This window comes from Gymnoscopelus microlampas, assembly GCF_963454915.1.
Source record: "Gymnoscopelus microlampas genome assembly, chromosome: 8".
Lineage (NCBI taxonomy): Eukaryota > Metazoa > Chordata > Actinopteri > Myctophiformes > Myctophidae > Gymnoscopelus > Gymnoscopelus microlampas.
The window spans coordinates 38,914,418-38,976,881 of record NC_139945.1 but is presented as its reverse complement, the minus strand read 5'-3'; the positions used below and the strand labels follow the sequence as shown (position 1 = coordinate 38,976,881).

Genomic DNA, 62,464 nt, shown 5'->3' with positions numbered 1-62,464 from the left:
TATTTTCAAAATATTTTTTAAAAACTTGTGAAATGGGACATTCTGCATAACAAGTACTTTTACTTTTGGTACTTTATAAGTAGCCTACATTTGTGTCATGTATTGGTTATCCAGGTCACATGACCAGGAACAGGTATGAGGGTAACTGAAATCATGACGACATGATTGATACCCGAGGTTGAGAGAGGAGGGTTATTAGATAAAGCAACTAAAAGACAAGCAGCTTTCTTTGTGCATGATTCAATTCAGGTTGAACTAATAAGTTAGGCACACAACATGTTGATGCCAATACTTTTGTAATTTTACTCAAGTATAGGCTACATTTTGGATTCAGGACTTTTTCTTGTAACAGAGTATTTCTACATTGCAGTATTGATACTTTTACTTAAGTAAAAGTACTTTTTCCACCACTGCTTGTCATACTTTATATGACTAGTCATATAAAGTAGCAGCCCTGGCCTGCATGCTGGAGTATATCATGTTAGACTTGGCAATCGCGCCCCTTAGCGGCGAAATGGTTGAAATATTAACGTGCCATTGCCACATGGTGGCGCACTACCCACACAATAATATGGGTCACTGTTTACAGCAGTAGGCTAGTTCTCAACCTGTGGGTCTGGTCTGGACCCCCAGGGGGGTCCCCACATGATTTTTGGGGGGTCCCCAGATGACAGTGAAGTGACAATTTAAGTACTTACCAAAGACCTACCAAAAGGGAAGGGAAAAAAAAGAAAATAGAAAAAGACCATTTCTGCAAGTAATCAACAAACTATACTGGTCAAACATTGGCCAAATTATCAAATAATATAAGACAGAGGCAACATTTTGAAAATAGACGATCTACAAGCTCACAGTTTCGAGTTGTTGTGCTACCTTGTAGATCTTCTATTTTCCACATTATTTGTCTGTGGAACAGAGTCAAACAAAATGGAATGCCTCGACTCCTACATTCCAAGTGCTTATCAGGGTGGGGGTCCTCAGTTCAAATATGATTATTTTGGGGGTCGTGGACACGGCCTGAAAAGGTTGAGAACCGCTGGTTTACAGCGCAGCCGCGCTCACACTGAGCTGCATGGTCATGAGTTGAGCATCTAGGCCAGGGGTCTTCAACAGGGGGTCCGGGACCCCTAGGGGGTCCTCAGAGTTACTACAGGGGGTCCGCCAAATGTTTGTGTGATAAGATTTTTTTTTGGAACCCTAACATCCCTTTTCTGAGAACTTTAGCCAAAAATAGCAGATCTACAAGCTCACACTGCAAGGCGTTGTGAGCTTGTAGATCGGCTATTTTTGGCAAAGAGGTATAGGTGTGTAGAGGGAAAAAAGAGCAGACCAAGTAAACAAAAAAGGTTTAATCTGAAACACAATTTTATACAATATAGAGGGGGTCCCTGCTTCACCTCTCTCTTAGCTAGGGGGTCCTTGGCCTGAAAACGTTGAAGACCCCTGATCTAGGCCTATTGAGTTGTTCGTGCTGTTCATTTACTGTGGAAAAATAGGAGCAGTATTATTTATTGATGATTTAATCTTAAAATGCTCATTAAAACGCGTTGCGTAATAAACCATTTCTGTGGTGACAGTCACTCAGTCATTAGCCTGAATTGAACCTCATCATTGCGTAAAGCAGATTCTTGAGTGCAGCATCATCGCATCACTCTGCTATTGACAATATGACTGTACAACCAATAACTGCAGGAATGTATTTATCTTGGTGACATTTAGTGCAGCTCGGATTGTCATAGGCCTACACTGGAAGTTATTAAGAAAAGATTCCTCAGCACGATGGGATGTTCTATAGCTACAGTAGTCTCAGTAGAGAAATATTTATTCAACCTCAGGCAACCTCACTCCCATTTCCTTCATTGCGTGTCCACATTCTTACGGATCAAGCATTGCAAACAGTAGCCTGCCTACCCAGGTGCTCATGATTGCATCAGTGCATCACGCCATGGACTTTGATTGTTGTACTCTCTCCTATGCTTTCTCCCACCAACAGCACAGTTAAGCTAATGACTTTCTTTGGGTATTTACCATGGTATTTACCCAAGCCTGTAGGCTATGTGAGCCTGTGGCTACTGTTGGGCCGTTGCGTAGAAGCATATTTTTTAACCTTGTCCACTTGTAATTTTATTGTCTATGCTTGTAACTTTTAGAGCACTGGTTCTCAAAGTGGGGTCCAGGGACCGCTAGGGGTCCTTGAGGGGGTTCCAGGGACCAGGGGGTCCCCAGCAAAAGTAGTCAATACTGTCATCATCACAATCATTTTAAACCATTTATCCATTTATATATTGGCTGTTCAAAATTAGCAGATGTACAAGTTCACGTATATCTACTATTTTTGAACAAAATTAATGTAAAAAAAATATATATATTTTTTATTTATTATTTCGATTTTGTTTTAACACAACTCTTCTCTTCCGGGGGTCCCTGGCACAAATCCTTTTCAGATGGGGGTCTGCGGCCACATACACATTCATTTAGGGGTCCTTGACATCAATTTGAGAACCACTGAGAGCCTTGGCTCTGTTTGGCATTCCTCCCCCCCCCCCCCCCCTCCTCCTCCCATCCACGGTCCCGCGCTGCTCAAGCGATTGAGGCGATCATTCAGTCCGTAGTGAAGAGAGACCAGAGCAGACAGACAGCAGTTCAACTCCGCTGCCAAGTTGAATTCATTACACTTTAACTTTCAGCCAAAGAAAGCGCGTGCTCGGTTTACAACTTTTGTCGTAACGTTTACAACTTCTTACATATCTTTTTTTGTTTTGACTCAGCAGAAAGGAACAATTGGCTTTGTTTTTTTGTCGCGAAAAGTTTATCCGCAGCGCAGGTACAATAATCATGATCAGTCTAGCAGCTACTGCCAAACAACCATTGATTAAAGGTAAGTTGAATTCCTAAAGTCAAATAAAGAGGTGTTGCTTTAGTCCAATGGTTCTCAAACTTAACAATTTCCAAGGTCTCCCCTTAACTCTGACACTGTACAAACGGGTCCATTTGGTTCCATTTGTACACTCTCAGAGTTACAGACTTTTTTAAGGGTCCATTTAGAACCCCCTAAAGGAACCATGAGAGTTCCTGGAATCCACTTTGAGAACCATTGCTTTAATTAGTCAACTTATAGGTTACTGTGTTTTTTGTTGTTGTTATTGTGCTTTGGTATTATTAGGATCACTACCTAGGGGTACTAGGCTACCAAATAAGCTACAACAGAATTACGAGTCTGGCAACACTTGCTCTTTCTAAGGTAGCCTATTACATTTCAATATAAGTATTCCCCAATTTATTCAGCCAGTTACATCCTGAAGTTGAGTATCTTGGGTCAGCACTCTGCGTTAATCAGTAGCCTAAACTTTTGGACACTGCACTCACTCACTGTGAACACGGCTCTGGGGTTGGGTCATAACTTCTAAACGATGTCCCTGGCTTTGTTTACCTCCAAAGGTCATATCAGTTTTCCGCAGGGCTACCAATGTTTACGTTGTGATTTGTGGCTTTGGACAGGACTGCTTTGAGCAGCGACACAGAGAATAAGAGGCGACAGACAGCTGCAGAGCCATGGATGGCGGCAATGAAGTGGATCTGTCCAACAATAACATCACTCCGCTGTGGAAACGACGCACAGCCGTGAATGGGACTGGCCCGCGGGACTCCAGGAAGCCCAAACCGCGACCCCTCAGTTACCAGATAGATGGGGTTATGGTGACGGACTTCCCTGTGGAGGACAGGTGTTCCTTCACCCTGACCCAGCCCGCCGAGAGACTGATGGCCACACGAGTGAGTGGGCTGAAACACATTCTAAACAAACCTACCAAGAAGTCACGAGTGGTCCGCAGTATCAGTATTGGACATGTGTCCAATGAGCGCTTCCCCTTGTCCAGGTTCAGGACGGAGGATGCCAGGTCGGCATCGCTGGACAATAAGGTGTACAACGGAGGCTATGAGAAAGGGAGAGCCACTAACGGAGTCTCAACATGGCATGACCGACGTCTGCTGGACCACCAACAGAAACGCACGTCACTCGACTCCCGGAGAGACCAGATGGCTTTAGGAACGAGCTCTGAATCTGCTCCTCCAAAGGAGTCTTCCCCTGTCCTCTCTCTTCTCACTTCTAATAATAACTACAACCACAATCATCAGTACCTGCACAGCGATTCTTCTCCCCCTGGCAGCCGCACCCCCACACCCTCCCACAGTTCCACGTCTAGCATCCCCTCCCTGTCTTCCCTCAACTCCTCGGACCCCCCTACCCCGCGCTCGCCGTCCCCAGCGGACAGGTGGTCAGTGAGCCACAGACAGTCCTCGTCCTCGCTGGCCTCCACTCAGGATGCCTCTCCCTGCCCCTCCCTGACCCCGTCCATGTCCCCGTCCCCGTCTCCCTCCGTCGTTCTAAGCACTCACAGCCCGGTTGCCCTGAAGATGGGCACCCAGCAGCTGATTCCCAAAGGACTGGCCTCTGACTCTCGCCACAAGTCAGGAGGGCTGCTTGGGCTAGATCACTCAAAGCGGGCCTTGAAAGCCCTCAGCATGGTAGAGACGGGAGCATTCTTTTCTACGGGGGATTCTGGGGTATGTGGAGAGGGGACAGATGGTGAGGGTGACAGCCCAGGGACTCTACAGAGGGGGCTGAGAAGTACATCCTACAGGAGGGCAGTGGTTAGTGGGGTTGACCTGGAGGTCCCACCTGTTGACCCCAGGGCCCATCGGCTGTCCCAGCCTGCCCTCAAAGGGCTGCAAGAAGAAGGGAATAAACTAACATGCCCCACCAGCCCTGGCTCTGTCAAGCCTGCAGGTTCTGGTTCTGTCAAACCCAGTAGCACTTGCTCTGCTAAGCTTAGCAGCCCTAGCTCTGCCAAGCCTACAAGTCTCGGTTCTGCAAAACCCAGCACTCCTAGCCCTGCTAAGCCTACATGTCCTGGTACTGTCAAAGGCAGCAGCCCTAGCTCTGCTAAGTCTAGCAACCCTGGAAAGAACAAGGTTGGTACATTTGAAATAGGCACCAGAATGTTCAATAGCACAGATGTTCTGTTCTATACAGCATGCTGAAGCAGATTGGATTTGTTTACTGCATATTTTCATTATTTGTTAGGCAGATCGTGACAAAGTTTTAGTGTGAAAAATATAAAAAACTGTGTGTGTGTGTGTGTGTGTGTGTGTGTGTGTGTGTGTGTGTGTGTGTGTGATTGTATTTTAAGTAAGGTGTGTAATTGTGTATGTGTTTTATGTGCGGTTTGTGCCTCAGAAATAGCCAGTAGTTCCATTATTGTTTCTCTTTCAGAGTCCTGATAAGAAGAAAGTATTAACCAGTCAGCGCACGTTTGACAGTGAAGGTGAAAGATACGCCCTCTCTCTCAGCTACTCTCTTACACTTGTCCTTCCTTCATGTCTGCCTGTCTGTTTTTGTCTCCATACTTGATGCTCTCTGTCTGCCTCTCTTAACACCGTATTCTGACTACTCTCCCTTGCTGCCTAAATTTGCCACGCTTTCATGTTTTAGTCTGATATTTAGGGCGTGTGCTGGACTGCTGGTGGCTAACTGGATTATCTGTTCACCACATAATCACAATGTCCCCGGTAGTGTGCATTTCCCCTTCTGTTTCATGTCTCTATATGCGGTCCTGTCTTAATAAACTGCATGAAAGAAAAAATAGTCTTAACCACTTAAATTTAAATCCTATATACTCATTGTATATTCACAAATAGTGAAAATAGCCTGTCTACGCGCTCATTGTGAGCTTGTAGATTGGCTGTCTTCGCCGGATGGTCGCCTATTATGACATGCCCAGAATAAGGATGTTGGGTTCATGTGGTTTATAATCAAAAGCTCTCTGATATATGTGTGTTCCACAGAGGAGGAGCTGTATCAAAATTACCAGGAAAAGGCCTTGCACAATGACTCGGACGAGGATGCCGATTCTAGAGAGCCCAAACCGGATGAGCGCATCGTGGTGCAGTACCGGCCCATACGCATCTCTTGGGCCCAGCTTAGTGTGGTGAGCCAGCCATAGCATTAGCACTCTGCCACACAGAATGGATGTAGCAACTTCCGCCTCTTCCTTATCCACTTGTATCTCAGTACACCCAGTACACAGCTCTCTGGTTTGGAATGCCAGTGCTGTGAAGAATGCCGTCCTATCCGGTTTGGCAACAGCCCATTCCATCCTCCCTCTGTCTCTTTTTCTCTCTCTCTGTATCTCACTGTCCATGGTTGGGAGTGAAGGAGCAGAGTCTAGTCTGGGACTGAGACAGACAGTCAGACATACATTAAAAATACAGGAAGACTTCAGGCACAGCTGGGTACAAATCTAGTCTCTTTGCAAACTGAATATTCTTTAGAGTGAAAGAATGTTGTTGTTTACCAAGAGCAGCAGTCTGCTGGCTCTGTGTTGCATAATATACCGGTAGTTTAGGCTCAGAATGGAGTGATAGAATATAGAGCGGTAATTAACTAATGTAGTTTTCTACTTAGGAGTTCCTTTCCGCCTGCTGATGCTCAGTCTTATCTGGGGTTGCTGTCGAGGGCAAGTTCGGGACGAGAGATAGGAGAACAGAGCGACCGTGACGAGACAGCAACGTTGAGTTGCCAAATTCCAGGGGCAGAGAACTGGAGGATGACACAAATAAAGTGGAAATTGGCTTGAAAATGTATAACATTCGGGGAATGTCTTAGGGCATCTTTGTTTCCCTTGTGTCTGGCTGTCTCAGCAAGGCACCGCAGGGAACACAGAACAGTGGGCACCAGCAGACATTACTGAGCGAGGGGAGCTGCTCTTTCTAAAGACCACTTCTGTAGTCGATTACCACTTTCTGACTTTTTTTTTCTTTCTGCAGCTGTTGACACTCCTATGCTTGGCCAGTAAATGATGTAACTGTATGGTTGGGGTTCATAACCATTTTTATAGTTTCACAGGAAATTTCCTCACAGAAGATAGGCTTTACTGGAATCGGATTCGGATTGAATACAATAATTGCATGTGAAAGGGATACGAATGCAGTGGAGAGCCAGATGTACAGGGTGTCATAGTCCTTGCCTTTGCCTTTCAAAACGGTCTCATACACACAATATTAAGCTAATCGTGCAGCCCTAACACACACACACACACACACACACACACACACACACACACACACACACACACACACACACACACACACTGACCCTCCCTTCTGTTTCGCTGGCACCTGATAGGGACTTACTTTTCTGTTGACTAGGTTTCGCTTTTGACTACACGCTGTGTCCCAGAGATATCTGGTTTCCAGTAACTGTTGTGCCTGCATAGGAAGTGATGGCAGTCATTCTGGTTGGCTTCTTGAAAAATTAAATCGTACACATTCTCGTGGATAGCTCGTTGTTCTGTTTTCAGGAATTGGTCTTGGAACAATTTTGGCAAATGAACTGGTGAGATAGAAAACAAGTGGAAGAGACCTGGAGAGCTGTTTAGTGTGTACCCTGTCTTGTTTGCTCTCAGTGTTTGCAAAGGGCTGCAGGGCAGAGATACTAATGAAGCAGTATCGCTTCCTTGTGCCCCCCTTATGGGTGTGTGGGGGGGTGGGTCAGTCTTATGGTGTTGGCTTGGTGGAAGAGTGGAGGATTGTTCTTCTCAAGGTAAAGGTGGAGGGATTCCATCGTGGTCAGATTCTTGGAATTTAAAAATGCTGAACCATTTAATAAACTTTATTTATTTTAATTTTGTATCACTGAGTGATACTTCCCTGATAGAAGAGAAGAAAAAACAAACCATTAATTACATTTATTTTAGTCAGCAAAAATGTGTGTGTCGCTGTGTGACACAGAGAGCTTTCTGAAACTGCATCAAAATCTGACTCTGGATTTACTTCCAGCAGCCAGCTGTGGTAATAAGGATGAGAAAGCGTATTTATGAATGAGATGGAATTTGTTATTGTAGAGTGCAAATTTCCACTCTATCGAATCATTCACACATATTTTCTCCCTTGCAAACCATATGTTTTTTGACAAACCATTCAGTCGAACCAAAAAAACTAGAGATTTCACCTACGTTGTATATTATTGTGGTAATACATACCGATTTACAAAAGCCCTACACTATTTCTGTGTATACCCTCCCACCCTTTTCTCTGTTTTTCTGTATGAAGGTCTTTCCTCTCCTCCCCTTTTTGTCTAAAGAGGCTTAGTGGAGCTCTAGTTCAGTTCCTTGAGTTTGGTATGAGAAGTGCTCCTTTGTTAGTGTGGGACACACACACACACACACACACACACACACACACACACACACACACACACACACACACACACACGTCACTCTTCTTATATAAAGCAGCATGTTAAAACAGGACCCTCGGTTCTTAATAGATGTACTCTGTGTCTCCTTGTCCTCTAAACCACATCATCACATTAATTTCTGCATTTTCTGTTCAGGTGAAGAAAAGTGGTCTGGCTGACAAATTGAGTCAAGAGGACCGCAAAAGACAAGAGGTGGGAATCTGGACACACACACACACACACACACACACAACACACAACACACAACACACAACACACAACACACACACACACACACACACACACACACACACACACACACACACACACAGAGTGAAGCATCTCGAGGTGATAAAGTAGTATATGACCATCCTTTTGGTTGCTGTAAACTCCACCAGACCAGTAAACAAAGCCCTTAAAGGCCATGAGCAGCAAACAACATGCTCATTAGACATAGTAAAATCCTCAGTGTTAACTCTGAGAGAGAGAGAATGAAGTCTCAGAATGAAATGAACTCAGTTGATTTTACTGTGCAGGTGCATGATGTGCAGTCAATCACAGTGATAAAAGAAAAAGCTTGGAGGCAAATGGGATTGCTTAACACCATGAATGTATACTGTAGCCAGTGGTGGAAAGTAACTAAGTACATTTACTTAAGTACTGTACTTAAGTACAATATTGAGGTATTTGTACTTTACTTGAGTATTTCCAATTTCCAATACTTCTACTTCTACTCCACTACATCTCAGAGGCAAATATTGTACTTTTACTCCACTACAATTATTTGAAAACTTTAGTTACTAGTTACTTTTCAGATATCAATTATTACATTATAAAACATACATAAACCACTTTAGCCATATTTTATACATAGGCTATTTGAAAATAGCCGATCTGCAAGCTCACAACACATCGCTTCGTAACGCGTTGTGAGCTTGTTGTGATCTGCTATTTTCAAACATTTAGTACTTTTACTTTTGGTACATTGAGTACATTTTGATGCAGACTTTTACTTGTAACAGAGTATTTCTATATTGCAGTATTGATACTTTTACTTAAGTAAAGAATTTAAGTATTTTTTCCACCACTGACTGTAGCATACAGGTATGTCAAGCATGGTAATGATGGAGAGTAAGATAAAAAATAGAAATCCGCACACTGTGCAAAAGGCTTTATTATAGATTAACGTTTCAACAGACAGTCTTCTTTAGGATGAAAGATGGAGAGTAGACCAGCCTATTGAGTCATGACCTTGTCAGGTGACGGAAGCACAGGACGTCATGAATGGAATATGTAAAGAAGCTGCATGGTGGGAGAAGATAATGACCACCCACATACACACTCTGAAGTCTCATTTATACTTTGTTTATTTATAATTTAGCAGATTCTTGGCAGGTGACGTTGGCATGGTATACATTTCACTGTACTCTCTTGCTTTTCTCCTTTTTGCGGTCTCACTCTTTTGTCTCACTCCCCCCCGCTAGGCCATTTTTGAAGTCATCTCCTCAGAGCACTCCTACCTACACAGTCTGGAGATCCTAATCCGAATGTTCAAGGACTCTGTGGAGCTCAGCGACGCCATGACCAAGACCGAACGCCACCACCTCTTCTCCAACATCACAGACGTCAGCGAGGCCAGCAAGAAGTATGTGTGTGTGTGTGTGTGTGTGTGTGTGTGTCTGCGTTTATGTGTAAGAAAGTGCATGTCCTGTAGCTTCTGGTGACATGCAATTCACAGAGCTGTCACCTTCATGTCTGGAAGCACATGTTAGGTTTATACACTATGTCTTGGGATTGTATTAGCAGCAGTGCAGTGCTGTTAGTGTTACATTGTCTAGATTTGTAAAAAAAGTCTTGGTTTTATCATGCCTGCATATTTCCTAGGCTGTACCACTGGTCACATGTGGGCTGATGTTTGCGTTTCTGCTGGGCTGTGTAATGTTTCTGCTAATGAGTGACTGTTGATTCAACTGTACTTGGTGTGTGTGTGTGTGTGTGTGTGTGTGTGTGTGTGTGTGTGTGTGTGTGTGTGTGTGTGTGTGTGTGTGTGTGTGTGTGTGTGTGTGTGTGTGTGTGTGTGTGTGTGTGTGTGTGTTTTCCTGTCCATGTGTAAACACTCATTGTTTTTGATGATGAGACCATTCTTTGAGCTTGACGCGCTTACCCCTCTCTGAATTGTTTTCGGAGGTAATTGAAGTGGTATTTTCTTGGTGGAGGGTGAGGTCACCGTTGGACTGCACTGGTGATGGACACAGTGAGCCAGGCGAGAAACCAGGGGCAAATGTAGAAAAAAAAGAACATATACATTATATCCATGCATTGTGAGTCATCATGAAATAGTTTTATGTGTGTGTGTGCACGACACATGTGTCCTTTTCATAATTGCCGGCTCATTGGCTTGGTCAGTTAGTCATTAGTTTCCAAGGATCTTATAAACACACATGCATGAGAGAACATGAAAGTCCATGTCTCGGAACATGCTCTCCTAGTGCTGAAAGCTGTTGACTGAATGTTTTGAGCCTATAGTAAATGGCTCTACATTGTGACACCATTGATACATTAAAAGTGTTCTGTGAGGCTCGGACTCATTTTTATCAAGTTCACTTTGACCAAAATGATGTCCTGTATCATTGTGCATGCAGGACCAGGACCATGCAACGGTTCTTTAACATTTGGGAACTCCTCTCCAACAACTGCTGTGACATCCCCCCCCATGCCACTGTCTATTGTACCTTACCCCGCATTGGCTCATACTGCCTGAATCACCCGCTAATGTTAAGTCATCATTTCAAGAGCTCAACTGATGCCAGACTTTTGAGTCAATAGAAGGATGGCTCAGTCAGTAGCACTGGTTCAACAGGATGTTTGACTTTCATCACATGGTTAGAAGCATTGGATTCAGCTCCTCAGACTAAACAGCAAAAACTCCTCTCTGGCTGCAGGCTGCAGACTCCGGTGTGTGTGCCGGCGGCCCAGGCGGGGGGTGATCATTTTATAATGCCAGGTGGTTTGCTTGATCAGGTTTCACTGACAGCCTCAGGGTTTATCATACTTGATTCACAATCACATTCACAGCGCGCTTTACTACTGGAGGGGCAGAAAGTCACAGGGAGAATGTTCTCCTCAGGGCTGACATACTTAGTCCTCCATATTATCTGACTTCAACCAACCATTCTTCCCTTTACCAGCCTTGACCTCTCCTCCCTTCTTCATTCCATCACCCCCCTGTTATGATTCCTCTTCCCTTGCTGTTATTGGGGTCAGTCAGTGTGCCCCCAGGTGGAGTGTGTGTGTCTGTGTGTGTGTGCTGCCATCATGGGGGCTTGTGACATCTTTAGGAAGATCAAAGTTCAGAGGCTATGGGGTCATATGTGTGCACAAGGTCACGTCAGGAGAAGAATGTACATGTGACATACTGTTACCTAGAAATAGATGCCGGGGTCATGACTTATGATCTGTGTGTGTTTCTGTGTGTGCACACACGCGCTGTGTGTTCCCGCTCAGTGCATGAGATGGGTTCTAGAGTAGAGTGGCTCTACAGATGAGCTCAAACGATCTTCCATCTGGTCAAGGTCAGCTTCCTGTGCCTGTGTCAGAGCTTCCTGTTTGTCACCTTGGAACATAACGACACACACTCACTTGCGGCGTGGCTGGAATGGCGTGCCATTAAATGAGCCATCTGTCTGTGTGCAGGAAGAGGAAAGCCTTTGTGTTACACGTTAATGGCTGCTCCCTTCTATTTTAGGCCGGCCGAGGAGTTCCTCTTCTGTGATCTTATAGCGGGGGGTTAGGAGAAACATGTTTGACACTACGCTTCCTGACTTTGTGTCTGTCCATGTATCCTACCTTTATTTTCCTATTGTGGGATGATGAAAGCGGTCCGGTGCTTTTGACTCGATGTGTTTTCCATGTATCTCTGACATACTAACCCTGTTTCTGCCACCACTCTGTCGCCACCCAGGTTCTTTAATGAGTTGGAAGACAGACACCAGCAGAACATAGTGATCGATGACATCAGCGACATCGTCTTCAAACATGCTCAGGCCAACTTTGATCCTTACGTCACCTACTGCTCCAATGAGGTCTACCAGCAGAGAACCCTGCAAAGGCTAGTGTGAGTGACCATGCACGTTTGCCCTTATTATATCCCCCAGTGATATGTTATCAGTGACTGATAACACAGATACACTGTGAACTGTTCTGATCCTTTGAACCAGAATTCTTTTCCAACCAATGAATCACTCCCCCCCTCCCCCCCCACCCACTGCAGGTCTAAGAGCGCAGTGTTTAAAGAGGTTCTGACCAGGATAGAAGGCCACCCTGACTGCAAGAACCTCCCCATGATCTCCTTCCTTATCCTTCCCATGCAGAGGATCACACGGCTGCCGCTACTCATGGACGTGAGTACACAGATTCACGCCAGCAGCACACACACAGCCCAAGATTTTGACTCTGTGGACTTTCACCCTTGCGCAACAATTACTATAGAATTTGATGACTTATATTGCTCTCCAATCTGTTGTGATTTTTTTCTTTTAGCTTTCATTGCGCTGGCTTTCGCTTTCCCCCCTAAATCCCCTTTCCTCTCCAAGCCTATTACACTTGGGAGACAATTTGGCATCCTTTGTTGTTGAACACTTCCTCCAAAAAGGCCGTCTGCACATTTTGTTCCCTTACGATCAATCAATTGCCTAACATCCCTGACCTAGAAAAAGTTGCTTTTACTTTAGTTTATCCCTCCATTTTCCATGATAGATCTGCATCCCCTTTCCTTCCCCGTTTATCACTCTCCTTTTTCCTCTGATTCCCTCTAGCACATTTGGCCTCTCTAACCCTTCTCGCTCCTGCTCTTCCTTTCCTTGCTTTCATCCCTCTCCATTCTCGTGCTCTGTCAGAGGCTCCCCGGGGACTCTGGTTTGTAAAGCTTGTAGACTGTCTCGGAGGCTTTGTGGACCCTGAGAAAGTTTTAGATTTCTTCTCTTCTTCCCACCACTTCATTTAGGCTCCAATAATATCGGAGCCTAAATTATGTTATCAGGATTTTGATAACGTCAAGGCGTGTTGAGCCCTGAAATTCCATGTGTTCACATTGTTGAAGGTTTTGCCGTGCAAATGTACCAACATGATTCTTTTAGGGTGGAATATCAACATACCCGACCTGTCCCCTTGTGCCCTCTCTTGCAGACTATTTGCCAGAAGACACCAAAAGACTCTCCTCGATATGAGGAATGTAAGAAGGCATTACAAGCAATCAGCAAGGTTAGTGACTCGGAAATCAGTTAGGGTTGAACTTAAGATGTTCATACACACTGACAGATGGGATGGTTAAAATGTAGAAACACAAAGAAATGTGTGTGTGTGTGTGTGTGTGTGTCTGTGTGTGTGTGTGTGTGTGTGTGTGTGTGTGTGTGTCTGTGTGTGTGTGTGTGTGTGTGTGTGTGTGTGTGTGTGTGTGTGTGTGTGTGTGTGTGTGTGTGTGTGTGTGTGTGTGTGTGTGTGTGTGTGTGTGTGTGCGTGCGTGCGTGTGTGTAGGTGGTAAGGAAGTGTAATGAAGGAGCTCGCACCATGGAGAGAACAGAGATGATGTACACCATCAACTCTCAGCTGGAATTCAAGATCAAGGTAAGGATGCAGCGTGAAGAATACACCACACTGGAAAATGCGATAAAAAGCAATGGCTGTACTTGGGTTCACTTTGCACACACACACACACACACACACACACACACACACACACACACACACACACACACACACACACACACACACACACACACACACACACACACACACACACACACACACACACACACACACACACACACACACACACACACACACACACACACACACAGACTCTGTTGTTCCCAAGCTGTTTCCCATGCATTCTTTTTGAAACATACATATTCATTCTTGTTAGCAATTGGCATGGGCATGCTAACAGGTGTCTGTAATGACTATGTGAAATACAGACATGGAGTGTTTTATTTCATACAACCATGCACAAACACATGTACAACATAACAAATGTAGAAGAACATATATGCAGCATGGTCACACGTATGTGCACATACAGACTGTGTGTGTGTGTGTGTGTGGGAGAGAGCAGTGTGGGAAAAACCTCTTGGCACATTTGGAATTAACAGATGTCTAGTGATCATGTCCTCAAACTGCATAGCCAGCTGTTCATGCACTCGTGCAGGCAGCCATACACACAGCTGAACAGAGCACCAAACCTAGATAAATGGTAAAAGGTTAGATGCATTTGTATAGCACCTTTATCCAACACTGTGCATTATATTCACCCATTCACACACACATTCACTCACCGATGGCAGAGGAAACCATGCAAGGCAACAACCTGCTCATCGGGAGCAGTCAGGGGTTCAGTGTCTTGCTCAAGGACACTTTAACACTATGGTGTGTGATTGATTTATATCCTACATGTAGCTTACCACATACCATGTACATGTTTTTTTCCCCAGCTTTTGTCATTCTGATCTAATCTTCCTTTACTCTCTCTCACTTTACTGCCCCCTGCCCCCAGGCTTTCCCTCTGGTCTCGTCCTCCAGGTGGATGGTGAAGAGAGGCGAGCTCACAGCTTTAGGGGAGGAGAATGGCATTTTCTCCAAAAGGGTGTCGCGACAACAAGTCTATTTCTTCCTCTTCAACGACGTCCTCATCGTCACCAGGAAGAAGAGGTGAGCCTATATCACTACTGGCAACTACATTCACTCAGCAGCAATTCACTACTAGCCTAGTGAGAGATCACGGCCAGCTGTGTGTGTGTGTGTGTGTGTGTGTGTGTGTGTGTTTGTGTGTGTGTGTGTGTGTGTGTGTGTGTGTACACGCACGTATGCACACAATTATGTCGTGGTAAGAACTATTAAGGTCTTGGTTTGGTGGCTTTCACATAATTCACCTGTTCTGACACGTTCATAGCGAGTGTTGGTTTCTATTGTGTGTGTGTAGGTGTGTGAATTACTTCTGGCCAAGTACAGCTTGTGTCATATTGTCTCCATTTACCCTTGGTTTTGGACTGGTCCTGGGAAAAAAAGTGGTTGTTTAGACAGACACCGTGAAATGAGTGAGACCCTTGCAACATATGAACCGACAAGAAAACACAAAACGCGTCATTTCACAGACATAGCGTGAAGGTTTTGTTGAACTGTGAGGTAATGTGAGTACTTTTCAACACGGTAGTCTCACGCACAGGTGTGTGACTGTTGAACAGGTGCACTTACAAGCCAAGGCCTTGGACTGATTCCACCTGAACCTGCTCCAGCATTGCCTATTGATTCTATGGTTGTCTTCATTGATTCGTTGTTTGTACTAGTGCAGCGTCTGCTGTTTGGAATGCATGCCCGGTTGCCCGTATGGAGGGGCCGGTTCTGGAGAACCATTCATGAGATACTAGACAGCCAGACAGACATAGATTCCTGGAATTCATAGATGGATGGTAGTAGAGCTTTGCACATGTGCTGTCATATGTGTGGGCTGAGTGGAGCTGTTCATTGCCAGCCCTGTCAGAATGAGTTTATCCCCCACGTTTTGCACAGTTTCTTGCAACCTTAAGAAGTAAGCCCCCTTGACATACTGGTTTTCGTTTGTGAGTGGCGTGCACACGTGTGTCTATTTTCGCCATTAAGAACAAGGGGAAAAAAAAGTTCCCCTCCATCTCCCACACAGTGCCTGGAACTGATTGTCCCGCTACTCGCTACTCAGAATTCCTAAGAATCATAAAAAAACATTCCATATGATATTTTTCTGGGAATCTGACACGCAACAGCAGGCTCCAGCAGTGTGCGGTGTCCGTCGCGTGTTTGTAAGAGGGATTGTGGATAGGGAGTGCTCCGGAATCGGAGTGTGTATGTCTGCGTGCTGTATGCTTGAGAATGGGAGAAGCTGTTATAATATTGGTTTGTTCTGTGAGGGAAAGGAAGTCCTGCTGTGGCACGCTACTCTGCTGCACTGCACTCCATCTGCAGGAACCAAAACCAAAACACTCCAGGGGTACATGAGGCTATAGTATAGAGCAGGTTGGGCAAGCACAGGTCGTAGAATGCATAATTGTTCTCTCCCTTGGCATTTCGAGTTGAGCAGTTAAAGCCACTTTGCAGCTAACCCCACATGGCTGCCAAAAGCAACATAATAGCTCAGTGGGATTCTATGTCCCATTTGTATTTACATGTTAGGCATTTAGCTGAGCGACTTACGAGTGGAACAACTGAATGAGCTTAAATCTCTAATCTCTGTAAGAGCCCAAAACCACAGCGCACAGACAATAGATATAAACATTCCTGAGTTTGTAGAACTGTGTGTCCTACTGTAAGTGATTATGTCTCTGAATAGCCCAAGCAAAAAGCAAGAACAATGCAGGAAAAAAGTTTTCTTGCTTTATTCCACGGCAGAAAAGTACCTTTAACCACACTGCCTGGTCTGTTAGAGGTTCAAGAGAGTGGAATTATCTTATATACTACAATTAGGAAAGGGTGTATGCCCAAAGCGCTTCTCCTAGCAGACCAACTGTCCAATTGCCTCCAAACTTGGCACAAAAATCTGTCATGGGTCTGGCCTTTAAACCAGTTAAATTTGGTACTTTCAGGTTTGTCATTGTTCAGTATACATTACCGTAATATAGACTTTTGCCTCACAGTTCAATAAATCAAAACTCTCAAAAATAAAAGTTATTACATTATTTTGTTCTATTTTTCCATGCCTCAGGAAAGGCGACTGACATCAGTAAGGCTGAATAGCTGAAACATCTGTCACCTTTCCTGAGGCATGGACAAATAATACAAAGACATTGACTTTTATTTCTGAGTGCGGACCTCCTCATTTTTGAGTGGTGCCGAAGGCAACCACTCCTATACATGACTTTGTCCGTGTGTCCGTATGTATGTATGTATGTATGTATGTCTGTCCACAAACATTGACGACAACATCAATACGGGGGTCAATACGGGGCTCATCAAAGGCACCACTCACTTCACACAGGGTGTGATTTTTGATTTATTGAACAGTTTCTTTGGACAACGCACCACAGTGGCCAGAGCGTGATGGTAATCGAGATAAGTTTCCCCCATAGTTTGGCCACTACGGCACCCAGAGCTATTGAGGTAGAAAGAGTTGTGCCATCTGCGTTCACGCCATCGGCCCACAAACGTAGTATTTCTGATCGTTATTTCTGCGAAAGCTTCTGAAATGTCCAAGTGGGCCCTGATCCCGCAAAAGGTTGACAACCACTGTTCTATATGTACTGTTAATGTCACTAGTATTTCTACTGCTTTCAACATGTTCAGATTTTTTTAACTGCATTTCCTGTTTAGCTTGCTTTTGATGTGATTTAGGAAGCCTTTGTGACCAAAGTGGTTTAGGGACTACAATAGCTTCTACTAATTCTGCCGGTCCGCGGCCAAATACATATACATTTGGGCTCAGCTTGGTTAGTGTCCTGTGAGAATAGGCTCCAGTGTCTCACGGCAGGACAATGTGCTGCAGAGCTCTGGCACTCTGGAACACTTATATAACACTGACTACACCAGCTGGCCCCCCTCTCTCATCTTTACCCCGCCCCCCCCCCCCCCCCCCCTTTTCCTCCTGTCTGATACTACTGGGCCTCACATCCAACCACTGTTATTGTTGAGGATGTGTGGAACAGTTTCCATCTCTCTCTCTCTCTCTCTCTCTCTCTCTCCCCCTCACTTTCTGTATTTCTTCTTTTTCTATATCACTCCCTTTCTATTCCTGTCTCTGCTAACTGTGTGTGGTTTTATCCCATTGATTTCTAATTAGCCCAATGTCACAGCACTTGCGTAACACTCTGTCTCTGTCTCTGTCTCTGTCTCTGTCTCTCTCTCTCTCTGTCTCTGTCTCTGTCTCTGTCTCTGTCTCTGTCTCTCTCTCTCTCTCTCTCTGTCTCTTTCTCTCTCTCTCTCTCTCTCTCTCCCTCCGTGTTGTCTTTGACTTCTCTTCCCCTCATTTGTAAATTGTAACCCCATTAATCGTGTGTCCTGGTAATTTGTGCGTCAATTATCTGAGTGGCATCTTGACATTCTCATTTCAACATTGCCATTCTGCACCAGGACATTGTGCAGAATGTGCACTAATAACCTGTGTGTATGTGTGTGTGCATGCTCGCCTGTGCCACTGTGCATGTCTTCGACTTGATCAACCTCTGGGATTCCACTTTTCATCAGAAAAAAAACATTTCCCTCCATAAAGTTAACCCATTTAGACCTGAGTACGATTTTAAAAACGTCTTCTATTTTCTATTCAAGAAATTAAAGAAAATTACTGTTGCTATATACATAGCAACATGCTTTCCCGGTTTTAAAGGTATAACAACGTATAGGCTTTCCCAGTCTAAGCTTTCTTTCTTTCATAATTTCTCCAAAGGGGGAGAGAGTGTGTGTGTGTTGTATAACTGATTGTACAGTAGATCATATTTATCTTAGGTCATGATGACGTGTGACAGATGCCTGTGTTATCACTGACAGCTGTGTAGTTCTCAAACCCACCACGTTTGTGTGTTTTCTACGGAGAACACCGTAGATGTCCTCCTGTGCCTCATTCGTCTTCTCTTCAATGTTTTTTCTCCCTAATTCTCTGGGAAACATCTCATTTTCATACCTTCGCTATTCAATGTAATCCAGACCCCCCCCCCCCCCACACACACCCACACACACACACACACACACACACACACACCACCACCACACCCACACACATCCCACATGTAGAATCTCCACCCGTGCCATTCCACAGTGTAATGTAAATGGCATTCCAGACATTTTGGCTGTACAAGCCTGAAATGCTTGGCCCCCGAAAACTAATCTGACACTCAGTCCGAGAAGCCATGAGCCCCAGCTGTTTTCCTTTTGTGGCATAAAAGGAGACATACTTGAAGTTTGAAATGTCATGATGTGCGTGAGCGAAGCCTCTGTTGCAAGGAAGTGTTGTTTATGTTATGTTTTATTCCTCATTTCAATTGGTTCTCTCCCATCCAAAACTAATAAGCTTTAGGAATGGAGACCGGCTGAGTGAGTGAGAGAATCGTGTAACAGTAAACAGTATTTATATTCCCTTGTTTTTCTTGTTCTTTTTGTTTATCTTTTGTACATATTATGCTGCAATTGTTAAACAAATGCACAGTCTAAAAAACTGTCAAATCTTTGAATAGATATATATATTTTTTTATTTTAAGCCAACATTTTTAACTAAAATCTTTGCTTCTGGGGGGTCCCTGGAACAATATATTTTGAGGGCCAAATACATATCATTTTGGGGGTCCTTGACATGAAAGAAGTTTGAGGTCTACTGAAATGATAGCAACATAATTTCTTTAAAAACAACTGTTAGGATTTAGAAGACATTTGTAGAATCCCCCAGAATCAAAGATTTGAGTTAAATGTTCACTTAAAAAAGATATATACAGTATATATTCAAAGATTTGCACAAATTGTCAAGATTTATGACAAGATAAAATAGCCCAAAGAAATCTTAAAATGACACACAGATAGGTTCCCTCTGCTCTGTCTTCTCCCTCTTCCTGTCCATTCACCTTTTCACCTCCACTCCCCCAACCTGTGTGTGTGATTTATCACATTCTGTATATTGTTTCTCTAGACCTCTCCTGTTCCATGGCATTTGATTGGTTAAGGACAGTAAAACATTACGTTTTAGTTATCTGAAATAGAAGTAAAAGACTCGACCTTTAGGGGAAAAGTTTAACTAATTGAAATTATATTGAAACTGTTTTTAGATTTTTGTTTTTCAGAAGTCATCAAATGTGTCAATACAGCAAGCAGGGGGATGCATGTTAATTGGGTGCATGTGTTAATTGAGCCCAGGATGTCTACATGACTGTGAGACAACGGTGAACAACAAAATAATAAAAACAAAAATAGAAAACTCAAAACTAAAACTAGCAAAGTCACCAATGACTCACACTGAAACTAAACTGAATTGAAAACAAAGATGAAAGAATAACCTTGGGGCGGCTGTGTGCGTGTGTAGTGAGAGAGCATGCCATGTGCTGGCTCACAGGAAGCTAGTTCATGTCCAGCAGTCTCTTTTTGCCTGACTGCTGTTCTGGACTCCTGAATGACATAACACAGGTAGGTTTCAGCTATCATGAAGGGGGGCCACATGGAATGAATACTCTCTCTCTCTCTCTCTCTTTCTCAGTACAGCAAAGAATTAGAGGACTCATGGGAGTTTTTATTATGCATTCCAGATGTCTCCAGCTAACGGGAATAACTATTGGGTGGAGGATCATGTTAAAATGGTGCTTATGGGAAATGTAGGTCAAGCATTAAGGTAACAGCCATTGTGGACCAGTGGCTATTTGGAGACCAAATCTGCATGTCTCGCAAGTTCCTCTTTTTACTCTTTGTAGTGAGACTAATGGTTGTTGTTTGACCATGATAGCTGGAATACACTGCATTTAATCTTATCTAGCCTCCCTTCCCTTTTTCCCAGTGAAGACAGCTATACGGTGATAGACTACGCCTTGAGGGACCAGATCTGGGTGGGTCCTTGCCAGCCGGAGGATCTCTGCCTGTCACCAATCAGAACTACTGCCAGCATGCTGAGCTCACGACAGCCTGGCACCAACCACCTCTTCCGCCTGGGTTTCCGCAGCAACCACTCTGGAGAAGTGCTGATGATCCTGGGGGTGGAACTGATGTGAGTGTTTTGTTTTGTTTTGTCTGCGACTTTCCTGTGTTTTAGTCTTTCTTTTCTTTTCTTTTCTTTTCTTTTCTTTTCTTTTCTTTTCTTTTTTTTTTTTTTCTTTTCTTTTTTTTTCTTTTCTTTTCTTTTCTTTTCTTGTAAGTTCAAATACAGATCAAAGTTTTCGTTTGGTTCACTTTAAAATATGACACCAACTTGTCTCTTTAAACCACGCTAATGAGGTTGAAAGGTTGAAGCTGTATGATATAGGAGACATATGTAAGTTATGATGTTTGTCACCACAATGGGTTTGTTTGATTGGGCGTCTCCACAGTGCAGGAATCTCCCCTAAGGCACAAGAACACTCTGTTTAAAGTCGCCTGGCATATGCTGAAGGTTGTAGCAGGGTGTAAATGATTACTTGCACATATGAGATAGAAATTAAATCCGCTTGTGCTTTACTTCCTTGACGTTCAGGCCATAATGTTGGTGAGGTCAGGTCACATCAACAATCATCTACAGATTATGTAACCCACAGAAATAAACAGATCTGTCTTTTTATTAGACTCAATGCAGGGTGTGTTTGTTTGTTTATAAACTCGTGTGCATCCACACACACACATACACGTCGTACACGCACAGCTTTGTGCTGTAACTACACAGCGAAATCCTCAGTGTTAATTTAATCACATGGAGCCTAGCGTCCCTATTCTGGGGCAAACAACAGTAGAGAGGGGGGGGAGCCTAGTATAGACTCCTGGGGGACTCCGTACAATGAAGTATATAGCATTTAAGTGGTTAACTATGCAATTATCTGTTCATTTTTACACTCTCAAGAGTTAAATGAACACTGATGATTTTACTGTGTATTTGCTGTGGTTCAAGACGGCTTTTGTTATGAAGTGTTTTCACACGCAGGGCCTGTTCCTCCTCATTCCTTTTAAGGATGGAGAACCTCCCTCAGTGTGCTCATTACTAAAGGGCAATGGCCGCCGGCTATGCAGCACAGTAACCCTACCCTCACAAACCACAACAATGTTGAGCGTGTCTCAACTTTTTGTCGGCTCTGAAGTCGCCACGAGATCTTAATTATATCTTTTATTATATCTTAATTATATCCTCCGTATGATGTGGCATCTATCTCTTGGAGCTTCTCCGTAGAAAGAATGCAGGGAGCATATTGATTTTCGTAATCGGGGCTTCTGATGTGAGTCAGACAGAGTGTTGCATAGGGGGAAACTGGGGGAAACAAGTGAGGTAATTATGTTATGTGTGACTCATACAGGCTTCCCACTGAGCCACAGATACTGAGGATGTGGGGGGGGGGGGGGGGGTCGCTTCCAACTGTCCCTACTGTACAAGTGTGTTTGTTGTCCTGGAAAGTCCCTCGACCCCCAGAAAGCGTGGGTTTGGGGCCCCTGGCTAAGGGGTGTGTGTGTGTGTGTGTGTGTGTGTGTGTGTGTGTGTGTGTGTGTGTGTGTGTGTGTGTGTGTGTGTGTGTGTGTGTGTGTGTGTGTGTATCTGTTTAGTGGCACTAAGCACCTCACTGTATTGCTGACTGAATGAGTTGACAAAAGGACTCCCTGGCTACCGTCCATTGTTATATAGCGGTTGCTAGGCATTGTTACAGTGGTTGCCTAGCACCGGACCATTGTCGAGCAGGCTCGTTCCCACGACTGTCCCCACTTTCTCCCTCTCCGCTTCCCCTTTTATCACTGTCCCATCGTGCCCCATCGTGTCTCCTCTGTTACACCGTGATCAGTATTGTCTTCTCAATAGCCGTGGCATAACTTCCCTCTTCCTCCGGCCATTCATCCCAGATGACTGGTCTAACCTAACATGACATGTGCAAGTGGCATTACATTATCCAACGTCGACCCCTTTCATCCATCAGCGCTAATGACACGAAGCAGACAGAGAGAGGATGTTTAGAGTAGAGCCCCAGATGCTATTTTTGGAAAACTTTTGAAATATTTTGCCTATAATTACATGCTCAAAATAGCGATGCCAAATCGTTTGTATCTATTTGGAAGAGTATTAAGAGACCAGTCCCAAATATTGCCACAATAGACAAGAAAAGGAGCGCTGTTGAAGACTGTGCAGCATTTGCGGCTCAAACGTGAAATTCCACACATTCTGACAGGAGGCGGGGCTCCGCTGTTCTTTGCAGAGCTGAACTTTATTGACTTTGTGGTTTCCCCGTATTTATTGGTGGTTGGCTGCCTTCAGCTCGTCCCCCTGCTGTATTGTACTTGTCTGTACCTACCTCGGGCCGAGGGTCCAGGCTGTATAGGCGGCGGTAGGTCTGTGTGTTGCTATCTGGGAAGTTAAACTGCAGTAGACCGCTGGTTTGGCATCGACCACAACAGTGACATAATAAGCCAGACAAACAGACAACTGGAATGGGACTGGCACAACGATGCCTCTGTTCTGTGGCCCAGACAGCCTGTTTAACATTGTTTTGTTTTGTTCTTTGGTCTGTCTTATGCATCCGGGTTCCTTTCCTGTGGTGTGTGTCCTCTATTTTGGGGCATATTCATGTGTGTGTGTGTGTGTGTGTGTGTGTGTGTGTGTGTGTGTGTGTGTGTGTGTGTGTGTGTGTGTGTGTGTGTGTGTGTGTGTGTGTGTGTGTGTGTGCATGCGTGTGAGCGGGTCTGTCAGAGCAGTGTAACAAAGAGTTTCTGAATAACAAAAACAGCAGGACTTACGAACACACACAGACAGAGGACTAAACAAAGGCCAGTCTGAAGGTACTGGCCTTAATAGAGGGTGTGTGTGTGTGTGTGTGTGTGTGTGTGTGTGTGTGTGTGTGTGGGCGCGCCTATGGTGTGCGCGTGTGCGTGCCAATGTCCCGACAACTAGGGAACAAGTAGAATTCAATAAATAGACATTGTGAGGACAACTTTCATGGTCCTCACAAGAGAATTGGTTGTTTTATGGTTAAAAAATATTTGGGGAGGAAGGCTTACAATTAGGAAACTATTCAGGTTAGGATTAGGCATTTAAAGGCTACGTTTAGGCGTATGGCTTGGTGTTTTGTTTTGTACTTAGTTGTGTGCTGGTGTCGCGCACCGTGAATACCAGATCTACAAGCCGTAACACGCTGTGAGCTTGTAGATCTATTTTACATCCGCATACAAGTATATCTCAGGCTTTAGGGTGAGGATCAGACATGGCAAAAAGAGAAAAAAACGCATTTATACAATTGATGTCCTCGCAAGTATAGTAAGACAAACTGTGCGTTTCTTCCTGCTGAGTGCTGACCCTGTTGTTGTTGACCTGAGACAGTCAACAGTGCTTCTCTATTAGGAGAACAGTGCAGCCACAGAAGTCTGCTTCAAAACAACTGTGGGTCAGAGCCATGCACTGCAGCCCTGCTTACATAACAGCCAAGCTTCTCCTCCTCTGTTGGACACACACACACTGCTGTGGCATTTCATTCAGCTTCATCACAAAAACAAAAGTACGTCTGCTTTCATTTACGATAGAGGAGAAACTGTCTGCTTTCATTTATGATAAAAGGAGAAACTGTCTGCTTTCATTTATGATAAAGGAGAAACTTGATGGAAATCTCTCCCTCTTTCAACCTGCCTGAGATTGTGCCTTGTTTTTTTTTTATGAGAAATGAGGTGGTCTGTCACAATTATTACATAATCGTCTAATCGCAATTATTTGAGATAATAGCAATTATTTTGTCTTAATCGCCATAATCGTTTACACATTTAAAAATGTTCATATATATTTTCAAACATTTTCAATAGTGGAATAGTGGAAATAGCAGATCTACAAACTCACAACGCGTCGTGAGCTTGTAGATCGGCTATTTCCACTATCGTGACAGCCCTAGAAATGAGTTACTCTACTCTTGGCTACACAGTAAAATCCACATTGTTCATTGATCAGTCTGTAACAATTGAGAGTTACAAATGTATCCAGATGGACTGGGGATCTTACTGTGTAGTCACTATGGTCTGTGTGTAAAAACAGAGTGGAGTGTTTTCGTCTCTCGTAGTGGGAATTCTGCGGGAGTAATGGTTAAGTGTGTAAAGGAAGGAAGGAGGAACGTGGTTGAGAGTAAACAAACAAGACGGGGGAAACAGGGGAGCTATGGAGGGGAGGGGAGGAACTGATGAAAAACATCAGTCTGTTAGTGATTTGGAGTTGGCAGTGGAGGGAGAGACAGAAAGACAATGTCATCACCCTCTCTATGGCTGTGTAAAAGAGCCTCACATTGCAGCCAGGCCTCCCCTCTCACATGCTCTCAGAAGAGGTGAAATAGGAACCTTTGACAATAGAGCTTGAATAGAATTATGATGCATGGACCCCTTCTGTTCAGAGGGATGAATGGGCAGAAAGAGGAGGCTGAATAGCCAGGTCCTGTACAGACACATATCCATCTGTAGGAGAGGGAGTTTGCGCTTATACACTGTGTGCGCGCGCGCACACACACACACACACACACACACACACACACACACACACACACACACACACACACACACACACACACACACACACACACACACACACACACACACACACACACACACACACACACACACATAGCTTGAGGGCTGTTTTTACCTGTACTCACTTAGTATGTGTCTCCCACTACACACATAGCCATTAGCCCCCCCATTAGCCATTTGTGTGTGTGTGTGTGTGTGTGTGTGTGTGTGTGTGTGTGTGTGGGCGCGATACAGCACACACAATGTACTGTATGTGTTTGCATGTGTGTCTGGCTGTCAAGGACAACTGCAGACTGCTGCCTTTCCCACGTTTAAGCGGTTTCGATGAAAAGCTGTGTTCTCCTGTAGTCATGGAGAGGAGATAGGCATACATTACTTGAACATACTGTAAGCAAACCATTTCTCGTACTGTGAATGAATGAATCCGTATGTTTGTTATTCCATGTGTTAATGGTCTTACTATAAGAGAAATAATGATCTGAAATGGCTGTCGAATCACTTAACAATACTCATAAAAGCCACAAAGAAATATGCCAGATTGTTGCAGAGCTGAGGAACCTGCCATCAATTCAATAGGTGACCTTTGCACAGGGAGGAAAGGCTGTAAACTCAAATGATTGCTCAGCTCCACAAGAGGTCATAGTCTTACTTTGAGTATCAGTATCACACACACTTAATTTAGAGGCCATCGGTATCACACGCACTTGATTTAGAGGCCAACGGTATCACACACACTTGATTTAGAGGCCAACGGTATCACACACACTTGATTTAGAGGCCAACGGTATCACACGCACTTGATTTAGAGGCCAACGGTATCACACGCACTTGATTTAGAGGCCACCACAGTGAATTGTCACAAGGTATCGGTATTTGTTTTGTTTTTAATGCTGTGCTGTCTAAATAAAGTGCAGGTTCAAGTGTATAATGGTGCTGAGAGTTACAGTTGCCTGATGTCCTAGACTGGCCGCTAACTACAGTGCCATGCAATAACCTGGCCAACACTGGGTACCAATATAGATAAATGTATATATAAACAGACAGTACTCACATATATATATATATATATATATATATATATATATATATATATATATATATATATATATATTTCCCCTTTCTGTCTTTTCACCCCTTTTTCTCTCTTCTTCATTGTTCTCTCTGAAATATATATCTCCTCTTCCCTCAGTCAGATCAGTGGACAGGTGAAAATGAAAGGTAGAGTTACCTGGAATCTGACCTGTATGTCTCCACCCATTCTCTCTCTCACACACAAACACACACACACGATTGTGCGCGTGAGAGAGCAAAAGCAAAAGCAGGTCTGTCCCTTATGAGAATTGGCCTTTGTTTCTGGTTCTGCAGAATGCTCTCCGATTCAAAACACACCTCTGTTCTCTCACGTACTGTGGACAGACAGGAGGGACAGGAGGCCAGAACTCAATCCACCCATTCTCAGTGCACAGTGCACGGTTTCATGATTGTGTTCATGTGTGCCGTGGTGGAAAAGTAACTTAAGTACATTTACTCAAGTACTGTACTTTAGTTCAATTTTGAGCTACTTCCAGTACTTTTACTTCTACTCCACTATATCTCAGAGGCAAATATTTTACTCCAATACAATTATTTGAAAACTGTAGTTACACTTACAAGTTACTTTAGTGACTTATATTATTATAAAACATACATTAACCACTTAAGCCCTATTTTATACTAAGGCTATTATAATAGCCGATCAACAAGCGCTGTGACCCGTTGTGATCGGATGCGTTTTTCTTGTTGTTTTTATGTTATATATATGTGTGTAATCTCTGCATCATTGTAAATGAGGGTCTCCCTCAATGATCTCTCTGAGAATCTTGAATAAAGGTTGAACGATTTTTTTTTTATCGAAAAACAAAGTAAAAACAAACAGAGTACTTTTACTTTGGTACTGTATTTGATGCAAACTAACTGATGCAAATACTTTTGTACTTGAGTACAATTTGAATACATTACTTTTACTTGTAACTGAGTACTTTCATATCGTGATATTACTACTTTTATCTAAGAAAAGAATCTTGAGTACTTCTTCTACCGCTGCATGTGTGCGAGTGAGCGTGCGTGAGTTTTTACTTGTGATGTAGTTCTTGTTGCCAGACTGCTCTTCTTCAGTTCTGAAAGGCCTTTGTGTTTATGTTCACACAGAACAGTCGTGACTCGTGACTGGGCATTTGTAAAGCCACTAAAACAAAGTCAATAGAATTAGACTGGTTCAGACAGGGGGAGGAGGGAAATTAAGAACGTATAATGAGGAAACATGGTGGGAGAGATGTCACTGTAGGTCAATAAAGCCTCTCGGCATCTGTTCATACTGTAACCGTTCCAATACTTCAAAGGTGTAACCAAGTGTGAAATGTGTTCCAATATCTGTGTGTAGGAATGAGCGTGCTCGATGGATCAGCGCCCTGGGTCAGAGCAACAATGACAAGAAAAACCAGGACAGAACTAGTGAGAGAACACACACACACACACACACACACACACACACACACACACACACACACACACACACACACACACACACACACACACACACACACACACACACACACACACACACACACACACACACACACACCATTCACTTCACAAAGCTTTCTAACTTGCAGTAATTGTAGCCTACAGCACCACCTTGTGGTGGTTTCACTAAAGTGCCCTTGATCTATTTTATACAGTAATAAAAATAAAAGTTTACATTTCACCCAAATACTCAGTTGTGTAAAGTAACTAAGTACATGTACTCAAGTGCTGTACTTAAGTACAATTTTGAGGTATTTTTTACTTTACTGGAGCGTTTCCAATTTTCAGTGCTTTTACTTCTACGCCACTACATCTCGGAGGCAAATAAAATAATGTACTTTTACTTTTTTATAGTATATACTTATATTATATTATAAACATTCATTAACCACTTTAGCCCTATTTTATACATAGGCCATTTGAAAATAGCCGATCTACAAGCTCACTACGCGTCGCATCGCGGCGTGTTGGGAGCTTGTGGATCTGCTATTTTCAAACATTTTAGTACTTTTACTTTTGGTACTTTAAGTACATTTTGATACCTATACTTTTAATTGTAAATTTTGAATTCCGGACTTTTACTTGTACCAGAGTTTTTCTATATTGCAGTATTGATACTTTTACCTAAGTAAAATATCGGCGTACTTTTGCCACCTCTGCAAATAAGGTCCCTTTCAAAGTGATTTTCTTCTTGTGTGTCCTATAGACGCCATGCAGGTGGAAGTGACCAGGACATACACAGCCAAGCAGCCTGATGAGTTGTCCCTGCAGGTGGCTGACGTGGTTCTTGTGTCAGAGACAGTAGAAGATGGTATGCTGTCAACGCACTTTGCCTTCCCGCCTCTTTCCGCTGTGTTCTTTTACCATGTTCATCCACATTCTTGTCTTACTGTATAATGGAGTCTGTTGTTCAGACATGAACCTGATACCCTTTTGGAGAAGTGAATGCTTGTGTGTGTACAGTAGGGATGAGCGCAGATTGTCGAATAGTCTGTGCCTACTAATCATTTACTAAATACTAGTTGTTTAAACTATTATTTATTATCATAATAATGTTATTGCAAAACACGCTTTTATTCTGCGATAAGACAGGAATTTTGACCCACAGCAGTCACAGATCTCCTTCAACATCCAGCAGTATAATATGGTGGCTGCCTCGCGGGTAATTTTATGGGTAAAATGGGTAAATTCACCAGCATGGTATGGCCGCCATTTCCAAATGACTTATATGTCACAGTAACTGTTTCCGATGATGCCTTATAGATCGACATGTGCTCGGTTTGGGCTTTTTACTGAGTGTTCCCTTAATTTTAGACTAGTGGTTTACTCGGTTACAAAAACGTTGTGTAAATGTTCAGTGAAATGAGTTGCTGTGCACATCCCTAATACACACACACACACACACACACACACACACACACACACACACACACACACACACACACACACACACACACACACACACACACACACACAATTCAATTCAAAGGGCTTTATTGGCATGAGAAAACATACGTTTACATTGCCAAAGCAAAAAGCACAATACAGCAATACAAACAAAAAAAAAAAAAAAATGTACATTTGAAAGTCAGAATCTTCAATAGGTCAATTTCTTTCTATGTACCAAGATCACTGGGTGCAGGTATAGTGCAGGAATATACACAATGATTAGTCTTTAGGGTGGTTGTGTTCCGTTCGATATCCTTCTCCTATCACAGCAACTCACGAATCTTGCTGCTGTGTTTGCACATTGTTGTACTTCGCCCAGCAGATATGGGAGTTTTTTGTCATTGGTCATGTTTTCAAAATCTCTGTGTGTGGTTGTAATCTGTGGGAAGTATGTGTCTCTGATGTCTTGGTACAATGGACAGACGGTTAGGAAGTGTAGCTCGGTTTCCACTTGTGTGCAGTGGGTGCATAGTCTGTCTTCTCTCGGGATACAGGTCTGCCTGTGACGACCTTTCTCGATCGCAAGACTGTGCTCACTGAGTCTGTACCTAGTTAAGATTTTTCTTAACAGAGAGACAAACAGACGTAGGTCACATCCCTGTATGTGTCCTTGAGTCCTTGGCAACTGCATGTCTTTCATGTTGAAAGGGTAGTGGAAGAACAAACGGCATAGATTTACACACACACACACACACACACACACACACACACACACACACACACACACACACACACACACACAGATAGCTCTTTTCACTGTTCTAATATGAGCTCTCCTCTCTCAGGCTGGTACGAAGGTGAGAGACTACGTGACGGGGAGAGAGGATGGTTCCTGTCGGAATGTGCCCAACCCATCACGTGCCAGGCCACCATCGAGCGCAACATGCAGAGGATGGACCGCCTCCAGGGTGTAGAGACCAACGTGTGATCCCAACAAGATTGGCTTAAAACACTTAAAACATTCACCGGTAGACTTTGGCTTAAAACACTTAAAACATTCACCGGTAGACTTTCTCTTAAAACATACACCAGCGGACTAACCCTTTAAGACCGGGAACGCGTTTTCAGATTTCTTTGGCTATTCAACAAATAGCAGATATACAAGCACCATGCTATGAGCTTGTAGATCTGGTATTTTTTTGAAAAATCGTCAAAATTTGTGGAAATCTTTGAATATACTATATATATATATATATATATATATATATATATATATATATATATATATTTTTTTTTTTTTTTTTTTTTTTTTTTTTTAAAGCGACATTTAAAAAATATATATTTTTTGTTCCAGGGACCCCCAGAAGCAAAGATTTGAGTTACAAATGTTGGCTTTAAAAATATATATATAAAAAAGAAATAGCAGATCTACAAGCTTGTAGCGCGGCACTCAGTGCCATGCTATGAGCTTGTACATCTGCTATTTTTGAATAGCCAAAGAAATCTTAAAATGACACACAGATGCGTTCCGGTCTTATTGGGTTAAAACATACAAGCCAATAAGAGCTCTCTCAGTTGGTGACTACTAGTCACCACTAGTGCCAGTGACCTGCTGTCTGTGTTGACTAGCACCTAGCTTGTCACTATGGCATGCTGAAACCGTCATTGATGACTGTTTGGGCAGTGAGAGCTTACAGTACTCACTGCATTCCACATGGCAGGTGTCCATTGCCGTCCGTCAGCTACATATGAATTCAAGCAAAAAAGCTGTGTTCTGAAGAACAATGGATGGACCTGCTTCTTTTAATGGTCAGTAGGGGTGTGCTGATACACTAATTTCACGATACGATACACGCTATTGGGCTCACGATATCGATACGATATATGGCACTTTTTTATTATGAAAATATATGGGGGGGGGGGGAAAGCCAATGCAAACAAATACTTCTGTTTTTGCATTATTATTATTATTGCAAAAAAATAGTTTTTTTTTTTTCAAAAACGCCAAAACGATACATATCGTCTCGAAAACGTATCGCGATATGTCGCGGGACGATATATCGGTACACCCCTAATGGTCAGTCTTCAATACCCAGGTGGGATTCAATGTTGCAGTCCGTCATCTGTGACTTCATGTGAAAAGCTGTGTTCAGAAGAACAATGGATGGGCCTGCTTCTTGAAATGGTCAGGCTTCTATAATCCAGGATGGATTCATATCATTCACACTTGTGAGAAGTTTCATGGAAACATCTGCTGCCAAAAAATGCTTCTTAGAACTGTTCAAGTTGGAGTGGCACGCAAATGTAGCTGTACAACTACAGTGCCACTGTGCACAGTACAATCCTCAGTGCTAATTTATCTGTCTGGACCCCAAGTCCATTTGGTGACATTTTGCTGAGAGTTAAATGAACACTGAGGATTTGACTGTTTAGGAGGGTGGAAGGGTATAAAGAGACGGCAGGCTGTTTCCCACCGGACTCGTACGGCTCATAAGGACTCATATGGCCTATTAAGGCCCATAAGGACTCATAAGTTTCATAAGGCTCTTAAGGCCCATACGGACTCATAAGGCCTATAAGGACTCTTAAGGCCCATAAGGACTCATATTTTAACTTTTTGTGTTTTTTCGTAAATGAATACCCTACTTGATTATACTACAGGGTCACTCAAAAGTAGCAGATCTACAAGCTCGAAACGCGGCGCGAAGCGGCTCGTTTTGAGCTTGTAGATCTGCTACTTTTGCTATTTTTGAATTTGGATCCTGAAAAGCAACAGTTTTGGACATATGAAGTTTCCACCCGACAGACAATATGTGACATATGTCAGATTATGAATATGTTAATTCATGATATAGTGAAAAGAAGCCAATAACATGAAATGGGTCGTTTCTATATGAACATATCCGCTAATGAAGATTATGTATATATATATTAAAAAAAAACACATATCATATATGAAAGCATGCATGACTGTATGCATGTATGTGTATATGACATTGTTAAACAACTGAATGTAGTTTATGTTGAATTGGAAATGAAATGAATCTCTTAACCTTTCTCAGAAGCCCAAAGCACTTTGTGTAAATAGAAGAGGACCGTTCATTATATCTCATCAGAAATTACATTCATCTGGGCAACGTCGGATTGTCCATATTGTTTAAATATTTTCCATCTGTGGTGTTGGCTGACAGAAGAGTCTATTGTGTATTTTTCTATTGCAGGTTAATGTCACCCTTGTATCAAATGTTGCATTTGTCATATCAACCCCTCTATAAGTGACTATGATAGCCTGGCATTACAGTATGCCAGGCTATACTGTGCGTGCATGCGTGCGTGCTTGCGGAGAGAGGAGAGAAGAGCAGCCTTTATTTCCAGCTGTGGCTTAACATGTTTGTCAGCGTACATCGTATTTTAAGTGTGCTGTTGTCCAGCTAAATGAAATGAATGGCCTGGTCAGAATCTGGTGATAATACCATCCATCAAACCCACTGTGCTGGCCCTGCTCAGACGCAGAGCTAGATGTTGTGTACGGTAGACAACATCCTGCCTCAAGAACAGCTGCCAGTTCAGAAAGGGACGAATGAAAACTAGTCCAAGTACATTTGCACTCAGGGAAAATATGTGACACCACTCACTCAGTTTGCTTTTAACCATTGTGAATCACCACGTAGTACCAAGCCTAAAGATCCCCAACATTATTATGCCAGAAACCTATGAGAATATCTACTCACACTTTGTTCATACCTGCCATTGTACTGTTTGTTAATAAAAGATTAACCACGCGAAGCCCCGTTTTATACTTCGTGTTTTACAAGCATTTCTCAATACGGAGTTAGCAATGAAGTGACGCCTTTTTTTTGGTGTCCAGTTATATTATACCTCTATGGTCCATCCATGGTTTTAGTTACATTTAAAAGGGATGCCATGACGATACGTGAGGTTGTACAGCATACTATTTGGGCGTAGCTACATTGGATCAATGAGTGTGATGACATGATCCAGTCGGCCCGGCCGTTCCTCCCATTAGCCAATTTTTATATAAGATTGATCGAAGATTTGGAGGAATGTTGGTAAAAATTGTGTAACCGAAAAACTTTGTACCAAATAATTCAACTTGCAGGTGAAATCCGGAATAAAACAACCAGTTGGGCATGATCTTACATTAGAACAATTTAACAGCCATTGAAAGAAATGCATCACCAGCTCTGAATATAATAATTAATTATAATGATAATAATAATAATAATAAAGTCAACTAACTGAATTGTCAAGGTGGTTTAACCACCATTAAAGGAGCCATGTATATTGTGCAAGAAGACGCTGCTTGCCTGCTTGACTCCGAAACTATGGTTACTTACACCACACAGCCAAACAACAACGTGCAAAATACGCACGCGGGCCACGGCGGAGCAATGTGCAGCAATGCTTGCGAATTGCGAGACACAACGTTTCATAAATAAATGACCCTGTCATGAGATGATTTCTGTAGCCTGAGCATTGATAAACGAGGGTGAAAGCTGTCTAATCTGATACAAAGTAGGCTATCTTGAAGATATTAAAAAGGTCCTCTAATCAAAAGGAGGATCTGTGCGTGTGCATTCTGCCTTTGATTTTCATCAGCAGCCCACCAAACACTCCACGGACTTGATTAAGATACGACTTCAGGGAAAACTGGAAATGCACCCGCAGGCAAACAAGCATCAGACCACAATATTAATGGTTCTCAAAGTGGGGTCCGCGGAGCCCCAGGGGGTCCTTGAAAATCCTGCAAAATAGGTTAATAGAATTAACGTCAAAATCAGTTGAACCACTTTGACCCTATTTTATGCATCAGCTGTTTGAAAGTATCCAATCTAAGTGGTGGGAAAGTAACTAACTACCACGTTGTGAGCTTGTAGATCTGCTATTTTCAAACATTTCAGTACTTCAGTACTTTTGGTACTTTAAGTACATTTTGATACCAATACTTTTGTACACCAGACTTTTACTTGTAACAGAGTGCTTCTACATTGCAGTATTGATACTTTTACTTCAGTAAAACATTTTAGTACTTTAAGTCCATTTTGATGCCAATACTTTTGTACTTTTACTCAAGTACATTTTGAATTCCGGACTTTTACTTGTAACAGAGTACTTCTACATCGTAGTATTGATACTTTTTTTAAAAATGCTGGTGACGAAAAATGACGAAAAATGCTGGTGACGAAAAAATGCTGGTGACGAGTACTTCTACATCGTAGTATTGATACTTTTTTTTAAAATGCTGGTGACGAAAAATGACGAAAAATGCTGGTGACGAAAAAAATGCTGGTGAAAAATGACGAAAAATGCTGGTGACGAAAAATGACGAAAAATGCTGGTGACGAAAAAATGCTGGTGACGAAAATGACGAAAAATGCTGGAAACTATGGTTACTTACACCACACAGCCAAACAACAACGTGCAAAATACGCACGCGGGCCACGGCGGAGCAATGTGCAGCAATGCTTGCGAATTGCGAGACACAACGTTTCATAAATAAATGACCCTGTCATGAGATGATTTCTGTAGCCTGAGCATTGATAAACGAGGGTGAAAGCTGTCTAATCTGATACAAAGTAGGCTATCTTGAAGATATTAAAAAGGTCCTCTAATCAAAAGGAGGATCTGTGCGTGTGCATTCTGCCTTTGATTTTCATCAGCAGCCCACCAAACACTCCACGGACTTGATTAAGATACGACTTCAGGGAAAACTGGAAATGCACCCGCAGGCAAACAAGCATCAGACCACAATATTAATGGTTCTCAAAGTGGGGTCCGCGGAGCCCCAGGGGGTCCTTGAAAATCCTGCAAAATAGGTTAATAGAATTAACGTCAAAATCAGTTGAACCACTTTGACCCTATTTTATGCATCAGCTGTTTGAAAGTATCCAATCTAAGTGGTGGGAAAGTAACTAACTACCACGTTGTGAGCTTGTAGATCTGCTATTTTCAAACATTTCAGTACTTCAGTACTTTTGGTACTTTAAGTACATTTTGATACCAATACTTTTGTACACCAGACTTTTACTTGTAACAGAGTGCTTCTACATTGCAGTATTGATACTTTTACTTCAGTAAAACATTTTAGTACTTTAAGTCCATTTTGATGCCAATACTTTTGTACTTTTACTCAAGTACATTTTGAATTCCGGACTTTTACTTGTAACAGAGTACTTCTACATCGTAGTATTGATACTTTTTTTAAAAATGCTGGTGACGAAAAATGACGAAAAATGCTGGTGACGAAAAAAATGCTGGTGAAAAATGACGAAAAATGCTGGTGACGAAAAATGACGAAAAATACTGGTGACGAAAAATGACGAAAAATGCTGGTGACGAAAAAATGCTGGTGACGAAAAATGACGAAAAATGCTGGTGACGAAAAAATGCTGGTGACGAAAAATGACGAAAAATGCTGGTGACGAAAAAATGCTGGTGACGAAAAATGACGAAAAATGCTGGTGACGAAAAAATGCTGGTGACTAAAAATGACGAAAAATGCTGGTGACGAAAAAATGCTGGTGACGAAAAATGACGAAAAATGCTGGTGACGAAAAATGACGAAAAATGCTGGTGGCGAAAAAATGCTGGTGACGAAAAATGACAAAAAATGCTGGTGACGAAAAAATGCTGGTGACGAAAAATGCTGGTGACGAAAAAATGCTGGTGACGAAAAATGACGAAAAATGCTGGTGACGAAAAATGACGAAAAATGCTGGTGACGAAAAAAATGCTGGTGACGAAAAAATGCTGGTGACGAAAAATGACGAAAAATGCTGGTGACGAAAAATGACGAAAAATGCTGGTGACGAAAAAATGCTGGTGACGAAAAAAAGCTGGTGACGAAAAATGACGAAAAATGCTGGTGACGAAAAATGACGAAAAATGCTGGTGACGAAAAAATGCTGGTGACGAAAAATGACGAAAAATGCTGGTGACGAAAAATGACAAAAAAATGCTGGTGACGAAAAAATGCTGGTGACGAAAAAATGCTGGTGACGAAAAATGCTGGTGACGAAAAAATGCTGGTGACGAAAAATGACGAAAAATGCTGGTGACGAAAAAATGCTGGTGACGAAAAATGACGAAAAATGCTGGTGACGAAAAAATGCTGGTGACGAAAAATGACGAAAAATGCTGGTGACGAAAAAATGCTGGTGACGAGTACTTCTACATCGTAGTATTGATACTTTTTTTTAAAATGCTGGTGACGAAAAATGACGAAAAATGCTGGTGACGAAAAAAATGCTGGTGAAAAATGCTGGTGACGAAAAATGACGAAAAATGCTGGTGACGAAAAAATGCTGGTGACGAAAATGACGAAAAATGCTGGAAACTATGGTTACTTACACCACACAGCCAAACAACAACGTGCAAAATACGCACGCGGGCCACGGCGGAGCAATGTGCAGCAATGCTTGCGAATTGCGAGACACAACGTTTCATAAATAAATGACCCTGTCATGAGATGATTTCTGTAGCCTGAGCATTGATAAACGAGGGTGAAAGCTGTCTAATCTGATACAAAGTAGGCTATCTTGAAGATATTAAAAAGGTCCTCTAATCAAAAGGAGGATCTGTGCGTGTGCATTCTGCCTTTGATTTTCATCAGCAGCCCACCAAACACTCCACGGACTTGATTAAGATACGACTTCAGGGAAAACTGGAAATGCACCCGCAGGCAAACAAGCATCAGACCACAATATTAATGGTTCTCAAAGTGGGGTCCGCGGAGCCCCAGGGGGTCCTTGAAAATCCTGCAAAATAGGTTAATAGAATTAACGTCAAAATCAGTTGAACCACTTTGACCCTATTTTATGCATCAGCTGTTTGAAAGTATCCAATCTAAGTGGTGGGAAAGTAACTAACTACCACGTTGTGAGCTTGTAGATCTGCTATTTTCAAACATTTCAGTACTTCAGTACTTTTGGTACTTTAAGTACATTTTGATACCAATACTTTTGTACACCAGACTTTTACTTGTAACAGAGTGCTTCTACATTGCAGTATTGATACTTTTACTTCAGTAAAACATTTTAGTACTTTAAGTCCATTTTGATGCCAATACTTTTGTACTTTTACTCAAGTACATTTTGAATTCCGGACTTTTACTTGTAACAGAGTACTTCTACATCGTAGTATTGATACTTTTTTTAAAAATGCTGGTGACGAAAAATGACGAAAAATGCTGGTGACGAAAAAAATGCTGGTGAAAAATGACGAAAAATGCTGGTGACGAAAAATGACGAAAAATACTGGTGACGAAAAATGACGAAAAATGCTGGTGACGAAAAAATGCTGGTGACGAAAAATGACGAAAAATGCTGGTGACGAAAAAATGCTGGTGACGAAAAATGACGAAAAATGCTGGTGACGAAAAAATGCTGGTGACGAAAAATGACGAAAAATGCTGGTGACGAAAAAATGCTGGTGACTAAAAATGACGAAAAATGCTGGTGACGAAAAAATGCTGGTGACGAAAAATGACGAAAAATGCTGGTGACGAAAAATGACGAAAAATGCTGGTGGCGAAAAAATGCTGGTGACGAAAAATGACAAAAAATGCTGGTGACGAAAAAATGCTGGTGACGAAAAATGCTGGTGACGAAAAAATGCTGGTGACGAAAAATGACGAAAAATGCTGGTGACGAAAAATGACGAAAAATGCTGGTGACGAAAAAAATGCTGGTGACGAAAAAATGCTGGTGACGAAAAATGACGAAAAATGCTGGTGACGAAAAATGACGAAAAATGCTGGTGACGAAAAAATGCTGGTGACGAAAAAATGCTGGTGACGAAAAATGACGAAAAATGCTGGTGACGAAAAATGACGAAAAATGCTGGTGACGAAAAAATGCTGGTGACGAAAAATGACGAAAAATGCTGGTGACGAAAAATGACAAAAAAATGCTGGTGACGAAAAAATGCTGGTGACGAAAAAATGCTGGTGACGAAAAATGCTGGTGACGAAAAAATGCTGGTGACGAAAAATGACGAAAAATGCTGGTGACGAAAAAATGCTGGTGACGAAAAATGACGAAAAATGCTGGTGACGAAAAATGACGAAAAATGCTGGTGACGAAAAAATGCTGGTGACGAGTACTTCTACATCGTAGTATTGATACTTTTTTTTAAAATGCTGGTGACGAAAAATGACGAAAAATGCTGGTGACGAAAAAAATGCTGGTGAAAAATGACGAAAAATGCTGGTGACGAAAAATGACGAAAAATGCTGGTGACGAAAAAATGCTGGTGACGAAAATGACGAAAAATGCTGGAAACTATGGTTACTTACACCACACAGCCAAACAACAACGTGCAAAATACGCACGCGGGCCACGGCGGAGCAATGTGCAGCAATGCTTGCGAATTGCGAGACACAACGTTTCATAAATAAATGACCCTGTCATGAGATGATTTCTGTAGCCTGAGCATTGATAAACGAGGGTGAAAGCTGTCTAATCTGATACAAAGTAGGCTATCTTGAAGATATTAAAAAGGTCCTCTAATCAAAAGGAGGATCTGTGCGTGTGCATTCTGCCTTTGATTTTCATCAGCAGCCCACCAAACACTCCACGGACTTGATTAAGATACGACTTCAGGGAAAACTGGAAATGCACCCGCAGGCAAACAAGCATCAGACCACAATATTAATGGTTCTCAAAGTGGGGTCCGCGGAGCCCCAGGGGGTCCTTGAAAATCCTGCAAAATAGGTTAATAGAATTAACGTCAAAATCAGTTGAACCACTTTGACCCTATTTTATGCATCAGCTGTTTGAAAGTATCCAATCTAAGTGGTGGGAAAGTAACTAACTACCACGTTGTGAGCTTGTAGATCTGCTATTTTCAAACATTTCAGTACTTCAGTACTTTTGGTACTTTAAGTACATTTTGATACCAATACTTTTGTACACCAGACTTTTACTTGTAACAGAGTGCTTCTACATTGCAGTATTGATACTTTTACTTCAGTAAAACATTTTAGTACTTTAAGTCCATTTTGATGCCAATACTTTTGTACTTTTACTCAAGTACATTTTGAATTCCGGACTTTTACTTGTAACAGAGTACTTCTACATCGTAGTATTGATACTTTTTTTAAAAATGCTGGTGACGAAAAATGACGAAAAATGCTGGTGACGAAAAAAATGCTGGTGAAAAATGCTGGTGACGAAAAATGACGAAAAATACTGGTGACGAAAAATGACGAAAAATGCTGGTGACGAAAAAATGCTGGTGACGAAAAATGACGAAAAATGCTGGTGACGAAAAAATGCTGGTGACGAAAAATGACGAAAAATGCTGGTGACGAAAAAATGCTGGTGACGAAAAATGACGAAAAATGCTGGTGACGAAAAAATGCTGGTGACTAAAAATGACGAAAAATGCTGGTGACGAAAAAATGCTGGTGACGAAAAATGACGAAAAATGCTGGTGACGAAAAATGACGAAAAATGCTGGTGGCGAAACAATGCTGGTGACGAAAAATGACGAAAAATGCTGGTGACGAAAAAATGCTGGTGACGAAAAATGCTGGTGACGAAAAAATGCTGGTGACGAAAAATGACGAAAAATGCTGGTGACGAAAAATGACGAAAAATGCTGGTGACGAAAAAAATGCTGGTGACGAAAAAATGCTGGTGACGAAAAATGACGAAAAATGCTGGTGACGAAAAATGACGAAAAATGCTGGTGACGAAAAAATGCTGGTGACGAAAAAATGCTGGTGACGAAAAATGACGAAAAATGCTGGTGACGAAAAATGACGAAAAATGCTGGTGACGAAAAAATGCTGGTGACGAAAAATGACGAAAAATGCTGGTGACGAAAAATGACAAAAAATGCTGGTGACGAAAAAATGCTGGTGACGAAAAAATGCTGGTGACGAAAAATGCTGGTGACGAAAAAATGCTGGTGACGAAAAATGACGAAAAATGCTGGTGACGAAAAAATGCTGGTGACGAAAAATGACGAAAAATGCTGGTGACGAAAAAATGCTGGTGACGAAAAATGACGAAAAATGCTGGTGACGAAAAAATGCTGGTGACGAGTACTTCTACATCGTAGTATTGATACTTTTTTTTAAAATGCTGGTGACGAAAAATGACGAAAAATGCTGGTGACGAAAAAAATGCTGGTGAAAAATGACGAAAAATGCTGGTGACGAAAAATGACGAAAAATGCTGGTGACGAAAAAATGCTGGTGACGAAAAATGACGAAAAATGCTGGTGACGAAAAATTACAAAAAATGCTGACAAAAAATGCTGGTGACGAAAAATGACGAAAAATGCTGGTGACGAAAAAAATGCTGGTGACGAAAAAATGCTGGTGACGAAAAATGACGAAAAAATGCTGGTGACGAAAAATGACAAAAAATGCTGGTGACGAAAAAAATGCTGGTGACGAAAAATGCTGGTGACGAAAAAATGCTGGTGACGAAAAATGACGAAAAATGCTGGTGACGAAAAAATGCTGGTGACGAAAAATGACGAAAAATGCTGGTGACGAAAAAAATGCTGGTGACGAAAAAATGCTGGTGACGAAAAATGACGAAAAATGCTGGTGACGAAAAAAATGCTGGTGACGAAAAAATGCTGGTGACGAAAAATGACGAAAAATGCTGGTGACGAAAAATGACGAAAAATGCTGGTGACGAAAAAATGCTGGTGACGAAAAATTACAAAAAATGCTGACAAAAAATGCTGGTGACGAAAAATGACGAAAAATGCTGGTGACGAAAAAAATGCTGGTGACGAAAAAATGCTGGTGACGAAAAATGACAAAAAAATGCTGGTGACGAAAAATGACAAAAAATGCTGGTGACGAAAAATTACGAAAAATGCTGGTGACGAAAAAATGCTGGTGACGAAAAATGACAAAAAATGCTGGTGACGAAAAAATGCTGGTGACGAAAAATGACGAAAAATGCTGGTGACGAAAAATGACGAAAAATGCTGGTGACGAAAAAATGCTGGTGACGAAAAATGACGAAAAATGCTGGTGACGAAAAAATGCTGGTGACTAAAAATGACGAAAAATGCTGGTGACGAAAAATGACGAAAAATGCTGGTGACGAAAAAATGCTGGTGACGAAAAATGACGAAAAATGCTGGTGACGAAAAAAATGCTGGTGACGAAAAAATGCTGGTGACGAAAAATGACGAAAAATGCTGGTGACGAAAAAAATGCTGGTGACGAAAAAATGCTGGTGACGAAAAATGCTGGTGACGAAAAAATGCTGGTGACGAAAAATTACAAAAAATGCTGACAAAAAATGCTGGTGACGAAAAATGACGAAAAATGCTGGTGACGAATAAAATGCTGGTGACGAAAAAATGCTGGTGACGAAAAAATGCTGGTGACGAAAAATGACAAAAAAATGCTGGTGACGAAAAATGACAAAAAATGCTGGTGACGAAATTTATCCGCTCTACACGAAGAAGCAGAAAACTGCTGGAGGCAGGAGCTGATTTTCCCCCTCTGTCCAATCGGGTGAGTCGAAGGCGGACCGTCCCAAGACTCAGGAAGCAACACGGTGCTCTCAGTGGACCAACTGGTTGTAGCTGTTGCATCTCACCCAGTACTATATGATTTGACCATGAAAGAGTTCCATATGACTGACATTAAAGAACTGGCCTGGTTACAAGTCAGTGCGGTCGCAAAGGCTTCAGGTTAATGTAATAATATATTTAGTGTAATTATATTACTCTAACTATATATTTAATAGCCTTGTCAGTTAAAAATAGTCTTCACTTTTGCACTTCATGGGGTTCGTACATCTATATACAAATTCAGATTTAAAATATAAAGTGCTTACCCCATGGCCACGGATTTTACAATCATGTACGGGCCCTCAGAAGTACCCGTATCTTCCGTAATGTTCAATAAAAAGCATTTTAATCCGATTGGTGGCCATTTCCCCATAGAGTTATAATGTACCAACAGTGCAATACACCTCTCAACCGCTAGGATCGCGCAGTTGAAAGCATACGGAGAAAATGACCACTGATTGGATTAAAATGATTTTTATTGAACAATACGGAAGATACGGATACTTATGAGGGGCCGTACATGATTGTAACATCCGTGGCCATGGGGTAAGTACTTTATATTTAAAATTTGAATGTGTATGTAGATGTACGAACCCCAAGTGTGAAAGTGAAAAGACATTTTTTGTCTAGTGTCTAGTGGCGGTGCGGGCTACGGGGACGGTCTTGAATGTGAGTGACAGGTGCGTCACAGCGTTTTTTAGAATCCGCTGGCTGCAAAAAACTGTGGCCGCGCACAACCTGCGTTTAACAGCGGCCAGCCAACTTTTGGTGAGAGCGCGCCCTGACGAAAAAATGCTGGTGACGAAAAATTACAAAAGATGCTGACAAAAAATGCTGGTGACGAAAAATGACGAAAAATGCTGGTGACGAATAAAATGCTGGTGACGAAAAAATGCTGGTGACGAAAAATGACAAAAAATGCTGGTGACGAAAAATTACGAAAAATGCTGGTGACGAAAAAATGCTGGTGACGAAAAATGACAAAAAATGCTGGTGACGAAAAAATGCTGGTGACGAAAAATGACGAAAAATGCTGGTGACGAAAAAATGCTGGTGACTAAAAATGACGAAAAATGCTGGTGACGAAAAATGACGAAAAATGCTGGTGACGAAAAAATGCTGGTGACGAAAAATGACCAAAAATGCTGGTGACGAAAAAATGCTGGTGACGAAAAATGCTGGTGACGAAAAAATGCTGGTGACGAAAAATGACGAAAAATGCTGGTGACGAAAAATGACGAAAAATGCTGGTGACGAAAAAATGCTGGTGACGAAAAATGACGAAAAATGCTGGTGACGAAAAAATGCTGGTGACGAAAAATGACGAAAAATGCTGGTGACGAAAAAAAAGCTGGTGACGAAAACATGCTGGTGACGAAAAATGACGAAAAATGCTGGTGACGAAAAATGACAAAAAATGCTGGTGACGAAAAATGACGAAAAATGCTGGTGACGAAAAATGACAAAAAATGCTGGTGACGAAAAAATGCTGGTGACGAAAAATGACGAAAAATGCTGGTGACGAAAAATGACGAAAAATGCTGGTGACGAAAAAATGCTGGTGACGAAAAATGACAAAAAATGCTGGTGACGAAAAAATGCTGGTGACGAAAAATGCTGGTGACGAAAAAATGCTGGTGACGAAAAATGACGAAAAATGCTGGTGACGAAAAAAATGCTGGTGACGAAAAAATGCTGGTGACGAAAAATGACGAAAAATGCTGGTGACGAAAAAACGCTGGTGACGAAAAATTACAAAAAATGCTGACAAAAAATGCTGGTGACGAAAAATGACGAAAAATGCTGGTGACGAATAAAATGCTGGTGACGAATAAAATGCTGGTGACGAAAAAATGCTGGTGACGAAAAATGACAAAAAAATGCTGGTGACGAAAAAATGACGAAAAATGCTGGTGACGAAAAATGACGAAAAATGCTGGTGACGAAAAAATGCTGGTGACGAAAAATGACAAAAAATGCTGGTGACGAAAAATGCTGGTGACGAAAAAAGTGCTGGTGACGAAAAATGACGAAAAATGCTGGTGACGAAAAAAATGCTGGTGACGAAAAAATGCTGGTGACGAAAAATGACGAAAAATGCTGGTGACGAAAAATGACGAAAAATGCTGGTGACGAAAAAATGCTGGTGACGAAAAATTACAAAAAATGCTGACAAAAAATGCTGGTGACGAAAAATGACGAAAAATGCTGGTGACGAAAAATGACGAAAAATGCTGGTGACGAAAAATGACGAAAAATGCTGGTGACGAAAAAATGCTGGTGACGAAAAATGACCAAAAATGCTGGTGACGAAAAAATGCTGGTGACGAAAAATGCTGGTGACGAAAAAATGCTGGTGACGAAAAATGACGAAAAATGCTGGTGACGAAAAAATGCTGGTGACGAAAAATGACGAAAAATGCTGGTGACGAAAAAAATGCTGGTGACGAAAAAATGCTGGTGACGAAAAATGACGAAAAATGCTGGTGACGAAAAATGACGAAAAATGCTGGTGACGAAAAAATGCTGGTGACGAAAAATTACAAAAAATGCTGACAAAAAATGCTGGTGACGAAAAATGACGAAAAATGCTGGTGACGAAAAATGACGAAAAATGCTGGTGACGAAAAAATGCTGGTGACGAAAAATGACGAAAAATGCTGGTGACGAAAAATGACGGAAAATGCTGGTGACGAAAAAAATGCTGGTGACGAAAAAATGCTGGTGACGAAAAATGACAAAAAATGCTGGTGACGAAAAAATGCTGGTGACGAAAAATGCTGGTGACGAAAAAATGCTGGTGACGAAAAATGACGAAAAATGCTGGTGACGAAAAAATGCTGGTGACGAAAAATGACGAAAAATGCTGGTGACGAAAAAAATGCTGGTGACGAAAAAATGCTGGTGACGAAAAATGACGAAAAATGCTGGTGACGAAAAATGACGAAAAATGCTGGTGACGAAAACATGCTGGTGACGAAAAATTACAAAAATGCTGACAAAAAATGCTGGTGACGAAAAATGACGAAAAATGCTGGTGACGAATAAAATGCTGGTGACGAAAAATGACAAAAAAATGCTGGTGACGAAAAAATGACGAAAAATGCTGGTGACGAAAAATGACGAAAAATGTTGGTGACGAAAAAATGCTGGTGACGAAAAATGACAAAAAATGCTGGTGACGAAAAAATGCTGGTGACGAAAAATGCTGGTGACGAAAAAATGCTGGTGACGAAAAATGACGAAAAATGCTGGTGACGAAAAAATGCTGGTGACGAAAAATGACGAAAAATGCTGGTGACGAAAAAAATGCTGGTGACGAAAAAATGCTGGTGACGAAAAATGACGAAAAATGCTGGTGACGAAAAATGACGAAAAATGCTGGTGACGAAAAAATGCTGGTGACGAAAAATGACGAAAAATGCTGGTGACGAAAAAATGCTGGTGACGAAAAATGACAAAAAATGCTGGTGACGAAAAAATGCTGGTGACGAAAAATTTGCACTTCTATGGTAATATATATGTATTTTTTAAATGCATCCAAGGCTAAAAGCAGCTCCGAAGTGGTTGAGTTACAGGGTGATTAACATTAGAAACAGTAGAAAATCAGTACAAAGCATATTGTAAGTGTAGGCTACTCAGTGTTACAGTGAAACTGGGCCTGAGTGGGCCTGGCCGAGTTTGTTGCATTGAAAATGCATCTAAGCTTGGAAGTGGTTGAGCTCAGGTGATCAGACATCAGTAAGAAAAAGTCAGTAGGCCTACAAAGCATATTGCGTGTGGAAAATGTTCACATCATTTTTTACATTTAATTAATTATAGACGCGCGCATGCCGTGCGTGTGGGAGGCAGGGAATAATCATAGTATACCTTCAAGAAAAAACTAGAACACAACACTGTCCGAAACCACTTACTAGCGTACTATACATATGAAGTGGATACCTGTAGACTTAGGATACTCTTTTAACAAGTGTATCGATGGAAAGACACGAGTCCAGGCGGATCTTCAATCAATATCGGTTTATTTGCGTGCAGTCAGGTTACAATACAAACAGCATAGCAGAAGCAGGCAGCGCTCACAAGCTCATCTCCGTTCAAATCTGTCTAATTATATCTTTACTCAGTCAGTATTTATGCACCTTTTTATCTGACTCAGTCCCTGGTCGGGCCCCCTCCTTCCTGATCCATGGTTATTTCTCAATCTATCAGGCACATAACATCTTCCATGTAAATTACCTCTCTTCAGAGAATTTAAGAGTTCCCTCTGACATATTCATTCTGAGAACTACCCTTGATTCCGATAAATAAGAGTTCATTGGTCTGATAACATTCTTGATCATGAAAACATTTGCCACTAGCCTACTATAGGTTTTCTGACACTACACCTACTATACAGTATGCTATCTTCAGCCTACTATTTAGTATCTACTAAGCAGTAGGGTTTCACTTAGGACAAACGCCTACTAAGTCTACCTAAGTCTGGCATACTAATTATTAATGACTATGGGGCTGACTTTCTTAAGCCTCAAAGTCATGGCCGTGAATTAAAATGTAGCAGATGTTAAATGTCCCATGTATTCTCAACAGAGGAGCTCCAGATGCTATTTAAATGAGATTGTTTGAGTTTTAGCTTTTTGGATTCTATCTTTTGAATAAACACGATGCTTTTAGGATGAATAAACCTGATGCATTTTTCATAAAATAAAATCATACGGACGCACGCACACACTGTATCAAGGCGGCATCTGCTTCAAAAGTTAATAGTGTTCTGTCTTCAGTTTCCTCTAAGGCTAAAATAATTCAGCTCACCAGCTGCTCAGTATCATACAATAAACTGCATTCCTGTTATTCCACCAACTAAACCACCAAGCTCTGATCATTCCTTCCAAACCCATTGCCCCTTGACAGTGGTGGAAAATAACTAAGTACCTTACATTTACTCAAGTACTGTACTTGAGTACAATTTTATTTCCAAATTTCAATACTTTTACTTCTACTGCACTACATCTCAGAGGCAAATATTGTACTTTTACTCCACTACAAAAAACGTAGTAGTAGTAACTAGTTATTTTGTAGATTTAGATTATTATTACAAAATATACATTAAACCAGCGGTCTTCAACGTTTTCAGGCCAGGGACCCCCTAGCTGAGAGAGAGATGAAGCAGGGACCCCCTCTATATTGTATACAATTGTGTTTCAGATAAAAAACATTTCTTTTTACTTGTCTGCTCTTTTTTCCCTCTACACCTAGCCTCTTTGCCAAAAATAGCCGCTCTACAAGCTCTCAACGCCTCCCAGTGCAAGGCGTTGAGAGCTTGTAGATCTGCTATTTTCGGCTAATGTTCCCCTCAGAAAAGGAATATGGTTCAAGTGGTTAATGTAAAAAAACTAAATCCTATCACGGACCCCCTGTTGAAGACCCCTGTTCTAGAGTACTGCTGGTTCACAATTCAGAACAGCTATCCAGCTATAAAGTTTAATACAAGTAAAAGCAGTTAATGAATAAGTGGAGTAGCTACAATAAACAAAGATATTATTAGCATCTTTTAAACCAGAGGTTCCCAAACCTTTTAGCTCGGGACCCAAAACATAAATTTGATGTCTCCCCGGACCCAAAGCAGTGAACATAGCAGATCTACAAGCTCACAATGCGTCACATCGTAAGCTTGTAGATCTGCTATTTTCACTACTGGGTGGTAAACGGAGCGCTCGTCCCAAAAACACACTGCCCCATTTTTTTCGCGCTCCGAGGCCACTGGTTTAGACCTGGGGCAGGGTGTTTTAGGACGATTCAGGGGTGGAGCCAGGCTAACGCACCGGAACACACTCAAAAAACAGCAGATTCAGCAAAAAAATATATATATATATATATAGCTGCAAGCGATAATACGGGGCCAGAGGGGGGGGGGGGGGGGGGGGAGAGAGAGAGAGAGAGAGAGAGAGAGAGAGAGAGAGAGAGAGAGAGAGAGAGAGAGAGAGAGAGAGAGAGAGAGAGAGAGAGAGAGAGAGAGAGAGAGAGAGAGAGAGAGAGAGACAGACAGACAGACAGACAGACAGACAGACAGACAGACAGACAGACAGACAGACAGACAGACAGACAGACAGACAGACAGAGTTTACAAAATGTACTAAAGTACAGTCTGTGCGGTTTGTCTCCATCACTGAAAATCACGTACATGTAAACAGATATAAAACTGCTGTCCTGTGCAGTTGGGGTGAAAAAACAAAACCATTTCACTCCTACTAACACCTATTTGATTTGACATCCTGACTTGCTGCTGTGGCTGAGCCTTGAACCTGTTACCTGCAGCTCACTAGTCAGTGACTCTATCCATTCACCTACAGCTGTTTCCTTGGAGTCTGTGGTTCTAAAACGTTTTTTTGTCAACCCCCCAAATTGACATGTATTTGGGCAGTGGACCCCAATGTGAAAAGTAACACATTTGTTTTAAGTTATTCAATGTTAGGGACCAAAAAAAAAAAAGTCACTACAAAGTACTACCAATCAACTCTAAATTGCCTGAAACGTACTCCTAACAGGTTTTTGGGGGGACGATTTTGGCCTCCACACTTAGTGATTTTTTCGGATTTAACTTTCGTTTCGGTAAAATAAATTTTACCGAAACGAAAATTACCAATCAACTCTAAATTGCCTGAAACGTACTCCTAACAGGTTTTTGGGGGGACAATTTTGGCCTCCACACTTAGTGATTTTTTCGGATTTAACTTTCGTTTCGGTAGTGACAAACTTTCGTTTCGGTAGTGACACAATGGTGAAAAAATAAATGTATTTGTCTTGTTTGTTGTTCAAGTCAAAGCACCAGGAAGGCTGTATTTTTTAGGCAACAGTTAGCTCAATGGGTTGAGACGCAGTATTCATGATCCAGAGGCTATGAGTTCAAATCCCACTGGTGTCTTTACTGTGATGCTTCCCTTTGCAGACTAACTTCTAGAAAAACAAGTTAAAACCACCAGGAAACCTGTAACTCAGCCAACAGCTTAGCTCAACTGGTAGAGCGTCTGTCCAATAACATGAGTTGACTTGAGTGGGTTCGATTTCCACTCGAGTCAAGTGTCCCCGGTAACTTGGGGCAACGGATAAATTGACTGATATCCTTAGTGATGCTTCCCTTTGCAGACTAACTTCTAGAAAAACAAGTTAAAACCACCAGGAAACCTGTAACTCTCAGCCAACAGCATAGCTCAACTGGTAGAGCGTCTGTCCAATAACATGACTTGACTTCACTTGAGTGGGTTAGATTCCCACTCGAGTCAAGTGTCCCCGGTAACTTGGGGCAACGGATAAATTGACTGATATCCTTAGTGATGCTTCCCTTTGCAGACTAACTTCTAGAAAAACAAGTTAAAAACACCAGGAAACCTGTAACTCTCAGCCAACAGCATAGCTCAACTGGTGGAGCGTCTGTCCAATAACATGACTTGACTTCAATTGAGTGGGTTCGATTCCCACTCGAGTCAAGTGTCCCCGGTAACTTGGGGCAACGGATAAATTGACTGATATCCTTAGTGATGGATAAATTGACTGATATCCTTAGTGATGCTTCCCTTTGCAGACTAACTTCTAGAAAAACAAGTTAAACCCACCAGGAAACCTGTAACTCTCAGCCAACAGCATAGCTCAACTGGTAGAGCGTCTGTCCAATAACATGACTTGACTTGAGTGGGTTCGATTCCCACTCGAGTCAAGTGTCCCAGGTAACTTGGGGCAACGGATAAATCCGCTGCCCCAATTACCGGGGACTTGACGTTAGTGGGAATCGAACCCAGGACCGCTCGGTCCTGGGTTGTACTGGATTTGAACCAGCACACTCCTACAAGTTATTCTGCGGATATCAGTCAATTTATCCGTTGCCCCAAGTTACCTGGGACACTTGACTCGAGTGGGAATCGAACCCACTCAAGTCAAGTCATGTTATTGGACAGACGCTCTACCAGTCGAGCTATGCTGTTGGCTGAGAGTTACAGGGTTCCTGGTGGTTTTAACTTGTTTTCTAGAAGTTAGTCTGCAAAGGGAAGCATCACTAAGGATATCAGTCAATTTATCCGTTGCCCCAAGATACCGGGGACACTTGACTCAAGTGGGAATCGAACCCACTCAAGTCAAGTCAAGTCATGTTATTGGACAGACGCTCTACCAGTTGAGCTAAGCTGTTGGCTGAGAGTTACAGGTTTCCTGGTGGTTTTAACTTGTTTTTCTAGAAGTTAGTCTGCAAAGGGAAGCATCACTAAGGATATCAGTCAATTTATCCGTTGCCTCAAGTTACCGGGGACACTTAACTCGAGTGGGAATCGAACCCACTCAAGTCAAGTCAAGTCATGTTATTGGACAGACGCTCTACCAGTTGAGCTAAGCTAAGCACAGTAAAGACACCAGTGGGATTTGAACTCATGGCCTCTGGATCATGTATACTGCGTCTCAACCCATTGAGCTAACAGATGGCTGACAAGTACAGCCTTCCTGGTAGTTTTCAGTTGATCTTCTGGAAGCCAGTCTGCAAAGGAAAGAATCATAGGAAAGACATCAATGGGATTTGAACGCATGGCCTCTGGATCATGAATACTGCGTCTCAACCCATTGAGCTAACAGATGGCTGACAAGTACAGCCTTCCTGGTAGTTTTCAGTTGATCTTCTGGAAGCCAGTCTGCAAAGGAAAGAATCATAGGAAAGACATCAATGGGATTTGAACTCATGGCCTCTGGATCATGTATACTGCGTCTCAACCCATTGAGCTAACAGTTGGATGACAAATATAGCCTTCCTGGTAGTTTTCAGTTGATCTTCTGGAAGCCAGTCTGCAAAGGAAAGAATCATAGGAAAGACATCAACGGGATTTGAACTCATGGCCTCTGGATCATGAATACTGCGTCTCAACCCATTGAGCTAACAGATGGCTGACAAGTACAGCCTTCCTGGTGCTTTGACTTGAACAACAAAGAAGACAAATAACTTTCAAAAAAATGTGTTACAGCATAAATATAAATCTTTTTCATGGGGGGCCCTGACACTACATCTTTTCACATTGGGGTCCACTGCCCAAATACATGTCAATTTGGGGGGTTGACAACAAAACGTTTCAGAACCACAGATTCCAAGGAAACAGCTGTAGGTGAATGGATAGAGTCACTGACTAGTGAGCCGCAGGTAACAGGTTCAAGCCTCAGCTACAGCAGCAAGTCAGGATGTCAAATCAAATAGGTATTATTAGGAGTGAAATGGTTGTGTTTCTTCACCCCAACTGCATATTTTCAGTGATGAAGACAAACCGCACAGACGTTCACTGTACTTTAGTACATTTTGTAAACTTATGACTCTGAGTAGAGTATAGCCTGACTTAAACAAACAAATAACAACTTAGTATAGTCAGATTATTTTTTACACAACTTACATTTTGTAATCAAACTACCGAAACGAAAGTTGGTCACCACCGAAACGAAAGTTAAATCCGAAAGAATCACTAAGTGTGGAGGCCAAAATCGTCCCCCCAAAAACCTGTTAGGAGTACGTTTCAGGCAATTTAGAGTTGATTGGTAGTACTTTGTAGTGACTTTTTTGGTCCCTAACACCACAAATGGTTTACATACTCTTTACGAATGTCTTACGCATCATTTGCTTAACATGAATGATAATTCTAGTAATTGTTTGGTGTCTGCATTCATGAAAGTCAGGTAGTTTGCAACAGGTAAGGAGAAAGTCCACATTAACAGACAGTCATAAATGATGAACTGTCTTCACTTTACTGTAGGGCACATAATAACATGTACAAAGGATTTATAGATATTTTAGGAATGTTTTACAGAGCATGTTAAACATGAACAAACACATTAACAGACAGTTGTAAATGATGAACTGTCTTCACTTTACTATAGGGCACATAATAACATGTACTAAGGATTTATAGATACTTTAGGAATGTTTAACAAAGCATATGTTAAACATGAACAAGCTACCAATAGCTTGTATATATTATGTAACATCAGTTACAAATGATTTAATAATCATTTACAGATGTATTATACATGGCTTATTCATGAATAGTTACTAATACCTTTATAGATGATTTGTAACCGTAGTTATAAAGGTTTTAGTAATCATTTACAAATGTCAATAAACAGGTTGTTAATGATTTGTTAATAGTCTACAAACTGCTTATAAACGTTTATAAATACTTTAGAATGGGTCGTTACAAATGATTTAATAATCTTTTACAGATGTATATAAATGGCTTATTCATGAATAGTTCACTACTTACTAATACTTTACAAATGATTTGTAAATGTAGTTATAAAGGTTTTAGTAATCATTTACAAATGTCAACAAACAGGTTGTTAATGATTTGTTAATAGTTTACAAACTACTTATAAACGTTTATAAATGCTTTATAACGGGTCATTATTGTAAAGTGCTGCCAAAAAATGTTCCCCCAAAAACCTGTTAGGAGTACGTTTCAGGCAATTTAAAGTTGATTGGTAGTGACTTTTTTTTGGTCCCTAACATTCATCGAGCTCTGGACTTAGTAATTTTTTTTCCGTTTCGGTAGTGACACCACCGAAAGGAAAAAAAAATGTTCCCCCAAAAACCTGTTAGGATTACGTTTCAGGCAATTTAAAGTTGATTGGTAGTGACTTTTTTTTTGGTCCCTAACATTCATCGAGCTCTGGACTTAGTAATTTTTTTTCCGTTTCGGTAGTGACACAATGGTGTCACTACCGAAACGAAAAAAAAAATGTTCCCCCAAAAACCTGTTAGGAGTACGTTTCAGGCAATTTAAAGTTGATTGGTAGTGACTTTTTTTTTGGTCCCTAACATTCATCGAGCTCTGGACTTAGTAATTCTTTTTCCGTTTCGGTAGTGACACTACCGAAACGAAAAAAGAATTGTTCCCCCAAAAACCTGTTAGGAGTACGTTTCAGGCAATTTAAAGTTGATTGGTAGTGACTTTTTTTTTGGTCCCTAACATTCATCGAGCTCTGGACTTAGTCATTTCTTTTCCATTTCGGTAGTGACACAATGGTGTCACTACCCGCTGGGCACGATCAAACAGCTACTTGTATGGAATGTTTCACCTCTTCAAAGGAGACGTCTTTGTTGAAGTGGGCGACATCTCACAGATTGTACGGATCTGGCGCTTTGAAATATATTTTGGTGCGTACATGATAGAGAACAGTGGTTCTCAAAAATGTCAGGGACCCCCAAGAGTGTACAAATGGAACCAAATGCACCCTTGCGGGTCCATTTGCAGTTACAGACCTGTATGGGTCCATTTGAAACCCCCTCATGGATCCCTGGACCCCACTTTGAGAACCACTGAGATATAGAACTATGCTGACAGTAGCATAGTATTATTATTTTGCCCTAAATTCATAAAAGTAAAATAAGGTCATGGTTGGATAATTGTGATGGTGTTGGGGGGGGGGGGGGGGCTTCTATAATTCACAAGTAAACGCAAGCATCAGGTTCTTCACTGTAATGTCTGAAAGCTTTTCATTTTCTGGGATTCGTTTGAGGTCTCTGCTGGGTAGCGTGGCATTAGTATTGTGGTTGCATCAGTTGTACAATTTTGAAGTTATGTAAAATGTAAGCCTGTCAAAAATGTATTTGTTGTAGGCCATAGGTTCTCAAAGTGGGGTCCGGGGACCCCCAGGGGTCCTTGAGGGAGTTCCAGGGGGTCCCCAGCTAAATGATAGATTAGGCACCAAATGGACCCTTATGGGTGTGTAACTCTGAGAGTGTACAAATGGAACCAAATGGACCCTAACGGGTCCATTTGGTTCCATTTGTACACTCAGAGTTAAATTGACATAGATTTTGCAATATAAATTGCGGTCCTAGTGATAGAAATGCCATTAAATGGGGGTCCGTAGCCCTAATGCATGTCAAACTGGGGGTCCTTGAAATGAAAATGGTTGAGAATCACTGCTAGAGCCGTAAAAAATCTTCTCTTATGGGGGTCCCTGGCATATCTTTTGAAATGGGGGTCCGCGGGCTAATAAGTGTCAATTTGGGGGTCCTTGACATGAAAAAGTTTGAGAACCACTGTTGTAGGCTACCTACCTCAAGAGCCCTAATACCAACTAAAGTTGCAGTCCTGGGTCCACAAGTGATGGACACGCTATACACAGGGAGTAAATGGTTGCCAAAGAAATGAACACTGAATTGTCTGGATTTAAGCCATGAAAGCTGTCAATTTTGTCAAGAGGAGTTCTTGGCCTCTTCTTTGCCCTCTGTGCTGCTGTGGGAGAACACGCTGCTCTACTTTACCATTCTGACGGCTGTCACACACGTTGCATGTCTATTCAGAAGTTTTACTTCTCCAATACTGTGCCGAGCTGGCTGCAAATTGCAGTGTCCCTACACTGGCATTATCTCTCAGAAAGTGTTTCTGAGCTGAACACCAACTTAACATTTTTATGCAAGGCCACAAAGCACATGCCATCTGGTAGTATGACAGAGTGGGAGGCTTGAAAGAAAGAAAAAGATCAGAAGGTAGAGTGATCGAGGCCTTGTTCAATACGCAAAACAAGTTTATATAATGTAGTAGGGCAGGGGTCTTCAACGTTTTTCAGTCCAAGGACCCCTTAGCTGAGAGAGAGATGAAGCAGGGACCCCCACTACATATTGTATAAAATCGCAGCACGAGGCGTTATGAGCTTGTAGATCGGCTATGTTTGGCTAAAGTTCTCCTCAGAATAGGGATGCTAGGGTTCAAGTGGTTAATGTAAAAAGCCCCCCCCTGTAGTAACTCTGAGGACCGCCTAGGGGTCCCGGATCCCTTGTTGAAGACCCCTGTAGTAAGGGGTCCCTTATCAGATAAGGGGTCCGTGGTGTGAAAAACATTGAAGACTGAAGTGTACTAGCTGTTCTCATGACAGATTTTAACCAGACATAATGTAGACCACAAAGCTTCATCTGCTGAGTAAAAGGGTTTATTTAGGGCGGGAACCCCTATTTGTAACTATTTGTACCTTTCAAGACGGGAACCCCTTTTGGGGTTCTTGTTGCTATGTACAGTATAGAGCAACATACATTTTTTGTAATTTTTGAATAAATATTTGAAGTTTTTCAGAAAACTTAGGTCAGGATTTAGAAGGTGTTTTTAGAATCGGCCTCAGGTCTAAATGGGTTACGGCTAGTTAACCACTAATGCCATCAAAGGTGCTGTTCAGAGAAAATGGCCGATGTAAAAGCTTATGCATAGATCTATTTGCACGTGCAACACAGGTGAACGGCGGACCATCAATTAAGCATATAGGCGTAGGCCATTTTTGAGGGTTAATATGTTTAAGTTGTTATTTCTTCTGCATACATTATAGAACAGACGATGGTACACTTTGTCTCATAGCTGTCTTCTATTTCTGCTTATTGTAAAAAAAAATATTGACATTAAGCAAATACATTACATGTGGTGTAGGCAAGCCATTGTGTTCTTTATTGCTCAGACCATCGCGTATACATTGCTGGGAACAAAAGCAAATACAGTAATATATTCTTTTTACAAATGAGTCAATATGAACTACCACTGGGTTTCCTACTTCTTGGAAAGAACAAAGAACATTCAACAGACCTTGTGTGGCGGACATTTAGGAGCAGGTTAAACTTAAACGTCATGTAGATAACATTTTATGTAAATGAATAAAAAAAAGAAGAAAACATCTGCAGAGCTTTTTAAAAAGGAGTGGAACAAAACTATTGCTTCCCTTGTGAAATTGTTTTGTTTAACTGCGCAAGCTGACAGCCGCCATTATCCATGGTATGCTTCCGTTTTTGTTGGTATGGTAAATGTCAACTACTGTACATGACTGCTACCTTGTAGACGTGAACCGGGGAAATAGCGAACCTTATGCAACAGAGGTGTTGTAAGTGCAACATACAACTAGCTGAATGTATGCTTTAACCCATTCAATCCGGGAATGCATCTCTGTCATTTTAGATTTCTTTTGGCTAAAAATAGCAGATCTACAAGCTCCTGCTATGTTTGAAAAATCTTGAAAATTTGTGCAAATATTTGAATACTTATTTTTTAAAGCGAACATTTGTAAAATATTTTGTTCCAGGGACCACCCAGGAGCAACGATTTGAGTTACAAATATTCGCTTTAAAAATATATATATTCAAAGATTTGCACAAATGTTCACAATTTTTCAAAAATAGCAGATCTACAAGCTCATAGTACTCTATATCTGCTATTTTTGAATAGACAAATAAATCTAAAATGACAGAGATGCGTTCCCGGATTGAATGGGTTAACTGGCGCAAATAACAACGCAAAACTGGCTATGAAAAACATCAATCAGAACTGACTGATGATACATTCGCACATTTCTACAGGTCTCTAAAAAAGGAGCAAACAACCCTCTAATTATCGTCCTCGTCGTCGTCATTATCGTCGTCACCGTACGAATGATGTCCTCTCGGGCCACAGCTGCCTTTCCTGCCGTACCCGGAGGGGTTGGCGCCGCCCGTAGACTTGTCCTGGGTGGTGATGAGGTCGAGGATGGCTGTGATGACGGCACAGTCCTTGGACTGGCGGTTGTTCCAGTCCACGGGAGCAGGGTTGCGGATCTTCTCTTCGAGCAGGGAATCCAGCTCTCTCCGCAGACTCTGTGGAAAGGAAAGAGCTGTCAGAGCTATTTGTCGCACGTCAGAGAATTCGCTATTTTCAGCTGAAGAAAGGTGTCAGGACGGAAACCTCATATGTCCACAACTGTTACTTTTCAGGATTCAAATGTAAAAATAGTAAAAGTAGCAGATCGACAAGCTCAAAATGCAACGCTTCGCGCTGTGTTTCGAGCTTGCAGATCAGGGACTCGAACCCGCGACAGGCTGCCAGGCCGCATTAGCAGCCTAGGTGCCCCAACCGCTACGCCAGCCGGCCGGGCCCAGATCTGCTACTTTTTATGCTTTTGTGTGACGCTGTAGGATGATCAAGTAGTAGGGCATTCATTTACTAAATTTAAAAATGATTAAATATGGAGATAAGAGGTTTCTGCCTATATGGGCGTGGAGGGGACCTGCCTTGACGAGGTGAGCGATACGCTCAGGGGACCTGAAGACGATCCACTGGTCAACGGCGATGGTCTCGTCGTCTCCGTCTTTCTGGATGGTGATGTCTCCTCCGAAGAACAGCAGTGAAAACGGGGACACCTCCGTACAGTCATACAGGAAGATCTGAGCACACACAGACACATGTTAATAACACACACACACACACACACACACACACACACACACACACACACACACCAATCTGACAAACATGACAAACATTATTGTAAGTCGCTTTGGATAAAAGCGTCTGCTAAATGACTGTAATGGGCAAACTATGAGCTTGTAGATCTATTTTTGAAAATGCGTGAAAATCTTTGAATATATATATTTTAAAGCAAACATGTCCGCGGTCCTGATATTATGACAACATAAGTAAAAATAATAATAATAATAATAATAATAACTGTTTTTTTTTGGATTTAGAAGACATTTGTAGAACCCCCAGAAGCAAATATTGGAGTTAAAAATGTTCGCTTTAAAGATTTGCAATTTGAACTTCCATATCTGCCATTTTTTTTATAGCCAAAGAAATCTAAAATGACAGATGTGTTCCCAGATTTAATGGGTTAAGACAAAATGTCACTATGCCATGTTTGTGATGCTATCTCACTCTCATTCAACACTCCCTGCAGTGTGACAGGTGTTTATTTTCTGTCAATCTTCCTCTATGTGCCAACTAGCAGGTGCACACGATCACTAAAATAAGTTTTCCTTCAAAAACAATCAATACATTTGACTTTCATATGAAAAAGGGAAAACAATTGAAATCACGTAAAATGAATATCAAAATATGGCAGAATATAAAATAGATGTCAGGACTGACGGTGTAAATGTTAGACCATCAGTCCAGTCATTCTATGCATGTTTTTTGATTGATTGAATACTTAATTAGACAGAAAATGTAAACAGCATGAGCCAGACATTTAGGCTAAAAGGATAGCACAAAAAAAGTCCAGGGGACTTGTTTCCATTGTGGCCCTATGTATTCATAAGGACAATTTCGGTAGAGAATGACACCACCTTTCTATGAATGGGAAAATTGCATTTACCTCTCCCTTTTTTAACTTCTCAAGATTTTTGTAACCCATTTTTTCACCCAGTGCCAATTGCCGAAGCTGTAATCCTAGCCGCTTCTCTCACTCTGCCAGCCTGGGGAGAGCCCCGAACAGAGCTCATGCTTCCTTCAATGCATGAGGAGTGAGCAGGCCGCTTCTTATCACCTGACAGGGGGTGTTTCTCCCGGTAGGACGTAGCGTGTCGAAGGAACACGTTATTCCAACCAGTTCCTTTCCCCTCCATTAGGCTGACCAGGGGGAGACAGTATAGAGACCAGGATTACTGCATGTTTTTTCGTGAGGGTACCTACGGGGAGAACATGCAAACTCCACACAGAAAGGGTACCACCCCTTGTGGTCTCCTGATAGATGGTTATTCAGGCAAATGTGAGAGAGAGATGTATTTATGCCCTCTCCATCTCTCTCACATGCCCACCACAGAGGCACTGAAAGTGGTTTCCAAACATTTTCAGCTTGAGATCCACAAGAGAAATGTGTTGTCTCCCTGGGACCCAAGCTTACAAAAACACATTTTTGAAGATCTCTTCAAGATCTCAAGAATGAAAAATAAACAAATCTTAAAATCTTTAGAAAATCGTTGGGGGAATTATCTTTTGTATTACAGGTATAAAAAGGGGGGGCATTTACTCGCAAACCATACAAACGGGTCGTGACCCAAAATGGGTCAAACACCTAAGTTTGGGCAACAGCTATAACAAACAATCGAAGGACACAGAAATGCATTTCCAACAGGACGCAAGGTAACACCCATTTGAGACTCGGGGATGGAGCGAGACGAGAGTGAAAAGAAAGGAAGAACGGATGATAACCGAGAGGCAGAATGTGTGGGCAGGAGACGAGGAAAACAAAGGTAGGCAAGGGAGAGCATCTGTTCCATCAGTGGGTGAGGCACGAGGACCCAAGGGCAAACATGTCATGAGAGCTCAGCTTCAGCATCATCCTCCACTTTCTTTCCCATTCTTCACATTCTCCCTGTAACCTGGCATTGAATCTCTGAAGCTGTTTACAGGTAAGGTTAAAGTTATACCTTATATAGTAGACCTTTCTTCATAGAGGCATAGGCAGTAAATCGAAAGACTAGGATTGTAAGCAAGCGGCAATTAAATGTTCTGAGAGGACATGAAAGGTAACCTTCATCGAGACAGACAAATGAGCTTGCAGGTCTGCTATTCGGCATGCAACTCCTGACATGGAATGAAATTGGACTTCAGAGGACAGAAGTGAGACAGACCGGGATTACAGTATGTGTCGTAGACTGTTTTTCTTTTTGTGTCTGGGAGCTTTGAAGTACAAGAGCCTTTGAGAGGCAGTTGAAAGGCAGCATTTTAATCAAATATTCATCCAGTCTAAGGCTGGTGCAAAATCCTCGCCAACCTTTACTCACTGACGCTTGCTTCCACTCACAGCAACACACACACATACAGACACACAGACACACACACACAGATGTACAGATATATTTGGGCGTGCAGTTCCATTAATGTGTCTCCTGTGTTCCATTTCCCTGTGACCACTTACACTGCTCGTCCTCATCTTGAGGTGGTAGACGAGCCAGGAATGGTTGAACTGAGTCTCCTCCACGTTGACAGACTTGGGGTGGATACACACCTTCCCGTCAGACTGAGTGTACACCTTAACCCTAAGAAAAGAAAAGAAAGAAATTGATATGTTACGCTTCTTGTGTGGTCTGTGTACAGATTATGTAATGTCGACATTTCCCCAAAAAACTAGTTCAGAATGAGACAAATGTTTGGAGGAAGTGTTGGAGTTTATTCTTTGGTGCCAAAACCGTAAAATCACATGTTTTCAAAGTGTAACGCTTAGGTGCCGAAACCGTGTTTTCAATCTTTTTGTTTTGTTTTTTCGGTAGGGAAAACGAGTCATTTTGGACGCACGATCACTCCGCCATTGTGACTCGCGTGAGAGATGTTGTCGTTCCAGGCGTTAGCCAGGACCATCGTGCACCGTGCACGCATGCATTGTTTTTCATGGATTGCTCGTTGTGGAGTCTAGAGCTTTAAACAGCACAGCGCAACGGTGAGATTTCTGGCACCGAACGTAATCTGGAACACTGTGTCTGGAACGTAACCAGACACAGTGCATCAGACTGTGATGCCTTTGGCCAGAATTGCTGATAAGATTCTGTCGGCGTTGCAAGGGCTAACCCACATCAAATTGTAATGATGTGGGGTAAGGTTTCATCAAAGTGCTGCTGTGCATTCTGCCTGATGGAAGCAAACAATCTGCATTCCACGCTCAATTAACAGAGCAGTGCATATTTGGTAAACACAACTACTAATTATGCGGCAGACTGGATGATAATTAAATGCTAAATCCACACAATGCATCTGCAATGCAGGTGAATTTAAGGTCTAATTTATATTCGCTCACTGCGTCAAGCTTTTTCAGTTGAAAAATCATTTATTTTCCTTTGACAAAGTTTAAATTAGCCTTCAGGCTCAAAGAGGACAGACAACAAAAAAACATGACAGCCCTGCTGTGTGAGTTTCTTGTGAAGGCAGATTCAACTGTGCTGATGACAACTGCCTGCGGGAGTGTTCTGTGATGATTGCATTGATCTGTGGGTGCAAAAGGGTCCCTATTCTTACGCATCACTTCTAAACCGGCCCTCTGCACAGCCTCAGGCAACTGTCACACACAGGGCTGTCACACACTACTACCTGGACACACTTGATGAGCCCTCTCCCCCTGCGAGAGATCAATAAATATAAGTATGCACTTGATCTTCTCATATCCTGTCGGTCTGTCGTCATACTTACCCTGGCCGTGTCTTGCTGTACCTTGGTCTTATCATAGCCACCTTGGGGTACAGACCAGCCACAATCACTGCCTTGATCAACTTCTCATTTTCTGAAAAAAGGCGAGAACGCAGGGAAGAAGATCAATACGTGCACAGGTCACACATGTGGGACAATAAATGTCTTTTGAGTGCTCCGATTGGTCAATCAAGGCATTCTTCAGTCTGTTATTTCTGAATAGAAGGCTGCTGCTCTGTCTCCGTTTATGTTACTATGGAAACAGAAACTTGTAAGACAATTATTTTGTTGTAAGTTGCTGTGTAATAAGGGGGATAATGTACAGTGAGGCGCCACGGCCATTACTGGCCCAAAAATGACCACCTCACTGTATATTATCCCTTACTTGATTCACTGGTCAGCTTCATGTTGGAGATGGCCATAGTCTTAACACATTCCATGCCAGAGGTTAATCTCATAATGTACTCACCAGTGCCAACTTATTGTTGTTTTTTTTCACGTCGCCATAGACCTCGTTAGAATCCTTAAGATTGAGCTCTAAACTGTTTGTAAACTCAGCGGTGATCCTTCTCCGTCGCCCAGTGAAAATCCCATGCAAAACGGAGACCGCCATTTGTAGTTACAACGGTTTATGTTAAACAGTGATCAGCGAGGAGAAAAACTACAAACGAGAAAATGGCGTTTTAGTGTGCGCTTTAGAATGGAGGCCGACGGGATCGGCAAAACCGGTTCCCGGATAATTCTGTTTCCGGTGGTGCTACAATGAAATGTGCCGTATCGAAAATTGAAAAAAGTGCAATGTGAACTTTTTTTCGAAAAAAAGAAAAAAACACCACTTCGCGTAGGTCTACGCGATTGGCACGTGGCGGCTTTAAATAGGTTTGCGTAGGTCTACGCGATTGGCAGTCAATGTGTTAATTAACCACTTGAAACTTATGATGCCTATTCTGAGATCTTCCATCTCACAACGTGTCGCAACGTGAGCTTGTAGATCGGCTATTTTCTGCAAATATATTTAGTGTAGAGAGAAAACAGGAGAGGGGCCTAGAATAGAGGCCCTGGTTATCTGGTCAACAAACTATAAGGGCCTTTACACCAGCTATTTCAAAGAACTTGAGGCTGCACCCAGAAAGCTCCTCTTTTCCTCCTCTACCTGAGTTGACGTTGGACTTGTGGTCTTTTGGGTCTCTGCTGCTGATGAAGCCCACCGACATGAGGTGTTCAGCAAACTGACCCTTCATATTGTGTAGCATCTAGAGGGGAAACAAGGTCAAAACCATCAGAGGCTCAATGTATGCATCTCCTCAACACTTGAGACTTAGCTGGGTCCCCCGACACACTATTCATTCGTAAGTTATGTGGCTATATTCACTGGTGGAAAAAGTACTCACATGTTTTACTTAAGTAAAAGTATCAATACTGCAATGTGGAAATACTCTGTTACAAGTAAAAGTCCGGAATTCTAATTTTACTTGAGTAAAAGTACTAAAGTATTAGTATCAAAATGTACTTCAATATGCGTCGCATTGCGACACATTGTGAGCTTGTAGACCGGCAATGGTCACCCTTATGGCTGCAGCATACTACAAATGATGATTTCTGCTTGGGCAGTGCATCCCGAACAAAATAAACGTTG

General features: G+C 42.0%; 2 protein-coding genes across 3 annotated transcripts in view; one reads left to right on the top strand and one right to left on the bottom strand.

Moving 5' to 3' along the window:
- The first annotated feature begins 2,618 nt into the window (after positions 1 to 2,618).
- LOC311050903 (rho guanine nucleotide exchange factor 26-like) lies at positions 2,619 to 30,575 on the top strand. 2 transcript variants are annotated; one of them, XM_084065126.1, is made up of 15 exons: positions 2,619 to 2,878; positions 3,499 to 4,971; positions 5,273 to 5,324; positions 5,845 to 5,987; positions 8,393 to 8,449; positions 9,721 to 9,881; positions 12,198 to 12,350; positions 12,507 to 12,636; positions 13,421 to 13,495; positions 13,769 to 13,858; positions 14,784 to 14,938; positions 20,721 to 20,927; positions 27,801 to 27,871; positions 28,650 to 28,754; positions 30,178 to 30,575. In XM_084065126.1, the coding sequence occupies exons 2-15, from the start codon at positions 3,553 to 3,555 to the stop codon at positions 30,318 to 30,320; spliced, it is 2,961 nt and encodes a 986-aa protein (XP_083921252.1). In that variant the 5' UTR covers positions 2,619 to 2,878; positions 3,499 to 3,552; the 3' UTR covers positions 30,321 to 30,575. The 2 variants fall into 2 exon arrangements, with proteins under 2 accessions (XP_083921252.1, XP_083921253.1); XM_084065127.1 differs by having other exon boundaries at positions 3,439 to 4,971.
- A 24,758-nt stretch (positions 30,576 to 55,333) lies between these two features.
- The window catches only part of LOC311049837 (ATP-dependent DNA/RNA helicase DHX36-like), a 32,210-nt gene continuing 25,079 nt past the window's right edge, over positions 55,334 to 62,464 (bottom strand). Inside the window, exons 23-27 of the mRNA XM_084063716.1 lie at positions 61,982 to 62,081; positions 60,832 to 60,922; positions 59,570 to 59,690; positions 56,943 to 57,095; positions 55,334 to 56,528 (exon numbers count right to left, since the gene is read on the bottom strand). Coding sequence (XP_083919842.1) covers positions 56,283 to 56,528; positions 56,943 to 57,095; positions 59,570 to 59,690; positions 60,832 to 60,922; positions 61,982 to 62,081 — 711 coding nt within the window. The 3' untranslated portion in view covers positions 55,334 to 56,282. The remainder of the gene's footprint in view (positions 56,529 to 56,942; positions 57,096 to 59,569; positions 59,691 to 60,831; positions 60,923 to 61,981; positions 62,082 to 62,464) is intronic.

Excerpts from the sequence above, each read along its gene's own strand:
- LOC311050903 (XM_084065126.1), top strand. The coding sequence starts at position 3,553 with ATGGATGGCGGCAATGAAGTGGATCTGTCCAACAATAACATCACTCCG. Across the intron at positions 12,637-13,420 it reads GGCTGCCGCTACTCATGGAC|ACTATTTGCCAGAAGACACC; the intron begins GTGAGTACACAG and ends CCTCTCTTGCAG. Across the intron at positions 13,859-14,783 it reads AGCTGGAATTCAAGATCAAG|GCTTTCCCTCTGGTCTCGTC; the intron begins GTAAGGATGCAG and ends CCCTGCCCCCAG.